General features: G+C 36.4%; 6 protein-coding genes across 6 annotated transcripts in view; 1 reads left to right on the top strand and 5 right to left on the bottom strand.

Moving 5' to 3' along the window:
- Positions 1-9968: 9968 nt before the first annotated feature.
- On the bottom strand, positions 9969-10928 carry LOC101537865 (olfactory receptor 51L1-like). The gene has a single exon (XM_004618331.2). The coding sequence runs from the start codon at positions 10926-10928 to the stop codon at positions 9969-9971; it is 960 nt and encodes a 319-aa protein (XP_004618388.2).
- A 13846-nt stretch (positions 10929-24774) lies between these two features.
- On the bottom strand, positions 24775-25734 carry LOC101537588 (olfactory receptor 51G2-like). Its single transcript, XM_004618330.2, has one exon. It carries the CDS (start codon positions 25732-25734, stop codon positions 24775-24777), a length of 960 nt encoding a protein of 319 aa, XP_004618387.2.
- Positions 25735-31026: 5292 nt separating this feature from the next.
- LOC101537328 (olfactory receptor 51G1-like) lies at positions 31027-36684 on the bottom strand. Its single transcript, XM_004618329.2, has 2 exons — positions 36671-36684; positions 31027-31975 (listed from the first exon to the last, which is right to left on the bottom strand). The coding sequence occupies exons 1-2, from the start codon at positions 36682-36684 to the stop codon at positions 31027-31029; spliced, it is 963 nt and encodes a 320-aa protein (XP_004618386.2).
- An 8717-nt stretch (positions 36685-45401) lies between these two features.
- LOC101537061 (olfactory receptor 51G1-like) lies at positions 45402-46382 on the bottom strand. Its single transcript, XM_004618328.2, has one exon. The coding sequence runs from the start codon at positions 46380-46382 to the stop codon at positions 45402-45404; it is 981 nt and encodes a 326-aa protein (XP_004618385.2).
- A 9202-nt stretch (positions 46383-55584) lies between these two features.
- Positions 55585-56547, bottom strand: LOC101559443 (olfactory receptor 51G1-like). Its single transcript, XM_055143642.1, has one exon. The coding sequence runs from the start codon at positions 56545-56547 to the stop codon at positions 55585-55587; it is 963 nt and encodes a 320-aa protein (XP_054999617.1).
- A 14982-nt stretch (positions 56548-71529) lies between these two features.
- Positions 71530-72089, top strand: part of LOC101559177 (olfactory receptor 52M1-like) — a 945-nt gene continuing 385 nt past the window's right edge. The window contains exon 1 of the mRNA XM_004618326.2: positions 71530-72089. This exon is cut by the window's right edge and continues 385 nt beyond it. Within this exon, the coding sequence (XP_004618383.1) occupies positions 71530-72089 (560 nt within the window).

The raw sequence follows: 72089 nt of genomic DNA, 5'->3' as shown, positions 1-72089 counted from the left end.
ATAATGCCCAGAAGTATAGAGAGAGTATGAAGGGGAAATTGTCTGCCACAGAGGTAGGGGGAAGGTTGGAAAGTGATGGGAGGTATACTGGGGACATTGGTGGTGGAGAATGTGCACTGGTGGGGTGATGGGTGTTCAATCATTTTGTGACTGAAACTCAAACATGAAAGCTTTGTAACTGTATCTCAGGGTGATTCAATAATATATCACTGTATCACTATATCACTGTAATCCCATTGCTCATCGATTTGCTCTAGCGGGCACCAGTGATGTCTCTATTGTGAGACTTACTTACTGTTTTTGGCATATCGAATATGCCACGGGTAGCTTGCTAGGCTCTGTTGGGCACGGGAGATACTCTCAGTTGCTTACCCGGCTCTCGGAGACGGGCGGAGGAATTGAACCAGGGTCACCTGCATGCAAGGCAAATGTCCTACCCCGCTGTGCGGTATTACTCCAGGAATAATATATATGCATATACATATATGCATATAGCAGAAACACCAAACCACCTCTTCTAAATTATTGAAAATTATAATTTTTAAAATAAAAATTTCTTGGCCAGACTCACTGGCCTTACAGTGTTTTTTCTCATTAAAGATCTCTGCAACATTTCAACAAATGCTTTACTATTGGATGATCTTCTCCAATCCTGGAACAAAAACAATCAAAAGCCTTGTACTGGAGAGAGAGTAGAGCAGGTAAGGCACTTGCCTTGCTTGCATCTGGCCTTAGTTAGAGACCCTGTTCCACATAAGGTTCTCTAAGATCTGTTAGGCATAATGTACCTGAACACAGAGCCAGGTATAAGCATGTAAGTACAGCAGTGTATGGTCCACAGCCCAGCTCCTCCAAAAAGCTTACATACACATAGTCAAATATTATTCAGTATATTCTTATTCCTGTGGCGTTATCTCCTATTTTTCCAAATGTAGCATTTTGATCTCTAATGATAAATGCCAAATGATAATTTAAAATGATATTTTAAAGTATTCTAAATAATAATATTTTATTATGTTTATTATTATTTACTGTTTTTTATTATTTACATGGGCTGGAGCAATAGCATAGCAGATAGGGCATTTGTCTTGCATGCAGGCTACCTGAGTTTGATTCTTCTGTTTCTCTTGGAGAGGCCGGCAAGCTACCAAGAGTATCCCGCACTCACGGTAGAGCCTGGCAAGCCCCACCGTGGTGTATTCGATATGCCAAAAACAGTAACAAGTCTCACAATGGAGATGTTACTGGTGCCCACCCAAGCAAATCAATGAACAACAGGACAACAGTGCTACAATACTACCATTTAAGTAAATGATTTTATGTAATGTTCTTATTTTCAAATTATCTTGTCAAACTCACACTGATTTTATAATATAAAGATATTCCCTATTATGTTCTAAGACTTAAAATAATTTAGAGAAATTTCTTTAGAAAATACTAAATGATGACAGAGATTATGCAATTATAGAGTAGAAGTTAATGACAAGAATAAAGAAAAAATATATAAAAATTATAAAGCTTAGTAACAGCCTATAGGCTCTTGAATGTATATGAACTATTATCTAATCAGTCCCGAAGAAACAAATATTTTTCCAAACTACTTATCTGTACTTTCTATGTTATATGAGACAAATTATAAAGGTACAATGATTGGTCAAGATTGTATATATTTATTATTAAGTAGGATACTTAACTTACAACAGATAGATTTTATGTAAAGGATAATTATTAAGTATCCTACTTACCAAGTGATAAGTAGGATACTTAACTTACAACAGATAGATTTCTATATAAAATATCACACTTGAAGCCTTCTGTATAATAAAATATATCTATTTTAGCCCTTTGGAACTCTCAAATCCCATATAATGCCGTCCCTATAATTGCGTGTAGACAAACCTACCAGGTAACTAGCCTGGAAGTTTAATAATTCTAATTTTTTAAGAAATAAAAATTACACAATTATTTTTTTAAAAAAGAGGAATTTTCACATTTAAACTTAGTCAGCCTAATTACATTCTGATTAAATTCTGACCATATCTGTACAACCTAGAACATATAGCCTTGCTTTTTCTTTGTTCATCAGATACTATCAGCACCTAAATATTTCTATTTTCTTTCTTTGCTTTTTGGGTCACACCGGCGATGCACAGGGGTTACTCCTGGCTCATGCACTCAGGAATCACTCCTGGTGGTGCTCAGGGGACCATGTGGGATGCTGGGAATTGAACCCAGGTCGGCCACGTGCAAGGCAAACGTCCTACCCGCTGTCCTATCACTCCAGCCCCATCAGCACCTAAATATTTCTTGTCTCCATTCTTGTGTTTGTCTCTCTCAACCTCCTTTTCATAAATGCTTGTAATATTTTACTAATGCCTAGAATTTTCTCTATTACCCTTTCCTTTATATTTTTAATCTCTCACTTATAATTCAAAATTTTCACTACACTTATTAGTCCAGACTACTTCTTTTGTATCATAATCTCTCTCTTATTGTCAAGAAATGGGTATGAAGTTGAAGTGACAATTGTTATATCTATCTGAAAACCAGTCTGAAGTACCTTTCTCATCACAATGAAATTTTCTTGAGATATTCAGAAGACAAATGCTTGACCATCTTTGACATTCAAACTATTGATCTTTTTCATAGCAAGGTGATTCTGCGATTATATCTACCTATATCTTATTTTTGTTTTTAGCACTTTTTTGGTTTTTAATTTGGATCACTTTATGCTTTCTCTGCTGAAGTGTCCAAATTTCTTCCTCTGTAAAATGAAGAAATATAGTAATCTGACAGAATTGTGATCAGGATTAATGATGCTACTGTTGGTAAAATACAGATTTTAATATACAGTAACTTTAAAACAGTGATGAGGATGGTGATGGAGACACTAATGTCTGCCATAATTGTTATATACTAGTTACAATAGTAACATTATTTCTTTGTTTTTTGGGTTTTCTTTATGAGGGTTGGGCCACATGCAGCTTTCTTCAGGGCTTTATCCTACTTTGTTCTCAGGGGTCAATTCTGGTAGTACTCTGGGGACCATATTGATGACAAAGACCAAATTCAGGTCAGTTGTGTGCAAGGCAAGTGCCTCACCATTGTATTACCTCTGCAGCCATGGTTGTGTGTGTATGTGTCTTGTTTTATTTTCTGTGCATAATATTAAGATTCTTCTCATGCAATACAACAGCTCTACCGCTAAGCCACATCCCAGGCTCTGATTCCTTGAAGTATAAGGACTAAGAATAACATATGTAAGAACTGGTATACCTTTTCATAAGTTAAAAAAATTAATTGTGGTGGGAATGTAAGTGACTTAGTTTGAATAAAATTGTAATTTATATCTTATTTATATCAATTTCCATATCACTGTCTCTAGTACTATCGTCCTGTTATTCATCAATTTGCTCGAGCAGGCACCAGTAACATCTCCATTGTGAGACTTGTTGTTACTGTTTTTGTCATATCAAATACACCACAGGTAGCTTGCCAGGCACTGCCTTGGGGGTGTTATACTCTCGGTAGCTTGTTAGCTCTCTGAGACAGAAAGAGGAATCGAACCTGGGTCGGCCACGTGCAAGGCAAACGCCCTACTTGCTGTGCTATCACTAATCCATATAGTGAAGATTAATATTGCCTGATGTAATCATCATAATAACTCCATGTATATACTTTACAGGTTATTAATTATACTTTATTAGAAAACGTTCAGGCCTCAGGGACAAAGGGATATGAGAACTCAGTATTTAAGTGGAATAGAAATGCACACATTAGAAAACTCCACAGCATACATGCAAACTACAGTTTGTACATTTATAATATCTGACCATGTACAATATCACTGCCTTTATATTGCAGCATGGGATCATTTTGATAATTGAACTATTATAGATTCTGATTATATACTTGGATTCTGATTCTATACTGCTGGACGATAGCACAACGGGTAGGACATTTTCATTGCATATGGCAGACTCAGATTCGATTCCTCTATCCCTCTCGGAAAGCCTGGCCAGCTACTGAGAGTATCCCACCCACATGGCAAGGCCTGGCAAGCTCCCCATGGTGTATTTGATATGCCAAAAACAGTAACAACAAAAGTCTCACAAAGGAGATGTTACTTACTGGTGCCCGCTCGAGCAAATTGTTGAGCAATGGGATGACAGTGATACAGTGACAGTGATTCTATACTTTATACTTTAAACTCCTACCCCTGGTCTTCTGAGGTCTTCCACCATTCCCCATAGCAGTGTGATGCAGTTTGATGAGTTAGGTTAAAAAATTCAAACATCTGAGTACATGAGATGTAATACACTGTCACTGTCATCCCATTGCTCATCGATTTGCTCAAGCAGGCACCAGTAACGTCTTCATTTCGAGACTTGTTACTATTTTTGGCATATCAAATATGCCACGGGTAGCTTGCCAGGCTCTGCCGTGCGGGCGAGACACTGTCAGTAGTTGCCAGGCTCTCCAAGAGGGGCAGAGGAATCAAACCCAGGTTGCTGCGTGCAAGGCAAACGCCCTACCCGCTGTGCTATCACTCCAGCCCATGTAATACACATAATATAAAAATTACAAGTAATTAACATCTGTGAAGAACATAAAAATCTAGTAAAATCTTAATGCTGCTATAAAAGTCCTCTGCTCTTATGTCTGAAAATTGTTCTTTATTCTTTGTAAACATGTACAAAGAGTATACTTACCTTGTTCTCGGGTAGTTTTGGCAAATTATGTCTGAAAGTCTGTCTTGAATGTTATTAGTTTGGCATAACTCATTGAACTAATTTGTATCCTGTGAGGGACTGCGAATGACAGCCTTCTTCACCAAGCCTCTGTGTCCTTCTCACACGTTTGCATCCATCTTCGTCTCTTTTAACTCAAAGTCCCCCTCTGCATTTTTCTACTTCCTTTCACTTTTAATTTTCCTAGTCCTAATGCAATCGGCAGAACACTTCCTCGTGTCTGGAGTAATTGTTCTCATCCTCAGCATAAGAAGCCTGGGTTAATAAGTATTTTGCCAGTCCTTAGAGATGAGTCCCCAGGACACACGCAGGTCCCTGTCTTTAACCTTGTTAGCGCCACCATTGCAACTTAGGTATCTTTTTATTTTCTTCTCTCTACTCTCAGAACTTTTGGGAGTTATCATTATGTGGGAATACTGGGGGAAGGTTAGGGAGCCTCTAAAATATAAAGCGTCAATATGTAGGAATAAATCCCTGGTGCTGCTTTTAATAAGATAGTAGCATAAGTGCACAGAACTTAATAAATGAGAGATGAGTGTGTCTCCTAATTTTAAAATAAGCATTAGAGATAAATATTTCAGTGATAATTTTATTCCAGGAAGAACAAAACAGACTCTTGTTATAATAGTCTGAGGTGCTTAATAGACTTTATCATTGTTCTAAAAATATGAAAATGTTTCTGTACTCATTTTGAATATAAATTTGTTATTTACTTATTTATCCATTCTTTAACATATTCTATCACTGTTTTTGCTAACTTTCTTTGCTGGGGCAGTTATATTAATTTTAAAAATATGTTTTTGATCTATATTTGAAAGTATATTTTATGAATATGATGTAACTTCAGCAAAATATTTAAAATGCTCTGTAGTGATAGTAATTACTAAACCTGAAATTTGGGTTATTTGTATAGATATCCACTTAAAATGATTTTACTGTTAAGTGAAATTTAAAATTTAGCATATTATAACCTCTTTGTAGCAATTATAATAACAAAATTATTATGATTTTGTTAGTAAAAGAATTGATAAATTTCATTTGCTAGAACATAGCATTAGAGAAGGTGTGTTTAATACCCTAAACTTAGAAAAATATTTTTTATTTAATTTCTTTTAAAAGATATGTACAGAGTTAAAGTCTACTTCTAATCATATAGCTGATAATAGCGTTTATTTTCCTTCACTTTTTCTTTTTCACCAATAGTATGTTATTTATTGCCCTAAGATTAGTCCCTTTTTTGGAGGGGGTGCACCCAGAGTTGTTCAGGGGTCACTCTTGGTAGATCTTGGAAGAGTATATAGAGTCCTGAGCATAAATCTCTGGTCAGTTTTGTGGAGGACAAGCATCTTACCCACTATTCTATCTTGTCAACCTTAGATTAGCCTGTTTTGATATTTATATATTTTGCATTACTTTTAGATGATATATCTTTAATGAAGATAAATACTTTGAAAAAGAAAGGTAATTTGAAATAGAACAGGGCATAGTTAACACGTGGGTAGGAACAGGAAAGTAGAATAAATTAGAAATAATGTCACTGAATTTTAGATTTACTTCTTGTGTCTTAAATTTGAAATGCTGATTTTATGTTGCTAATTATTTTATGGTATAAAGGTGAACTCTGGTCATGACAGATAATTTCTTCTAATATTTTTAGTGTGCAAACTAGCATTCTTCATTTAATTATTAAATCACTTAATTAATATTGCTCATTCAATAATAATTTATTGTACTAAGATACAATTTCTAACTGGGAGCAATTAAAACAGCACACATGTGTTTTAGAATCTGTGATTAGATAGGTAAAAAACCCATTACTTTTTATAAAAGAACAATACAAGTACTAGAAATTAGTCTACTGAAAGTCCTCCTCTATTAGCTTTTGTCTGTCAACATGTAAAAACCTAGGAACTTTAAAATTTTAATTCAGTTTGACAAGCTTTTCATAATTTTTTGTGTAGAAATGCCTTAGACATTTCAGAATTTTAATAAACGTTCTGGTTACAGAAAAAATGTGTTTTTTGATGACAGTTTATTTTCATTTCAATAAATAATATACCTAAGATATTAAGATACAGTTAGCAAAGTATATCATAACATCTTTCACATATATTAAAATATCTAGAATTTTTTAATTCAATGCAGGTTTCATTTGGAAGCTTTGAGGAAAGGAGAAAGAGAGAAAGACTGAGAGAGAGAGAGAGAGAGAGAGAGAGAGAGAGAGAGAGAGAGAGTGGGAATGTGGTCAAGAGAGATTGTGGGCTTCTCCCGAGTGGAGAGGGAGCCCTAGCACACATTCTAGCATTAGACATGAAAGGACACATTTCAAGAGGGAAAATGCAGGTGACACACGTGCTTGGGCATCACATGCACTATGCAAGAACTCATGGGCACGGGTAGCACATGGGTTCAGGCTTCATAGGCGGCAAGTATCTAGAATTTTAAAAAAAATTCTCAGTTTGCTATAAGATTGATGTTATTTGTAAAACTTATTCCAAAATGGTATTTTCTGCTTTTAATCCTAAGGATTTTAAGGTCGGGTAGCAGATGTCAACTTGAAACTATTTCTAGTACTGAAGAAATAGTAGTCGGTATGGTGCTTGCCTTAATCCAGATTGACCAGGGTTAGATTTCTGACCACACATGGTCCCTTGAGCACTGCTAGGTGTTATCCCAGAGCACAAAGCATGAAGTAAGCCATGAGCATAGCAGAATGTGACCCCAAAATCAAAATTTTAAAACGAATACTATTTTACCAGACATATTGGCGATTGCATTTTGATTCCCAATATGATATTTAAAAAGAAATGATACTTTTACCTCTAACAAAAACAAAAGAAAACATATCTATATGCCAAGGTAGATAAAAGGATTCCTTGGAAAATATAACATATCAAGAAAAAATGCATACCAGGCAAAAATTTTCATGGGTAACTAATCTGGAGTAAGAGTTGAGATTGTAAATGGAAAATAAAAGATGAAAAATATATCTCATAGTTTACTTCAGTTTATTAATAGTTAAGTAAGATTTAACTATTTAATAGGACTTTGCTTACACAATTTCTTCTTTGCCCCTTTCTTTTATTTTACAGGTTTTTTTTTATTTTAGGTAGATTCACATCCTGTGCTATTAGTTTTTTTTTTAATTTTTTTGCCCCCCCACCCCCCACCCCTGTGCTATTAGTTTTATTAGTACTGTATTAAACTTCAACAAATGGGGGATGGAGCGAGAGCAGAGCAGGTAGGGCATTTGCCTTACACAAAGCGGACCCGGGTTTGATTCCCAGCATCTCATTTGGTCCCCCAAGCACTCCCAGGAGTAATTTTTGAGTGCAGAGCCAGGAGTAACCCCTGAGCATCTCTTGGTGTTACCCCAAAAGGAATAAATAAACTTCAAAAAATGGCATCGTGTGATGTACACAAATTTCTGTTGTTAACCTGAATTTGAGAACTTTTTTAAGGATAATAGAACAATAGACTTCTACAAAATTCAGATATGTTAGGGTCCAAGTGTGTAATATTCTATGTAAGTGAAATTAAAATAAATATGCCATAGGCCCTGTATCTATATATTGTGAACTCATATCAATTCGTGATTAGATTCATTTCCAAAAGAGCTAAATATTGGTTAAGACAGTAATAAGTAAAGGAGCTACTTACTTAATAAATTTCAATGATAAAAGGTGTTATTTAATACATAATATAGTTAAAATATTCAGTTAACCAAAGTTATTAGTAACACTACTGTCAAGGCATCATAATCTTATTCCTCTTGTGCAGAAAAGCAACCAAAACCACAACGCTAATTGTTGTAAGAGGACAGAAGAGAAAGTTATGATATCACAAAACATTTAAAGGAGAGTTATAGCTGGCCAATATGTATGTGAAAAGATTCATTGCATCACTCATCAGAAAATGCAAATCAAAATAATGTGATACCATCTCATACTCGTGAGACTGGCCCATCTCATGAAGATCATAAACAACCAGTACTGGTCATGATGTGGGAAAAGGAAACATCATCTACTTACTGCTGGTGAGAATGTGAACTGGCGCAGAAATTTTAGAAAACAATATGAACACTTCACTAAATCTGTAGGAATTGTTCTCCCATATAATCTAGTAATTACATTTCTTGACATTTACTCAAGGGCTTAAAAACTCTTTCAGAAAAGACATTTTCTTTATTTTCATACCTACATTCATTACAGCCCTGTTCATGATACCCAAAATCCGGAAATGAACAAAGTGTCCTAAAATAGGTGATTGGATAAATAAATCATGGTACATACACACAGTGGAATACTACTTGATTGCAAGACAAAATCATACAATTTTCTGCTACATTGATGCATCTGGAGAGTACCCATCCTGAGTGGTCTTAGAAGGGAATGACAACTACAGAGTGATCTCCCCATTTGTCTGGTATATAAAGAAAAATAGTAAGGAAATATCATGTATCCAAAGACAACAGAAACAAAGAACTGGTCTTTAGTAGGAAGCATATCATTGTAAGGGGAATGAAGGATAGAAAAGGAGGAGCTATGCTACAATGGTAAAGGGAGGGTGACACTCTGATGGAGGGTGTGATGTTTTATGCATGAAATCCTGCCATTATCAATATTGTAAATCACAGTGTCTAAAATAAAAAGAAAAAAGTAGTATTCAGCAAAATATAACTGATATTTTTTCTCACACCAAATTTATTCTACGGAGTATAAATGAGGACAAAATATATACTTTTTTCCACCTTAGCCCACTAATCTATGGTAAAATAAATCTCTGAGGTAAGAAAGAGGAGCTCTCACCAATTTTCCACTTGTTCATCACTTGCAAACCCAAATAATTCTTGTATCAAAAATTATATTTAATATATTTTTAAAAAAGTTTAAAATCACATTGATATTAAGTGAGGCCTTGTAATCCCTGAGAGAGGTACAAAGAGAAAAAAATAAATTTAATATAATAGAGAAAAAATATAGATAAGTAAGGATAAGAAAATTGAGAGAATAGACAAAATTGCTTACAACGCACTCTAAGCTAATACATTCAACTATTTGTGAAACAGATTTATGACATCGTTTCAGTGAATACAAAGTGCTTCTTTATAACTTTTTAAATGATGTTCTGTGTAGCAATTATGCTAGACTTTTAACAGAAAAATCACTCTGTGTTTGCATCTCTGATTAAGATACCTTTATACTCTTTGAGAATTCCTTACGTAACAGTAGAACTGATCTTTTGTCGAAGAAGCAGGTGAAGGATTCCCTGTCGAATCTGCTTAGTCTTCACACTGTAGATTATTGGGTTGAGTATGGGCGGAATTAATAAGTAAATATGAGCCATAAAGATATGGATGAGTGGAGAGTAGTGTTTAGCAAAACGATGAACTATAGATAGCCCAATCATAGGCACATATAAAATGAGCACAGCACAGATGTGGGATGCACATGTATTGAGGGCCTTAAGCCTCCCCTCACGTGATGAGATTTTTAACACGGAATGAAGAATAAACACATAAGAGACAAAAATACCCATAGAATCCATGCCCCACAGAGCAGTGACCAGAACCAATCCATAAATAACATTAAATTTAACATCAGCACATGCAAGACGAATCATGTCCTGATGTAGACAATAGGAATGCGACAAAATGTGGGACCGACAGAAAGGAAAGAAGGGCAGCCGAGCCAAAAGTGGAATCATTGCAAAGGCACTCCTGAGAAAAGATGCGATTCCAATCTTAGTGATAAGTCTTGGGGTAAGAATGGTAGCATATCTTAGAGGATGGCAGATGGCCACATAACGATCAAGGGCCATGGCCAAGAGCACAGATGATTCAGTGAAAGAAAATGTATGAATAAAAAACATTTGGATCACACAGATATCGAATTCTATCTCATTGGAAATAGACCACAATACCCTAAAGAGTGTTATCATTGTTGGCATGGACATTCCCATATCAGTGAGAGAGAGCATCGCCAGGAAATAGTACATGGGTTCATGGAGTCTGGGGTCTGTCCGGACAATATGCAGGATGGTACAGTTACCCATTATTCCAATAAGGTAGAGGAGGCAAAAAGGAATGGAAATCCAATGGTGATATTCTGCATAACCAGTAAAACCTGTGAGATAAAATGTGGAGGACACGGCATTGCTGGAGTTTAAGGCTGCCATGAGGATTGCTGTTAAATTACAATCTGATTTAACAGCTACTCTTCAATGTAGAAGTCAGTGAGAAGATCATCATCTGTAACACACAAAAAAATTCTAGTTCGTAGTATAACCCCTGTATAGTATACCTTATCATAGCATTCCTGAATGCTCTCAGTAATTAAATGTTTAGTCTATAGTCAAAAGAACTTTTCCTCTTTCTTGTAAAACTGACACCATTTTCTAAATAAAGATTATTAAACTTAGAATATACATAGCAGAGTAAGTCCTCTTTCAAGATTTGAAAGAATTCACTAGTGAATCCATCTGGGTCAGGACTTTTGTTTTGGGGAAGACTTTTTATTACTGTTTCAATTTCCTTGATGATGACAGGTCTGTTCAGGTACTCCAGGTCTTCTTGGTTCAGCCTCGGGGGGCTATAGGAATCCAGGAATTTATCTATTTCCTTGAGTTTTTCTTGTTTAGTGGAATAAAGATTCTCAAAGTAATCTCTGAGGATCTTTGAATTTCTGTATTTTCTCTTGTGATGCTCCCCTTTTCATTTTCAAATCAGTTTATTAATATTCTGCACTTCAAAAGAAAAAGTGACCAAAATACAGAGAGAACCCAGGGAATGGGAAAAACTATTGACCCAATACTCATCTGATAAGAGACTAATATACAGGATATACAAGACACTAGTAGAATTGTACAAGAAAAAAAACTCCAACCTCATCAAAAATGGGAAGAAACGGACTGAAGCTTCCTTAAAAAAAGAAATACAAATAGCCAAAAGCCACATGAAAAAATGCTCTACATCCTAATCATCAGGGAGATGAAATCAAAACAACAATGAGATATCATCTCACACCTCAGAGACTGGAACACATTCAAAAGAACAAAAACAGTGTTGGCGTGGATGTGGGGAGAAAGGGGACACGTTCATTTTTAGTAGGAATGCCAACTGGTCCAGCCTTTTTGGAATAAAATATGGGCATTCCTACAAAAACAAGAAATTGAGTTTCCATAGAACCCTGCATATGGGCTGAACAATGTTTGTAAAATCATGTGATCTGGTCCTGGTACACAACAGGAAAGATGCGGATGCTTCTAGTTCTCTGCCCCCAGCCTGTCTTCTATTGTCCCGGAAGGAATTTATTTCTTTCTCCCTCTGCTTTCTTTAAACACCACCATTTATAAAGTTGTTCATGATGATTTGCTACAGGCATTCAGAATTCCAACACTATTCCCACCACCTGCTGTCACCTTCCTGCCACCATTGTCTCCATTTTCCCAACCATTTGCCCTGCTGCAGGCAAACAATGATTTATTTTTATATTGCTTGTTACTGCTAAATGGCTAACGAAATGACCAAGATATATTTCCATTGAAAAAATAAAGTTGTAAAAATGGTTGTAGTTCACCAAGGGGACATCAAGCCCTTTGTTTGAGGGTTTACTTAGGTTTTGTTGCAAGTGAAGCCTTCTGTGGCCATGTTTTTGTTAGTTGAGATTGCTTGGCTTCTATGCTACATCCGTCCAATCTGACTTGTTCCTACTGGGATGTCAGTGTTGTTGTGTTTGCAGGTGTCCCTCTAGAAAAACCAGACTATTTCACTGGGCAGTCCAGCTGGAGGCATGGAGGTGGCTTTGAGTTGTGGTGGTGGCTGCCCAGGCTTTGTTAGGGTGGGAGCTGGCTGGTGGCCCCCCACCCTCACCCCATTCCCCCACATCACCACAGAGATCTCAGCCGGGAAGGGTATCTGAGAAAGTTTTGCGAGTAGTTAATCTCTTTCGAGCTTTATTTATGAGTGTCTGAACTTGCCCAGTCAATATACTTCTGTGGCGGTGGCAGTGGGACATGGGCAGAATGTTTCTTTAAATAAAAAAGAGGAGAAGAAAAAAAGTTTCTATCCATGTGTAGAGAGTCAGGTAGAGAGGAGAAGATACATCGTTTAATGCCTGTGGCAAGAGAGCAGAGTATAGAGAGCAGACACCTCCTACTCACATGTTTTAAATTTCAAATTCCTATAGACCCATGCAGGCTGGAGCGATAGCACAGCAGGTAGGGTGTTTACCTTGCACGTGGCTAACCGGATTGGAGTCCTCCGTCCCTCTCAGAGAGCCTCGCAAGCTACTGAGAGTATCCTGCCCACATGGCAGAGCCTGGCAAGCTACCCATGGCATATTCGATATGCCAAAAACAGTACCAAATCTCACAATGGAGATGAAACTGGTGCCCTCTGGAGCAAATCATTGAACAATGGCATGACAGTGATACAGTGACAGTGATATGACCCTGCAATACCACTTCTGAGATATATTCTGAGGGTGCAGAAAAAGCACAGTAGAAATGACATCTGCACCTGTATGTTCATTGCAACATTGTTCAAATTTGCCAGAATATGGAAATAACCTGAGTGCCTGAGAACAGATGACTACGTAAAGAAACTTTGGTACATCTACACACTGGAATACTATGCAGCTTTTAGGAGAGATGAAGTCATGAAATTTGCTTATAAGTGGATGGTCATGGAGACCATTATGCTAGGTGAAATGAGTCAGAAAGGGAGAGACAGACATAGAAAGACCACACTCATTTGTGGAATATAAAATAACATGATATGTGACTGACACACAAGGACAATAGATACAAGGGTCAGGGAATATTGTTCCATAATTGGAAGCCTGTCTCATAAACTGGAGGAGAAGGCCGCCTGAATAGAGAAGGGATCACGAAGTTAATGATGGTTTGAGGAATCATTAAGTGTAAAAAACTATGCATACCGAGGGTGTGTGCACTCACCGGCTCTCAGGGCAGCTCTGTCTCACTGCCCGCGTTCGGTGCTCTGGAATTGCTGTGTATGGGCTGGATCGGGACGGCTATTGGCCAAGGGCAGGCTAAGGAAGAAGGAGGACCAAGCTGGTTGCTGATTAGTTACCATGTATTCCACTTCCATCTTTCTCTTCTCCAGCACTCCTAGCCCTGTCCTCTCTCTGGATCTACTTCGCCCTCTCTTGTCTCTCTCCCCTATTTTCTCTCTCCCCCTTGCACCTAGGCTACTCATAACCAGGTAGCAAAATCAACATAAGAAAGCTCTTCCTGAGGGCCTGGCATCCCTTCCTGACTGCCAGCAGGCAAAATACCTCTTAAGGTTTTTCTCCTTTCCCTAGTCCAAGAACTTATTCACATCTTAATAGTAGTTATTTTTTGTATGGACATAGCAAGAGATACATTGAGGCTTTCAAGGCAGCTCTCCTGGTAACATGTTGCCACAGACTCAGACCACAGCACTCAGACTAGATTAATCATTCCTCACCCTAGTAGGGTCCAAATCTAGTTATCACTGTTTGGATCATGACAACATTTGTCCATGATCAAGCTCTTAACTTGCATTAGGCACTTTGGTCAGGGCGATCTCGATTCCAAGGTAGCACACAACTCACTGCTTGCCCTGGGTCCCTCTCATCTCTCGTCGAGACCTTGTTTTTGGGGGTGCTAGGAAGTAAGGGCAGCTGAGGCTTAGGTCAAGAGAACAGATGCCCAGGAGAAAAATATCATGTAGAGTCAAATGACTCCCAGGTTATAAAAGCATAGCATTTGCTAAGACTTCCTGTGTCCATACAAAAAGGACATTGCTCTGAATAAACTATGCAAAGGACTCAAGAAGAGAAAAACAATATTTACAAGTCAACAAAACACTAAGAAAGAAGTTACAAATAAAAGCAGAGGAATGGGAGCACTGTGATGTGAACAACCCAATAACCCTAAACTACCTGAGGCTATGTTATCCTACACTTAAGGATGAGAAATGTGTGCTGGAAGTAGATAAAGGACCAAACATGATAAACTCTCAGTATCTCTATTGCAAACCATAATGCCCAGAAGTATAGAGAGAGTATGAAGGGGAAATTGTCTGCCATAGAAGTAGGGGGAAGGTTGGAAAGTGATGGGAGGTATACTGGGGACATTGGTGGTGGAGAATGTGCACTGGTGGGGTGATGGGTGTTCCAATCATTTTGTGACTGAAACTCAAACATGAAAGCTTTGTAACTGTATCTCAGGGTGATTCAATAATATATCACTGTATCACTATATCACTGTAATCCCATTGCTCATCGATTTGCTCTAGCGGGCACCAGTGATGTCTCTATTGTGAGACTTGTTACTGTTTTTGGCATATCGAATACGCCATGGGTAGCTTGCTAGGCTCTGTTGGGCACGGAAGATACTCTCAGTAGCTTGCCCGGCTCTCGGAAAGGGGCGGAGGAATTGAACAAGGGTCACCTGCATGCAAGGCAAATGTCCTACCCCGCTGTGCGATATTACTCTAGGAATAATATATATGCATATACATATATGCATATAGCAGAAACACCAAACCACCTCTTCTACATTATTGAAAATTATAATTTTTAAAATAAAATTTTCTGGCCAGACTCACTGACTTTACAGTGTTTTTTCTCATTAAAGATCTCTGCAACATCTCAACAAACGCTTTACTATTTGATGATCTTCTCCAATCCTGGAACAAAAACAATCAAAAGCCTTGTACTGGAGAGAGAGTAGAGCAGGTAAGGCACTTGCCTTGCTTGCATCTGGCCTTAGTTAGAGACCCTGTTCCACATAAGGTTCTCTAAGATCTGTTAGGCATAATGTACCTGAACACAGAGCCAGGTATAAGCATATAAGTACAGCAGTGTATGGTCCACAGCCCAGCTCCTCCAAAAAGCTTACATACACATAGTCAAATATTATTCAGTATATTCTTATTCCTGTGGCGTTATCTCCTATTTTTCCAAATGTAGCATTTTGATCTCTAATGATAAATGCCAAATGATTATTTAAAATGATATTTTAAAGTATTCTAAATAATATTTTATGTTTATTATTATTTATTGTTTTTTATTATTTACACGGGCTGGAGCAAAATCATAGCAGATAGGGCATTTGTCTTGCATGCAGGCTACCTGAGTTTGATTCTTCTGTTTCTCTTGGAGAGCCCAGCAAGCTACCAAGAGTATCCCGCACTCACGGTAGAGCCTGGCAAGCTCCACCGTGGTGTATTCGATATGCCAAAAACAGTAACAAGTCTCCCAAGGAAAATGTTACTGGTGCCCACCCAAGCAAATCAATGAACAACAGGACAGCAGTGCTACAATACTACTATTTAAGTAAATGATTTTATGTAATGTTCTTATTTTCAAATTATATTGTCAAACTAACTCTGATTTTATAATATAAAGATGTTCCCTATTATGTTCTAAGACTTAAAATAATTTAGGGAAATTTCTTTAGAAAATACAAAATGATGACAGAGATTATTCAATTATAGAGTAGAACTTAATGACAAGAATAAAGAAAAAAATATAAAAATTATAAAGCTTAGTAACAGCCTATTGGCTCTTGAATGTATATGAACTATTATCTAATCAGTCCGGAAGAAACAAATATTTTTCCAAACTAGTTATCTGTACTTTCTATGTTATATGAGACAAATTGACAACATTGACAAAGGTTCAATGTTTGCTCAAGATTGTATATATTTATTATTAAGTTGGATAATTAACTTACAACAGATAGATTTTATGTAAAGGATAATTATTAAGTATCCTACTTACCAAGTGATAAGTAGGATACTTAACTTACAACAGATAGATTTCTATTATAAATTATCACACTTGAAGCTTTCTGTATGATAAAATATATCCATTTTAGCCCTTTGGAACTCTCAAATCCCATATAATGCCGTCCCTATAATTGCGTGTAGACAAACCTACCAGGTAACTAGCCTGGAAGTTTAATAATTCTAATTTTTTAAGAAATAAAAATTACACAATTATTTTTTTAAAAAAGAGGAATTTTCACATTTAAACTTAGTCACCCTAATTACATTCTGATTAAATTCTGACCATATTTGTACAACCTAGAACATATAGCCTTGCTTTTTCTTTGTTCATCAGATACTATCAGCACCTAAATATTTCTATTTTCTTTCTTTGCTTTTTGGGTCACACCGGCGATGCACAGGGGTTACTCCTGGCTCATGCACTCAGGAATCACTCCTGGTGGTGCTCAGGGGACCATGTGGGATGCTGGGAATTGAACCCAGGTCGGCCACGTGCAAGGCAAACGTCCTACCCGCTGTCCTATCACTCCAGCCCCATCAGCACCTAAATATTTCTTGTCTCCATTCTTCTGTTTGTCTCTCTCAACCTCCTTTTCATAAAGGCTTGTAATATTTTACTAATGCCTAGAATTTTCTCTATTACCCTTTCCATTATATTTTTAATCTCTCACTTATAATTCAAAATTTTCACTACACTTATTAGTCCAGACTACTTCTTTTGTATCATAATCTCTCTCTTATTGTCAAGAAATGGGTATGAAGTTGAAGTGACAATTGTTATATCTATCTGAAAACCAGTCTGAAGCACCTTTTCTCATCACAATGAAATTTTCTTGAGATATTCAGGAGACAAATGCTTGACCATCTTTGACATTCAAACTATTGATCTTTTTCATAGCAAGGTGGTTCTGCGATTATATCTACCTATATTTTATTTTTGTTTCAGCACTTTTTAGGTTTTAATTTTGGATCACTTTATGCTTTCTCTGCTGAAGTGTCCAAATTTCTTCCTCTGTAAAATGAAGAAATATAGTAATCTGACAGAATTGTGATCAGGATTAATGAAGCTACTGTTGGTAAAATACAGAATTTAATATACAGTAACTTTAAAACAGTGATGAGGATGGTGATGGAGACACTAATGTCTGCCATAATTGTTATATACTAGTTACAATGGTAACATTATTTCTTTGTTTTGGGGGTTTTCTTTATGAGGGTTGGGCCACATGCAGCTTTCTTCAGGGCTTTATCCTACTCTGTTCTCAGGGGTCAATTCTGGTAGTACTCTGGGGACCATATGTGATGACAAAGACCAAATTCAGGTCAGTTGTGTGCAAGGCAAGTGCCTCAACCATTGTAATACCTCTGCAGCCATGGTTGTGTGTGTGTATGTGTCTTGTTTTATTTTCTGTGTATAATATTAAGATTCTTCTCATGCAATACAACAGCTCTACCGCTAAGCCACATCCCAGGCTCTGATTCCTTGAAGTATAAGGACTAAGAATAACATATGTAAGAACTGGTATACCTTTTCATAAGTTAAAAAAATTAATTGTGGTGGGAGTGTAAGTGACTTAGTTTGAATAAAATTGTAATTTATATCTTATTTATATCAATTTCCCTATCACTGTCTCTAGCACTATCGTCCTGTTATTCATCAATTTGCTCGAGCAGGCACCAGTAACGTCTCCATTGTGAGACTTGTTGTTACTGTTTTTGGCATATCAAATACACCACAGGTAGCTTGCCAGGCTCTGCCTTGGGGGTGGTATACTCTCGGTAGCTTGTTAGCTCTCCGAGACAGAAAGAAGAATCGAACCTGGGTCGGCCACGTGCAAGGCAAACGCCCTACTTGCTGTGCTATCACTAATCCATATAGTGAAGATTAATATTGCCTGATATAATCATCATAATAACTCCATGTATATACTTTACAGGTTATTAATTATACTTTATTAGAAAACGTTCAGGCCTCAGGGACAAAGGGAAATGAGAACTCAGTATTTAAGTGGAATAGAAATGCACACATTAGAAAACTCCACAGCATACATGCAAACTACAGTTTGTACATTTATAATATCTGTCCATGTACAATATCACAGCCTTTATATTGCAGCATGGGATCATTTTGATAATTGAACTATTATAGATTCTGATTATATACTTTGGATTCTGATTCTATACTGCTGGACGATAGCACAACGGGTAGGACATTTTCATTGCATATGGCAGACTCAGATCGATTCCTCCATCCCTCTCGGAAAGCCTGGCCAGCTACTGAGAGTATCCCACCCACATGGCAAGGCCTGGCAAGCTCCCCATGGTGTATTTGATATGCCAAAAACAGTAACAACAAAAGTCTCACAAAGGAGATGTTACTTACTGGTGCCCGCTCGAGCAAATTGTTGAGCAATGGGATGACAGTGATACAGTGACAGTCATTCTATACTTTATACTTTAAACTCCTACCCCTGGTCTTCTGAGGTCTTCCACCATTCCCCATAGCAGTGTGATGCAGTTTGATGAGTTAGGTTAAAAAATTCAAACATCTGAGTACATGAGATGTAATACACTGTCACTGTCACTGTCATCCCATTGCTCATCGATTTGCTCAAGCAGGCACCAGTAACATCTTCATTTCGAGACTTGTTACTGTTTTTGGCATATCATATATGCCACGGGTAGCTTGCCAGGCACTGCCGTGTGGGCGAGACACTCTCAGTGTCTTGCCAGGCTCTCCAAGAGGGGCAGAGGAATCAAACCAGGTTGCTGCGTGCAATGCAAATGCCCTACCCGCTGTGCTATCACTCCAGCCCATGTAATACACATAATATAAAAATTACAAGTAATTAACATCTGTGAAGAACATAAAAATCTAGTAAAATCTTAATACTGCTATAAAAGTCCTCTGTTCTTATGTCTGAAAATTGTTCTTTATTCTTTGTAAACATGTACAAAGAGTATACTTACCTTGTTCTCGGGTAGTTTTGGCAAATTATGTCTGAAAGTCTGTCTTGAATGTTATTAGTTTGGCATAACTCATTGAACTAATTTGTATCCTGTGAGGGACTGCGAATGACAGCCTTCTTCACCAAGCCTCTGTGTCCTTCTCACACGTTTGCATCTATCTTTGTCTCTTTTAACTCAAAAGTCCCCCTCTGCATTTTTCTACGTCCTTTCACTTTTAATTTTCCTAGTCCTAATGCACTCGGCAGAACACTTCCTCGCATCTGGAGTAATTGTTCTCATCCTCAGCATAAGAAGCCTGGGTTAATAAGTATTTTGCCAGTCCTTAGAGATGAGTCCCCAGGACACACGTAGGTCCCTGTCTTTAACCTTGTTAGTGCCACCATTGCAACTTAGGTATCTTTTTATTTTCTTCTCTCCACTCTCAGAACTTTTGGGAGTTATCATTATGTGGGAATACTGGGGGAAGGTTAGGGAGCCTCTAAAATATAAAGCGTCAATATGTAGGAATAAATCCCTGGTGCTGCTTTTAATAAGATAGTAGCATAAGTGCACAGAACTTAATAAATGAGAGATGAGTGTGTCTCCTAATTTTAAAATAAGCATTAGAGATAAATATTTCAGTGATAATTTTATTCCAGGAAGAACAAAACAGACTCTTGTTATAATAGTCTGAGGTGCTTAATAGACTTTATCATTGCTCTAAAAATATGAAAATGTTTCTGTACTCATTTTGAATATAAATTTGTTATTTACTTATTTATCCATTCTTTAACATATTCTATCACTCTTTTTGCTAACTCTCTTTTGCTGGGGCAGTTATATTAATTTTAAAAATGTTTTTGATCTATATTTGAAAGTATATTTTATGAAGATGATGTAACTTCAGCAACATATTTAAAATGCTCTGTAGTGATAGTAATTACTAAACCTGAAATTTGGGTTATTTGTATAGATATCCACTTAAAATGATTTTACTGTTAAGTGAAATTTAAAATTTAGCATATTATACCCTCTTTGTAGTAATTAAAATAATTATGATTTTGTTAGTAAAAGAATTGATAAATTTCATTTGCTAGAATATAGCATTAAAGAAGGTGTGTTCAATATCCTAAACTTAGAAAAATATTTTTTATTTAATTTCTTTTAAAAGATATGTATATAGTTAAAGTCTACTTCTAATCATATAGCTGATAATAGCGTTTATTTTCCTTCACTTTTTCTTTTTCACCAATAGTATGTTATTTATTGCCCTAAGATTAGTCCCTTTTTTGGAGGGGAATGCACCCAGAGTTGTTCAGGGGTCACTCTTGGTAGATCTTGTAAGAGTATATAGAGTCCTGAGCATAAATCTCTGGTCAGTTTTGTGGAGGACAAGCATCTTACCCACTATTCTATCTTGTCAACCTTAGATTACCCTGTTTTGATATTTGTATATTTTGCATTACTTTTAGATGATATATCTTTAATGAAGATAAATACTTTGAAAAAGAAAGGTAATTTGAAATAGAACAGGGCATAGTTAACACGTGGGTGGGAACAGGCTAAGTAGAATAAATTAGAAATAATGTCACTGAATTTTAGATTTACTTCTTGTGTCTTAAATTTGAAATGCTGATTTTATGTTGCTAATTATTTTATGGTATAAAGGTGAACTCTGGTCATGACAGATAATTTCTTCTAATATTTTTAGTGTGCAAACTAGCATTCTTCATTTAATTATTAAATCACTTAATTAATATTGCTCATTCAATAATAATTTATTGTACTAAGATACAATTTCTAACCGGGAGCAATTAAAACAGCACACATGTGTTTTAGAATCTGTGATTAGATAGGTAAAAAACCCATTACTTTTTATAAAAGAACAATACAAGTATTAGAAATTAGTCTACTGAAAGTCCTCCTCTATTAGCTTTTGTCTGTCAACATGTAAAAACCTAGGAACTTTAAAATTTTAATTCAGTTTGACAAGCTTTTCATAATTTTTGTGTAGAAATGCCTTAGACATATCAGAATTTTAATAAACGTTCTGGTTACAGAAAAAATGTGTTTTTTGATGACAGTTTATTTTCATTTCAATAAATAATATACCTAAGATATTAAGATACAGTTAGCAAAGTATATCATATCATCCTTCACATATATTAAAATATCTAGAATTTTTTAATTCAATGCAGGTTTCATTTGGAAGCTTTGAGGAAAGGAGAAAGAGACAAAGACTGTGAGAGAGAGAGAGAGTGAGAGAGAGAGAGAGAGAGAGAGAGAGAGAGAGAGAGAGAGAGAGAGAGTGGGAATGTGGTCAAGAGAGATTGTGGGCTTCTCCAGAGTGGAGAGGGAGCCCTAGCACACATTCTAGCATTAGACATGAAAGGACACATTTCAAGAGGGAAAATGCAGGTGACACACGTGCTTGGGCATCACATGCACTATGCAAGAACTCATGGGCACGGGTAGCACATGGGTTCAGGCAGCATAGGCGGCAAGTATCTAGAATTAAAAAAAAAATTCTCAGTTTGCTATTAGATTGATGTTATTTCTAAAACTTATTCCAAAATGGTATTTTCTGCTTTTAATCCTAAGGAGTTTAAGGTCGGGTAGCAGATGTCAACTTGAAAATATTTCTAGTACTGAAGAAATAGTAGTGGGTATGGTGCTTGCCTTAATCCAGATTGACCAGGGTTAGATTTCTGACCACACATGGTCCCTTGAGCACTGCTAGGTGTTATCCCAGAGCACAAAGCATGAAGTAAGCCATGAGCATGTGACCCCTAAATCAAAATTTTAAATCGAATACTATTTTACCAGCCATATTGGCGATTGCATTTTGATTCCCAATATGATATTTAAAAAGATATGATACTTTTACCTCTAACAAAAACAAAAGAAAACATATCTATATGCCAAGGTAGATAAAAGGATTCCTTGGAAAATATAACATATCAAGAAAAAATGCATACCAGGCAAAAATTTTCATGGGTAACTAATCTTGAGTAAGAGTTGAGATTGTAAATGCAAAATAAAAGATGAAAAATATATCTCATAGTTTACTTCAGTTTATTAATAGTTAAGTAAGATTTAACTATTTAATAGGACTTTGCTTACACAATTTCTTCTTTGCCCCTTTCTTTTATTTTACAGGTTTTTTTTATTTTAGGTAGATTCACATCCTGTGCTATTAGTTTTTTTTTAAATTTCCCCCCCACCCCCCACCCCCCACCCCTGTGCTATTAGTTTTATTAGTACTGTGTTAAACTTCAACAAATGGGGGATGGAGCGAGAGCAGAGCAGGTAGGGCATTTACCTTGCACAAAGCAGACCCAGGTTTGATTCCCAGCATCTCATTTGGTCCCCCAAGCACTCCCAGGATAATTTTTGAGTGCAGAGCCAGGAGTAACCCCTGAGCATCGCTTGGTGTTACCCCAAAAGGAAATAAATAAATAAACTTCAAAAAATGGCATCGTGTGATGTACACAAATTTCTGTTATTAACCTAAATTTGAGAACTTTTTTAAGGATAATAGAACAATAGACTTCTACAAAATTCAGATATGTTAGGGTCCAAGTGTGTAATATTCTATGTAAGTCAAATTGAAATAAATATGCCAAAGGCCCGGTATCTATATATTGTCAACTCATATCAATTCGTGATTAGATTCATTTCCACAAGAGCTAAATATTGGTTACGACAGTAATAAGTAAAGGAGCTACTTATTTAATAAATTTCAATGATAAAAGGTGTTATTTTATACATAATATAGTTAAAATATTCAGTTAACCAAAGTGATTAGTAACACTACTGTCAAGGCATCATAATCTTATTCCTCTTGTGCAGAAAAGCAACCAAAACCACAACGCTAATTGTTGTAAGAGGACAGAAGAGAAAGTTATGATATCACAAAACATTTAAAGAAGAGATATAACTGACCAACATGTATGTGAAAAGATTCATTGCATTACTCATCAGAAAATGCAAATCAAAATAATGTGATACCGTCTCATACTCGTGAGACTGGCCCATCTCATGAAGATCATAAACAACCAGTACTGGTCATGATGTGGGAAAAGGAAACATCATCTACTTACTGCTGGTGAGAATGTGAACTGGAGCAGAAATTTTAGAAAACAATATGAACACTTCACTAAAAATGTAGGAATTGTTCTCCCATATAATCTAGTAATTACATTTCTTGACATTTACTCAAGGGCTTAAAAACTCTTTCAGAAAAGACATTTTCTTTATTTTCATACCTACATTCATTACAGCCCTGTTCATGATACCCAAAATCCGGAAATGAACAAAGTGTCCTAAAATAGGTGATTGGATAAATAAATCATGGTACATACACACAGTGGAATACTACTTGATTGCAAGACGAAATCATACAATTTTCTGCTACATTGATGCATCTGGAGAGTACCCATTCTGAGTGGTCCTAGAAGGGAATGACAACTACAGAGTGATCTCCCCATTTGTCTGGTATAGAAAGAAAAATAGTAAGGAAATATCATGTATCCAAAGACAACAGAAACAAAGAACTGGTCTTTAGTAGGAAGCATATCATTGTAAGGGGAATGAAGGATAAAAAAGGAGGAGCTATGCTACAATGGTAAAGGGAAGGTGGCACTCTGATGGAGGGTGTGATGTTTTATGCATGAAATCCTGCCATTATCAATATTGTAAATCACAGTGTCTAAAATAAAAAGAAAAAAGTAGTATTCAGCAAAATATAACTGATATTTTTTCTCACACTAAATTTATTCTATGGAGTATAAATGATGAGAAAATATATACTTTTTTCCACCTTAGCCCACTAATCTATGGTAAAATAAATCTCTGAGGTAAGAAAGAGGAGCTATCACCAATTTTCCACTTGTTCATCACTTGCAAACCCAAATAATTCTTGTATCAAAAATTATATTTAATATATTTTTTAAAAAGTTTAAAATCACATTTATATTAAGTGAGGCCTTGTAATCCCTGAGAGAGGTACAAAGAGAAAAAATAAATTTAATATAATAGAGAAAAAATATAGATATGTAAGTAAGGATAAGAAAATTGAGAGAATAGACAAAATTACTTACAACACACTCTAAGCTAATACATTCAACTATTTGTGAAACAGATTTATGACATCGTTTCAGAGAATACCAAGTGCTTCTTTATAACTTTTTAAATGATGTTCTGTGTAGCAATTATGCTAGACTTTTGACAGAAAAATCACTCTGTGTTTGCATCTCTGATTAAGATACCTTTATGCTCTTTGAGAATTCCTTACGTAACAGTAGAACTGATCTTTTGTCGAAGAAGCAGGTGAAGGATTCCCTGGCGAATCTGCTTAGTCTTCACACTGTAGATTATTGGGTTGAGTACGGGTGGAATTAATAAGTAGATATGAGCCATAAAGATATGGATGAGTGGAGAGGAGTGTTTAGCAAAACGATGAACTATAGATAGCCCAATCATAGGCACATATAAAATGAGCACAGCACAGATGTGGGATGCACATGTATTGAGGGCCTTAAGCCTCCCCTCACGTGATGAAATTTTTAACACGGAATGAAGAATAAACACATAAGAGACAAAAATACCCATAGAATCCATGCCCCACAGCACAGTGATCAGAACCAATCCGTAAATAACATTAAATTTAACATCAGCACATGCAAGACGAATCATGTCCTGATGTAGACAATAGGAATGCGACAAAATGTGGGACCGACAGAAAGGAAAGAAGGGCAGCCGAGCCAAAAGTGGAATCATTGCAAAGGCACTCCTGAGAAAAGATGCGATTCCAATCTTAGTGATAAGTCTTGGGGTAAGAATGGTAGCATATCTTAGAGGATGGCAGATGGCCACATAACGATCAAGGGCCATGGCCAAGAGCACAGATGATTCAGTGAAAGAAAATGTATGAATAAAAAACATTTGGATCACACAGATATCGAATTCTATCTCATTGGAAATAGACCACAATACCCTAAAGAGTGTTATCATTGTTGGCATGGACATTCCCATATCAGTGAGAGAGAGCATCGCCAGGAAATAGTACATGGGTTCATGGAGTCTGGGGTCTGTCCGGACAATATGCAGGATGGTACAGTTACCCATTATTCCAATAAGGTAGAGGAGGCAAAAAGGAATGGAAATCCAATGGTGATATTCTGCATAACCAGGAATACCTGTGAGATAGAATGTGGAGGACAGGGTATTGCTGGAGTTTAAAGTTGTCATGTCTGTAACCACAATACAATTCCAGAGCCACTGTCCAACGGGGAAGACAATAAAAAGATCCGCATCTGTGTCAGGAAATGGAAAGAAATCAAAACAAAGCTACTATATATTGCATTACTTTTTGCAGTGCCTCTTAAATCCACACTTTTCCTTGAGTTTCTTCATTTGACTGCTGCTGTGGTTAATCAAAATATTCACTTGAAACAAAAAGGATCTTTCTTTTTGCTTACACAATATAGTCCCATCGAAATTCTTTACAAATATGAGTGTTACTGTTATAAACTTAGCTCTGAAAGGTACTGACACCAACTCTTCTAGTTCTATAAACACATTTTTGTTTATTTATTTTATTTTATATTTTTAGCATACCCAGCAGTGTTAAGAGACTACTCCAAGCTCTGCACTCAGGATTCCATCTTGGTACTGCTTGGGGAACCATATGCTGCTGGAAATTGAACTCAGGATAGCTACATAGATATTAAATGCTTTACCCATTGTACTATCTATCTCCTTGATTAATCATTTAGAGTCTGATTTTCTCTAAAACAAAATATGAAAAATTGTTAAATAGGGTGTGAGAAGACAGTGAAAACATATGATTAAAAATAATCTCAACAAGAAAAGAAAACAAGAACAAATATACTTCTCATCAAAATTCTATTATTGACATATAGCCTCAACCTGTCAGTAATATTTTTGTTTTAAAACTGAAAAAGCAGAAAGATTTATGCATACTCTTTTTGTAGAATATACATCTCTGGGTCATTAATTGTGCTGTTTTAAAAATTACCAATATCAGATATTAAAAAACAGTGATTAAACATCATCTGACCTCTGGTAAGTGATTTTTATTTATAGCAGAAGAGTTTGTCTTGTTATATTTAAAAATAATTTTAACTTTGTATTAGCATCTCATTCATGTACAAAGATAAAAGCACCTACCTTATAGGGATAAGACATTTTGGGAACAGATGGTTAAGAAGTCTGAGTTTGACTTGTATGCTATGATCATAAACATGAATAATAAGATATTTTTAAGAAAACTGTAATTTCTGATAGACTGAAAGCTACTTCCAACTAGACCTAGTTTTCCAATCTTTCCCACACTGTGGCTATCTGTTCTACTCCCAATTGCTTCTCAATTCTATTGCCTCTCAATTCTCAGGGTTTTCCTATTCTCTCTATCTTTAAATTTTTCCAGTTAACACGTACTTGGTAGAATAGTTCCTCTTGTCAGAAGAGATGGTTCTGATTCTCAGAGCAAGATGGATGGATTAATAAGAATTTTTTTCTAGTCCTTAGGGATATAAAACCCCAAGGCACGTACGGAATAATAACTATAACCATATAAGTGCCAGGATTTTAGTTTATGGCCTTTCCTAAATTCCTTCCTATTATACTCTCACTTGGGCATATGACAGAGGTGGAAGTGGGTAGGAGGAAGGTTCATGGCAGAAATAGTACTTAAATATGACGAGTAAAATGAGATTAAATAGCCATTTATATCCAGAATCCATAGTATAGAAAAATAATTATCTATAACTGAGTCATTTTAAGAGGTACATGGAAAATTAAGCAGTACGGGGATGTAGAGTTTATAACCTAAGAGTGAAAGTGACTTTTTTTTTTTTACTTTTATATGAGGGCTGGAGCAATAGCACAGCAACAGGGCATTTGCCTCGCACATGGCTGACCCGGGTTCGATTCCTCCACCCCTCTCGGAGAGCCTGGCAAGCTACCAAGAGTATCTCGCCTGCACGGCAGAGATTGGCAAACTACCCGGGATGACAGTGATACTTCTATATGCATTTTTTGTAGCAATATGATTTTTATGGTATTTGCCATGCTAAAAATCAGGCTATAGAAGGATAATCCTGCTACATTTCATTATGAACTTAAAATTTCTGTAAAATCTATTTTTAAAAAGTCATATGAAGGGACTGTAGTCATAGTACAAGAGGGAAGATGCTTGCTTTGCACATGGCTGACTCATATTTGATCCCCTGGTATCACATATGGTCCCTAAATCCTCTCTAGGAGTGGTCCCTGACAGCAGGGCCAGGTGTAAGCCTTGAGTACCTCTGGATGTGACTCCCAAATAAACAAAAAACAAACAAAATCATAGGAATACATGGAAAAACATCTCAGTGGGCTGAACACAGTCTGTACATAGTGGATGCCATGTTCAACCCCTGGCACTTCACTGTCTCCTAAGACGACTGCTAGTAGCAGTCTCTGAACACAGATCCAGGAATAGCTCCTGAACATGGACACTAGGGAGTGACACAAAAATACTTATACATAAGCAATAAACTAATTACACCATAGAATAGTCTGCTTTTTTTGGTTTGTTTTTGTTCATATCTTAGGGCAATACTCAGGGCTTACTCCTGGCTCTGCACTCAGGAATAACTCCTGGCAGTGCTCAGGGTAGCATATGGAATGCTGCGATACAGCAAGGCAAGCACCCTAGCTGCAGTTCTCTCTCTCCAGCCCAATCCTATTTTTTTTCTAAATGATACTATTCTAAATAACTATGATGCAGTTATAAATAGTAGCTTTTGATTAATGAATGATATACCATTCATTGTCAACAATGTTAACTTAGTTTTTGGTTGAGACATTTTCAAGAATTTTCATTACTAAATTAAAGATATAACTAATCATGGTAGAGGAATGTGATTTATTGGTAGAGCATTTATTACTCAATGATAGCAATATCCAAATATTAAAAACTTACTCTGTTACAAAAGGAATCATCATCCACAGATAGTCTGTAAAATTGAGAACCCAGTCATAACTCACCATTAGATATAGCGTTACAAGCGTATCTTCATAGTGGTCCATGTGAAACTGTCAGGTAAATAATTTGAACTTAACTACCATCATTGAACTGGAAGTCTGCATAAATCTCCTTACACTTTTATTTCTTTAATACTAATGTGAGCCACTTTGACATCAAGTAAATTGTATGATTCCTAAGGACTGCAATGTAGAGGATTATTATAAGACAATACAACCAAATTCGTATTAGTGTCAAACTTAAATTGCACTTTCAAATGTGTCATGTATTCCCGGATGGACAGAGGCTTATTAAGGGAGACCTTGCACTTGTTAATCAGAGTAAACTGGATGGTGAGAAGTTAGTTTTTTCAAAGGGTATTGATAGCATTAAATTTTTGCTTGTTTTGTTTAAAGACAGGGCTCAGGCCTTATTCCAGGCTCTATAACTCATTCCCTGAGAGGCTCAAGGAACTACACAAGGTGCTAGTAAACTGGGTCAGCCATGTGCAAGGGAAGTACCCTTCTTGCTGTCCTGTTTGGCCTATGAGGATGGATTTTGTAAATGTTATAGAATTGAGAAAATTGATTTCAAATCGATATCATGGAAAGCAAAGAAAGTACCAGAGTTATTTTTTGCTAGTTGCAAATTTAATTATTTTTGACTTTGTCTTCTGGAAAAAGTATGATATACCTAAAAGACAAAGATTAGAGGTGCATCACTATTAGGAACAATACTTATCTACAATACAGTTTTATTTATTTTTTATTAAATTGCCTACAAATAATTTTATTTTTCCTACTTTCTTTTTTGAAAAAGTATCTGTGCAACATAAAACTTACTCCACAAATATTTCTGTATGCTTTATATAGAATATTCAATTATATATTTTCTCCTTAGAAAACATTTTATAGGGGCTGGAGCGATGGCACAGTGGGTAGGGCATTTGCTTTGCACGAGACTGACCCGAGTTTGATTCCCAGCATCCCATATGGTCCCCTGAGCACCGCCAGAAGTAATTCCTTAGTACAGAACCAGGAGTAACCCCTGTGCATTTCCAGGTATGACCCAAAAAGCAAAAAAAAACCAAAAAACACATATTATATACAATGGTGTTTTCATTTTTATGAGAAATTTGAATATTCTAATTTTTTTATATTTAAAAAATATTAATTCAATATTTACTGCATACATTTTGTAATCCTTAGTAATTTCAGTAGCATATGCCTTGAAAAGGGTTTCTTTCATACTATATACATGCTAACTTTTTGAATTAATTATTTTCTTTCCACTATATAATTGCTATTATTCACATTATGAATCTCTAAGGTCTATCATACATGACAATTACTTTATCACTATTTCACTTTGTTTTATATTTTCCTCAATTTCTTTTACATAAATTAAAATTACTTCTTGTTGTTTTGTGTTATGGAATTATTTCAAGGTTTTAATTCTATTCCTTGAGATAAATTTAATTCTGAAATGAAATAAAAAATTATTTGAAGGGGCACTAGGGGAATCAGGAGTAATGATATTTTAATCTTATCTCTATATAGTTTATAACCTTTTAAAAATTATTTTTATATTATTTCTATTTATTAGGATACCTTACCTATAATGTTCTTTCCACTGCTTTTGCTTATACTTTTCAGAATTATTTAAATTAGTACTTGTATAAACATAGCTTATTGGGATTCCTTAGAACTTTCTGTTTCCTCTGATTTCATTTCTGGCCCTCTTCAATGAAAAAAGGTAAGTGTTAAAAAGTATTTTAGTTTTTACCTGCTCATATTTCCTAAAAAACTTTGGACTGCAAGATTCTGAGTTTTAGTTCATGATTACATTTTGGTCTTTGCTTTGCTGTATTGCTCAAGTTCTGTAAATGAGACATTCTGCCTAAAACAATTTCAATTTCATACTAAACAAGATATTTTGATACATGTATTAATACTAAATAATATGGAATATAAAACCTTGTAGTGTTAAGTCTAACTTAAGTAATTTGTCTAAAGTTTGTTTCTGATATTAACTTCACTTGAAGTAAAGGAAACAAAGAAACTTTTCTTCATAAGTTATCTTAAATATCAAACATGCAGTTTATTTGATTTATCATAAAATCTGGAGAATCAAGCATTTTTGCTTCTGCATAGTATTTATCTATATGCCAACTTCATTACAATACTTGTTAAATACTTATTACCTTTGAAGTTACTTAACTTTACTAATTTTTAGTTGTAACACAGAATTGTGAGCTTCTTTTTAAACCTGAATGGAGAATATCACCATAAATTATTTAAATAAGGTAAATTCCCTCTATGCTGCCAGAATCTGCAACCTGAAATACTTTAAAGGAAGGAAATAATTATAAAAGCAAATGTATATTTTCTTTGAAGGGCCATTACAGCATTTAATCACTTTCATGAAACTATTACACATCAAGTGTGGCATGAAATTATATGTGTCATCTTCAGAATGGAGAAAATTTATAGTAAGGTTAATAAAAAAGGCTAAGTGTGAGTGATCCCCAAATTTTTAACTGATAATATCTTTAAGAATCCTTGGCGGATCTGCTTTGTCTTAACACTATAAATAATTGGATTTAGTACTGGTGGAACTAACAGGTAAATATTGGCCATTGTTATGTGAATGATGGGGGAGGAATGCTTTGCATAGCGATGTACTAATGAAAGCCCTATCATTGGCACATATAGAATGAGCACAGCACAAATGTGGGAGGCACATGTATTAAGAGCTTTGAGCTTCCCTCCCTTAGATGCAATGCCTAGCACTGAGCGAAGGATAAAAGCATAAGATATAAAGATTCCTAGAGAATCTACACCCCAATAGCATGTAATAACAAACAAGCCATATAAAATGTTGAAGGAAATATCAGAGCAGGCTAACCGAATGATATCTTGATGCAAACAGAAAGAGTGGGAGAGATTATGGGAACGACAAAAAGAAAATGTAGGAATACGAACAAGAATCACAGGAAGGGCAATGGAGCATCTGATTATAATGAGAACCCCTATGTAGATTATGCGCTGTGGAGTGAGTTTGCTGGAATATCTCAAGGGATCACATATGGCAACATACCGATCAAATGCCATGGCTAGGAGCACAGACGACTCCATCAGAGAAAAGGTGTGAATAAAATACATCTGGACTATACAGATATTCATCTCAATCTCCCTCGCATCAAACCAAAAGACTCTCAGCACTGTGGGTAGGGTAGAAATAGACATGCCCATGTCAGTGAGAGACAGCATGGACAGGAAGTAGTACATGGGCTCATGGAGACTCTTATCAGTGTGGATGACATGCAGAATTGTACAGTTGCCCACAATTCCAATCAAGTATAGAACACAAAAGGGGATGGAAATAAGGTGATGAACATTCTCATAGCCAGGAATCCCAGTGAGGAAGAATAAAGTAGATGATTCAATAGAAGAATTAGTGCTTCCAACAGGGCTGTCCCAAGAAACCATTTTTCTATTATGTAAATGTGGACTCCTAGAAAGAAAAAAAATGCTGTTAAGAAGTTACAAATTTATTCTCCGTTATTTTTCTTAATTCACCACTTACTATTTCTAATTCATTGTACAATAACTATAGTTACAAAAATGATTTTAAAGTTAATTTTTAATATATTACTGAATAATCATTTAAATAAATTATACCTCTTATGAAGTTAATGTCAAAATTTCTTTGATTTTAACTTTATTTTTAAAAAGTTGTTCACAATACTTGATTGAGTTTAATATTTAAACACCAATCCACCAACATTACACCTTCCCACCACCATATTTTCATCTTGAACCTCAAATTCTGTCCCTAGAGAAGAACCAAAGCAATTTTAAATATCAAGTCTCAATCTTGAAATATTTTTATAATTTTTTTCAATTCCCTGGGCTTAAGTGATAGAACAGTGGTAGGGTGTTTGCCTTGCACACAGACAACTCCGGTTCGATTCCACTGCCCCTCTCGGAGAGCCTGGCAAGCTACCGAGAGTATGTTACCCACAGGGTAGAGCCTGGCAAGGTACCCTTGGCATACTCAATATGCCAAAAACAGTAACAAGTCTCACAATGGAGACGTTACTAGTGCCTGCTCAAGCAAATACAAGAGTACCAGGATGACAGTGACAGTTTTTCATTTCCTTAACATTTAATATATTCTCCCACTTTAACTAATATTTTATTATACAAATTAATTTTAATTATACTTTGATTCATGGGCTGGAGCGATAGCATAGCGGTAGGGTGTTCACCTTTCACGCGGCCAACCAGTGTTCGATTCCTCTGCCCCTCTCAGAGAACCCGGCAAGCTACTGAGAGTACCCCGCCTGCATGGCAGAGCCTGGCAAGCTACCCATGGCGTATTTGATATGCCAAAAACAGTAACAATAAGTCTCTCAATGAGACACGTTACAGGTGCCCTCTTGAACAAATCATTGAGCAATGGGATGACAGTGACAGTGACAGTGACTTTGATTCATAATTTAATTCTATTTAAATTTATTTATGATATTAAATTAAAATATCTTACAAGACATTGACTTCTCTTTATAAAACTTTTTTGGCCAAAGAGATAGCATAGGAGGTATGGCACTTACATGGATATAGCCAATTTTATTTTGATCCTTGGCACGATATTCCTCAGAATGTCAGCAATGAGGTATTAGTATTGCTACCTGTGGCCATAAAACAAAACAATCAAACATTTTCATTTTCTATAACATGAACATTTGGTAAAAGTATTTTAGAATGAATGCTAAGCAGATCTTAGGTAACAAACAAATACACTGAGTTAGTTTTGTTTGTTTGTTTGTTTTCCCATTTGAGACATTCACAAGATTACACCTCACATAATCTCCAGAAAAATTCCTTTACAGGTGCCCATGCTTCTAAAAACTATAGTTTTATTAAGTGAACTATTATTAATTTTAATTATAGAAATACAATTTCCTGTATGAGTCATACTTGCCTTCTTTTTTGTCACTGAAAATTACAATTTTCTGTTGGTGGGGGGTGAGGGAGTTTGTGGCCACTTAGGTGGCACTCAGGTTTCTTCCTGACTCTGTGCTCTGGGGTCTGAATGTGGTGCCAGGGAAAGAAGCAGAATCAGCTACATGCAAGACAAGTGCCTTATCTCCTGCACTAGCCCTTGGTTTCACTTTTTTTCTTTTTTCAAAATGTTTCTGTCTATGATGTAACAGTGAATTTACTATTTTGATGATTATATATTGTAAATGAGAGTCCCATGACATCAAAACAAAGGCAAATTATAGATAACAGATCAATGATTTGTCCAAGGTCATAGCTTCATTGGTATCTATAATAATGGTCAGACTTAGGGTTCTGCTGATTTAGATGGGGATTCTTAAGCTTTTGTTTCACCTATCTGGCTACTGCTGGCATGGAGCTATCTTAGCATGTCAAAGCTTCAGTGCTTTATGCCTGTTATCACAGTCTACCACTAAAGTCAGAATAATGTCAAAAGCAACAAAACTAGTTCCTTCAGAAACTTCACGAATCACGAAATTCCCGTTAATCACCAATTTCTTGAGTGGGCTCAGTAACATCTCATTTAGATCTTTCCCTGAGATCTCAGCAATCCATCTCCACTGGGCCCTCCTAAGGATGTTGCACTGGGGGCTCTTCAGGGTCAGGGGAATGAGATCCAGCTTGTTACTGGATTTTGCATATGAATACAACATGGGAAGCTTGCAAGGCTGTCCCATGTGGGCAGAAAACTCTCAGAAGATTGCCAGTTTCTCTCAGAGGAGAAGCAGGCTACATGACAGCGCTTCTGAGAGGTTGCTTTTAAGTCTCTTTCTGGATGTTGGCCATTGATGGGATTACACACACCTGGGTTCCTCTGCCAGTACCTTCATGCATGAGGCCTGTCCGGATGTGTGGAGTGGGGCCTCCAGCATGGCTGTAGCTAGGTTCCGGTGGTCTTCGGCAGCCGGGAGCTCTGCTCGGGGTGGGGAAGAAAGCTGGAGCCCATCCCCTCCGAGGGGCCCCAGGAAAGACAGCCAGGCATGCGGGCAAGAGACTCTCTTAATAAAAGATTATTAAGAAACTTAATAATCTCAATATTGTACATACCTGTGCATGCCCTTAGGCAATTTAGCACAATTGTGGTAAGGCATTTGAGGTGGTTACTAAAACACCCTCTATTGAACAAATTGTTCCTTTACACTGATAACTAAGTGATTCTTGCATAAAATTTATTTTACTATTACTAAAAACTTTCAGTGAAGAGAGGCTGCTAAAATCTCAGGGCTGGGATGAATGGAGATGGTACTGGCGCCCACTCAATGAACAAGGGATGACAGTGACAGTGAAAAAACTTCCACCTAGTTTAAGAAAAACAAATACCATTATCCAGTTGCTTAATAATCTGGCAAGGTACAATCTGTAGGTTATATTCCTATTCTAATATTTCAGATTACTCTTAGGACCCTTTAACTCTTCAATGCAGATCTTAGGTGAGCCACTAGAAGTCTATATAAGATCCACAAGTCATATATTATACAAATAGTAGATGAAGATTTACAAATGTCTGTCATCAAGCAAATGAAAGAACCATAATCTTTACAAACTAGTCCTTGCTTCCAGAACTTTTATATCTTCTACTGAACAATTGTAACACTATATTCAGAAACTATCCCAGTCCATTCCTTGCTGTCTCTTTAGCATACACTAGGAATAAGTGATGCATAAAATTTATAAAAGATCCATTAGACTCAGACTGTGCACCATTTGAAAAAGGCATTACTGAGAGTAAGTCCAATCATCTTCTGGAATTCATGCCACATTTTACCTGAGCAGGTGCTAACTTCTCACATTTCTGAAATAATTTACAAAAAATGATAAGCATAGAAGAAAACTTGGAATTAAGTGCAAAAATAAGAAGCATTACCTGGGCAGGGAAGTTATAAAGAAGCAAAGTTGGAAGAAGTTCTGCAGTAAGAACCCATCCCTGAAAAGTTGTGGGTCAGAGAATGCCAGTGGGTAGAAAGTAGATATCAGCTCTGCTTTGATATTTAATTTAGCTTACAGTGACAGTCCATCAGCATCCTTTTGGTATTTAAGCACAATTGATTGAATTGTCCCTGACAGGAGGTGAAGGAGAAGTGAATAGAATTTACCAAGCTACAATAACTTGAGACCTGCTAGCACTATTAAAAAGTAACAAAAACAAAACGAATATTAAGAACACCTCTATTTTGTCCTTCATTTTTCTTTGTTTGGGGCAACACCCTGGTGGTGCTCACGTTTGCTCCTGACTCTGCAATCAGAGATCACTCTTGGTGATCCTCAAGGGTGCTAGAGATTCAACCTGTGTGGTACCCAGCACCACAGCTAGCACACCAGCTGTGCCATTGCTCCAGTCTTGCAATCTTAACATAGGAGTGAGAGTCTGGATACAGTAATAAAATTTATACATATTTATTATGAGAAAATTATAAAGGAATGAATGGTATCAATTTTTAAGAATTGTGTCATTATTTAAGCATTTACACGTAATAAAGTATATATAATGTATGTTTAAAAGAATTATGAGAACTGGGGCTGTAGCCACTGTACAGTGATTCCGGCATTTGACTTGCATTGGTCAGCCCAAGTTCAATCCCATATGTTTCCATTCGAGGTCTGCCAGGAATGATCCCTGAATACCTGGGGTAAAGCCTGAGGTACCTGAGTACCTGAGAACCTGGGGTAAACCCTGAGCATTGTTGGGTTTTGCCCAACCTGCCCCCTCAATATTATAAAAGAATTATAAGAACACAACAAGACTCAGAAAAAAATTTCTCACCTCTCTATAATTAACATCCCAGGGGCAGAGGGAAATACAGCAGGTGAGGCTTTTTTCTTGCATGTAGCCAACCTGGGTTCAATTCCTAGTACCACTTATGGTCCCTGAGCTCAACAAACAGTGAACCCTAATACAGAACACCTGAGCACAAAGTGAACCCTGAGCACAGAGCACTCACTGAGTATGGCCCAAAAAAGATAAGCAAAAAATCCTAATATCTCACTTAAATTAAAATCATTTTAACTAACTCCATGATCTCTATTCACCCAATCCAAATGAATCCCTCTGCCTTTACGAAAGAGGCTCAGCTCTTTTTCCACACATTAGATTATTTTCATGTTGTTTTCTCTTCACTCCCTTTCCTCCATACCATTGTGCCCTCATGCCCATATCCACTATATTTTACTTTCAAACATTTTCAGTTTTTTGTTCTGACCTCAAAGCATAGAACCCTGGATCACCAAATTATTGAAAGTCATTTCTTCTTTTTCTCTGTATGTTAAAAAATTCCTTCCTTATCAATCTATTCAAGTACCTATATTCACTTAGTGAAATATTCACATCTTATAAATGAGTTTTACTTTCTTATAGCAAACATGTCTATCCGGGCCTGGAGTGATAGCACAGCAGGTAGGATGTTTGCCTTGCATGCAGCTGACCTGGGTTCGAATCTCAGCATCCAGTACAGACCCATAGCACCACCAGGAATAATTCCTGAGTGCATGAGCCAAGAGTGACCCCTGTGCATTGCAGAGTGTGACCCAAAAAGAAAAAATAAATAAATAAATAAATATGTCTATCCTGCAAAATTCACTCTTTATTCATCTCACCTAAATTATCAATCATCAAGAAAACAAAGTCAAATGCTTTTCATCGTCTATATTACTGTGCATTTTACTGCCATACTTTATACATTTCAGTGATATACTTAATGTTTTCAATATTAACATTGTTACCTTAGTATTTACAAGTGGATGAGTAGATCCTCTCCCAGTTTTGCCCTCCTCTCCATAAGGGACTTACTCAACTCAGCAGGATCTCTCAGCATCCCCATCACTTAAATTGTCTTCAAGGTTTTCTCAATACTAAGTTGTTCAAGCTAGAGATGATTTCATAAGCATCACAACGTTTATAAGCTCCTGTATTAAGAAAGTAGAAGATTTTCAACTTCTGGAATCCTCAGGGAACCATAGCTATTAAGACAACCATAGCTATTAAGCTATTATAAGCTGTAATAAGCCTTTGGGACTAAGGGTTGAGTGATCTCTATGTTAAGAAGTTAGTTTTCATAGAACAGGGATTGCCAAGGGAGGTTGAAATGGTACAGGAACAGGAAAATACAGAATCTACCTATGATAACTGTGTGAGTGTATGCAGGACTTTGTAAATTTTCAATAAATATTATATTTGACTAATTTCAACCAACACTCTACAATTGTCTTCAAGCATCATGATTTGTTTTCCTCAATATACATAAGAGTTTTCTCTCCCCACAGCTTTTGTACCTAACACCCTGATACATTTTTCTTGCATTACAGTTCTTCAATTTCTTGAATGAATGTTTTATCACTAAGTCAATTAAAATTTTATCATTTCAAAGTATTCTTTTTGTTGATCTGTTCTTATTTTGTTTGGAGCCACACCTTATTGTCCTTAGGACTTAATCCTATTTTTTATAATAAATTTATTTATTTTTAATTAATGAATCACCATGAGGGTACAGTTACGGATTTGTACACATTTGTGCTTATGCTTCCCTCATACAAAGTTCGGGAACCCATCCCTTCACCAGTGCATATACTCCACCACCAGTAAACCCAGCATCCCTCCCATCCTCCCCAATTAATCCTATTTTTGAGCTCAGGAATTACTTCTAGAAGCATTCTGGGGAGTTTTTTTGGTGCAAGAGATCAAACAAAGGTCAGCAAGCGCATTATGCTGTGTACTATCTCATTCCTCTGCTGGTTCCTTCATGCGTGAGGCTTGTCTGAATGTGTGGAGAGGAGCCATGAGCATGGCTGTGGCGAGGCTCAGGAGGTCTTTGGCCTAGGGAGCTCTGCTCAGGGCAGGGAGGGAAACTGAGGCCCACTCCCTCCTAGGGGCCCCGGGTAAGACAGCCAGGCTTGGGGGCAAGAGTTCATATTAATGTCAAATTTAAACTGCACTTTCAAATATGTCATTTATTCCCAGATGGACAGAGGCTTATTAAGGGAGACTTTACGCTTAGTAATCAGAGCAAACTGGATGGTGAGAAGTTAGCTTTTTCAAAGGAGGTTGATAGCATTAATTTTCTGCTTATTTTGTTTGGGGCCCATGCCTCAGGGCTTATTCCAGGATTTATACTCATGGATCATTCCCTGAGAAGCTCAAGGAACTACACAAGGTGCTAGTAAACTGGGTCAGCCATGTGCAAGGGAAGTACCCTTCATGCTGTCCTGTTTGGCCTAAGAGGATGGATTGTTTGAATGTTATAGAATTGAGGCAATTGATTTTGAATCTATGTCATGGAAAGCAAAGAAAGTATCTGAGTTATTTTTGCTAGCTGTAAGTTTAATTATTTTTGACCTTTGTCTTCTGGAAAAAGTATGATATACCTAAATTACAGAGATTATAGGTGCATCACTATCAGGAACAACACTTATCTACAATACAGTTTTATTTATTTTTTTATTAAATTACCTACCACTAATTTTATTATTCCTAGTTCTTCTGTTTTTTGGAAAAGTATCTGTGCAACATACAACCTACTACACAAATACTTTTGTATGCTTTATATTGAATATACAAGTTATATGTTTTCTCTTAGAAAATATTATATGTTATATGAAATGGTGTTTTCATTTTTATAAGGTATTTGAATATTCTAAAATTTTTATAACATTTTAAAAATATTAATTCAATATTTGATGCATACATTTTGTAATCCTTAGTAATTTCAGTAGCATTTGCTTATAAAAGGGTTTTTTTCATACTAGATACATGTTACTTTTTTTTTCTTTGCTTTTTGGGTCACACCCAGTGATGCACAGGGGTTACTCCTGGCTCTATACTCAGAAATTACTCCTGGTGGTGCTGGGGGACCATATGGGATGCTGGGAATCAAACCCGGGTCGGCTGTGTGCAAGGCAAAAGTCCTACCCACTGTGCTATCACTCCAGCCCCTACATGTTACCTTATTGAATTAATTATTTTCTTTCTACTATATGACTATTATTCATAGTATGCGTCTCCAAGGTCTATAATACATGACAATTACTTTATCATTGTTCCACTTGGTTTTAGATTTTCCTCAATTTCTTTTCTCATTGTATCACTGTCATCCTGTTGCTCATCAATTTGCTCAAGTGGGCACCAGTAACGTCTCCATTGTGAGACTTGTTACTGTTTATGGCATATTGAATATGCCACGGGTAGCTTGCCAGGCTCTGCCATGCGGGCGAGATACTCTCAGTAGCTTGCTGGGCTCTCCCAGAGGGGCAGAAGAATTGAACCCGGGTCGGCCTTGTGCAAGGCAAACTCAACTGTTTGCTGTGCTATTGCTCCAGCCCCACCACCACATAACTGAATATAAATTTCAATTAATAGGTAAGCAGAAATACATTCCAATTACTTGGTTCATTAGCCATTATCTCAAGTGGTTGGCAGCTATCCTTGTTTTAAAATGCAAAACCAGGTACATATACATCATGATTAGTAAACTTGAAGAAATCTGAATGTAAACCACACATAATATACTATAAACATCAAGTTATTGAATATTATATATTGATTATAAAAAATGACTGATTTGGGAGATAAAATGCTCAAATGCCAAGTCTACAATACATTTTCCAAAGACAGATCAATAATGGTTTGGGCACTAAAAGATATACATTTATTATACATGTTCGTGACAATATATGTATGTACATATATGTTTAAAAATAAACTAAATATAAAAATATGAATAACTGGTGTTTCTAAGTGAAGAGCACATGGATGTGTTAATTTTATTTCTGTAATATTTGAAATGTTTTAAAACATAAATGTTATGAAACAAGGAAGAGAAAAAGAAGTTCTATTTTATAAAAAAAAAAATTCTAGTTTGGGCCACCTCCAGCTCTGTTTGTTCAGAGTTTCTCAAAGCAGGACTCCTACCTATGTGGTTCCAGGGACCAAATCGCATGCAAGAAGTCAGATGCATGAAGGCAAGCACCCACAGTATTCTCTCTCTCTCTAGTCCCTGGAATCTTATTTTTAAAAAGTGTCCCAAGAATATAACAACCAACTACAATATATAAACATCATTTAGATTCTAATCTGAACTGTGGAAAAAAGACAGAAAAGTTGAGTATTTCTCAACTAATATAGAATATTGCCAATTTTTAAATAGTTTGTTGTTATGCTAGGATTTACGTCATAATCCTATACATACACATCATAAAGTGTTTATAAATAAAGATGAAATAGTACCTGAGATGTTTTAAAACAATGGGGGAAGGAGTAGGTGGAAAAAATGCTGGCTGAGAACTATATGATATTTCACGATGCTATCTCACTGCTATTAACTTCCCATAACAACAACAACAAAAAAAACTTGAAGCTGAAGAATACAGCAGGTAAGGATCTTGCCTTGCACCAGGCTATTAGGAGTTTGATCCCTGGCATTCCAGATGGTCCCCTGAGCACCACCAGAAGAAAAAAGTAAGCCCTGAGCAACACTGGCTATTGCCCCCATTAAAAAATGGTAAAGAAAATATACTGACTGAGTTAGTTGTCTCATCAAATGTGGTGTGCTACTTATGATACATCAGTGACAAAGTATGAGGTGTCGCACAGCTTCAAAGGCGACCATGCACTCCAGGAATCCTAAAATTTTAAATAGGGTGCTGGAGCTGGAGTTAAATTTTTAAATAGATGGTTATTTGGGGGTCATCTCTGCAGTGTGTTGCTCTGTTCCAGGATTTACTTGTGAGTCTCTAGATCATGGCCATTAATGAGCTTTCTGTAATTTCATGTTTAGCTTTATAATATCATTTTTCTGATGGTAGTTTATAAGAGGTATGTATGATAGATCTCCAGGCATATTCATTTCCAAAACCATATGCATTTATTGAATCCACAATGATCCAATTAAAAAAAAATCTAATCACAAACACACACAGAATACAGGCTTCTCCAGAGAGGAAATAAGGAAACAAAGAAATAGACACAAGAAAGTGAGACACATGTTCAAGGGTGAGCATGGACTTAAAGACTCTTTGGCGGCCTGGAGCAATACCACAGTGAGTAGGGCATTTGCCTTGCACGTGGCTGACTCAGATTGGATTCCCAGCATCCCATATGGTCCCCTGAGCACCGCCAGGAGTAATTCCTGAGTGCAGAGCCTGGTGTAACCCCTTTGCATCACCAGGTGTAACCCAAAAAGAAAAAAAAAAACTAAATAATTTTTTAGAAGACTCTTTACAAGTTTATTAAGGGATGTTCTAAATCCCTAATTTCCATGTTTTGTTTTGTTTTTTAACTTCGGAATTTTGGCAGTGTCCCAGTTGAAGTTTATGATAATAATTGTACAAGGATTTTGCCAGCACCCTCTGCTCAGATTCAAATGTTGACCTGAATTTGCTATATATCTTTTTTCCTCTCTAGATCTGTCAGTTTTGGGTGGTCTCGCTTTACAGTGACTGGTATGGTGTCTCATATGCCTAAAACTTTGAAGCATGTATTTCCCAAGGGCATTTCATTTCAGAACTGTATCACTACCTGGTAATGTGCCACTAAATCTCAGCTTACTTAAGCCTGACACTAGAGAGTCCTTGATGTTCAGCTCCATACCAGTAATAAATAATAATAAATTTTTCTAGTTGTTCCAGTTACCAATTTTTTAGTTAAAGTCTGGGATCTCATCAGACATTGCATTCAGTTGTATCTTTCTGGTCTGCTCAGATTTGGACATAGTGAAAAGTGAACGTACGGGATTTTGGCATTTCATATTCATTTGGTTCTAAAGGAGAACGTGCTCTTGAAAGAAGAAAGTATCTGTAGTCTGGTTTAGCAAGTCCCCATTTTTTCCCCTCACCTATGTAAATAGCTCACTAATCTGAAACTGCCTCATAGGTATCCCCCTTCCTTTTTTTTCCTTCTACAGTTTTTTTCATACAACATACCCAACCACTAGAGATATTACATTTTTAAATTTTGTTTTTATAAAGTTGTTCACAATGACTACATTTAATATTCAGACACCAGTCCCACCACCATATTTCAGATATTTCCATCCCAAACCCAAAACCCTGTCCCCAGAGCAAAACCAAATTAATTTATTTTGTATTGTTTGTTTTGAATAACCCGCTAAAAATGATCCAAAAAAGGTTTCTTAGAGGAAAATGTGTGAAGATTGTTATATTTCACCCAGGAGCCATTAAGCCCTTCTATAAGAAATTAGTAACATGTTAAAAGTTGAGCCTTGTGTGCTTATATATATTTCTACAAATATATTTCCCCCTAAGATTAGTTGCCATCTACTTTGAACCCAATCAAATGTGCTTTGATTCTCTGATATATTAGTGGTGTAAAGTATGAAATGTTGTGGCTGCACAGTTCAGGAATAGATTCATTCCTGTGTGAGTATCGTGTGAGCATGTGGAGAGCGGCCATGAGCACGGAGTCAGTTGAGTTCTGGAGGTTTTCGACTGCTTGGTCTGGCTGCGTGGAGGCGGGGAGGAGACATTACATTTTTGTTGACCCTCACAGTGCCTATTCTATCCAAAAGAAAATTTTTCTAATTTTCTGACCAGCACTTTTACTTTACTGCCATATTGGCATTTTCATTAACGATCATCTCTTTCGTGATTAGAGCAAATGTAGTAGAAATCCACTTTTGCAAAAAAAGTATGTAGTGCTTGCAGGCATACACAATACTGCTCAAATTTCTTGCTTTCTAGTGAAATATCTTTAATAATTTACTTTTCTCTTTTCTCTCAGAAATCTGCTTCTCTCTCTCTCCCAGTATGTATTTTTCATGTAAAACCTACAAAATAATTTTAAATAAGTTTTGTTCTCTGTCTCTCTTTCGTTTTGGAATCACATCCAGTGGTGCTCCTGGCTCAGCACTCAGGAATCACTCCTGATAGTGCAATGGGATGACAAGGATCAAACCAGTGTCAATTGCAAGCAAGGCAAACACCCTATCTGTTGTACTACTGATCCAGTCCTTATTTTGGTTCTTTTGACTTAAATATGCAATGCAGTTTGGAAAGTTAAAATTTTAGACAGTCTCGTACTTAGAATCATCTGCACCTAAGAAAGAACTCTTTTGTTTGGAATTAAAGTGAAAACATAATCTAAAGAATGGATGATGTGGAGTTTTTTGTTGTTGGTCTTGTTTTTGCTTTTGGCTTTCTGGGTCACATCTGGTGATGCTCAGGGATTACTCCTGGTTCTGCACCCAGAAATTATTCCTGGCAGTGCTCAAGGGACCACATGGAATTCCGGGAAACAAACACTGCTTTGCCCCAAGCAAGGGAAGAGTTCTACCTTCTGTAACTGCTCCAGCCCCTGTTGTTGGTTTTTGTTTTGGTTTTTATTTTTTTTGGTGGTGGTGGTGGTGCAGAGGGAAGCCCACACTCAACAATTTCTTTTATATAAATTTATTAGTTCTTGTGGTTTTTGTTATGGAGTTATTTCAGGATTTTAATTCTCTTCCTTGAGATAAATTTAATTCTGAAATGAAATAAAAAGTTATCCGAAAGGACACTTGGGAAATCAAGAGTAATGAAATTTTAACCTTGTCTCTATATAGTTTATAACTTTTTTAAAAAAAAATTTATTAGTGAATCACCATGAGGTACAGTTACAAGCTTATGAAATTTCATGTTTGTGTTTCAGAACTGTTTACTTAAAATTTATTAAAAATAACTTTTTAAAATTATTTTTCTATATTATTTCTATTTATTAGGATACCTTACCTATAATATTACTTACACTGCCTTTGTTTATACTTTTCAGAATTATTTAAATTAGTACTTGTATAAACATAGTTTATTGGGGTTTCTGTTTCCTTTGATTTCATTTCTGGTTTCCCTTCAAAGAAAGAAGGTAAGTGTTACAAATTAATTTGTTTTTTGCCTGCTCATATTTCTTAAAAAATTAGAACTGAAAGATTCTGAGTTATAGTTAATGACTATATTTTGGACTTTGCTTTTCTGTATTGATCAAGTTCTGTAAATGAGACATTCGCCTAAAAGAATTTCATAATAAGCAAGATTTTTTGATACATGTTTTAATCCTAATTTATATGGAAGATAAAATCTTGTACTGTGAAGTCTAGATAAGGTAATTTGTCTAAAGTTTGTTTCTGATATTAACTCCTCTCGAAGAAAAGGAAACAGATAAACTTTTCTTCATAGGTTATCTTAAATATCAAACATGCATTTTATTTAATTCATGATAAAATCTGGAGAATCAAGTCCATTTTCCTTCAGCATAATATTTGTGTAGTTGTCATGTTCATTACAATATTTGTTAACTATTTGTTACTTTTGAAATGTTGCTGAACTTCACTAATGTTTAGTTGTAACATAGAATTGTGAGCTTCTTTTCAAATCTGAACGGAGACTATTATGATAAGCTATTTAAATGAAGTAAATTCCATCTTACTAGCTCTCCCAGAATCAGTAATCTGAAGTACTTTAAAGTTAGGAAGTAATTATGAAAACAAATGTATATTTTCTTTGTTTTTTTTCTTTCTTTCTTTCTTTTTTTGCTTTTTGGATCATACTTGGCGATGCATGGGTTACTCCTGGCTCATGCATTCAGGAATTACTTCTGGTGGTGCTCAGGGGACCATATAGGATGCTGGGAATTGAACCTGAGTTGGCCACTTTCAAGGAAAACACCCTACCTGCTGTGCTATCGCTCTAGCCCCACAAATGTGTATTTTCTTTGAACGGGCATTACACCATTTATTCACTTTCATAAAACTATTGCACATCAAGTGTGGCATGACATTATATAATGTGTCATCTTCAGAATGGAGAAAATTTATAGTAAGATTAAAACAAAAGGGAAGATGATTCTAAGTATGAGTGAGCCCCAAAGTTTTAACTGATAATATCTTTAAGAATCCTTGGTGGATCTGCTTTGTCTTAACACTATAAATAATTGGATTTAGTACTGGTGGAACTAATAGGTAAATATTGGCCATTGTTATGTGAATGATGGGGGAGGAATGCTTTGCATAGCGATGTACTAATGAAAGCCCTATCATTGGCACATATAGAATGAGCACAGCACAAATGTGGGAGGCACATGTATTAAGAGCTTTGAGCTTCCCTCCCTTAGATGCAATGCCTAGCACTGAGCGAAGGATAAAAGCATAAGATACAAAGATTCCTAGAGAATCTATACCGAAATAGAATACAACAACAAACAAGCCAAATAAAATGTTGAAGGAAATATCAGAGCAGGCTAACCGAATGATATCTTGATGCAAACAGAAAGAGTGGGAGAGATTATGGGAACGACAAAAGGAAAATGTAGGAATACGAACAAGAATCACAGGAGGGGCAATAGAGCATCTGATTATAATGAGAACCCCTATGTAGATTATGCGCTGTGGAGTGAGTTTGCTGGAATATCTCAAGGGATCACATATGGCAACATACCGATCAAATGCCATGGCTAGGAGCACAGCTGACTCCATCAGAGAAAAGGTGTGAATAAAATACATCTGGAATATACAGATATTCATCTCAATCTCCCTAGCATCAAGCCAAAAGACTCTCAGCACAGTGGGTAGGGTAGAAATAGACATGCCCATGTCAGTGATGGACAGCATGGACAGGAAGTAGTACATGGGCTCATGGAGACTCTTATCAGTGTGGATGACATGCAGAATTGTACAGTTGCCCACAATTCCAATCAAGTATAGAACACAAAAGGGGATGGAAATAAGGTGATGAACATTCTCATAGCCAGGAATCCCAGTGAGGAAGAATAAAGTAGATGATTCAATAGAAGAATTAGTGCTTCCAACAAGGCTGTCCCAAGAAACCATTTTTCTATTATGTAAATGTGGACTCCTAGAAAGAAAAAAAATGCTGTTAAGAAGCTACAAATTCATTCTCCGTTATTTTTCTTAATTCATCACTTACTATTTCTAATTCATTGCACAATAACTATAGTTACAAAAATGATTTTGAAAGTTAGTCTTTTAATATAGTATTGAGTAATCTTTTAAATAAATTGTAGCTCTTACAAAGTGTGAATTATTTAATTTAAATTTAATTTTTATAAAGATTTTCACAACATTTGATTACGTTTAATACTCAAACACAAATCCCACCAACATTACACCTTCCCACCACCATATTTCCATCTTGTACCCCAAATCTTGTCCCCAAAGTAGAACCAAAGTAATTTTAAATGTTAATTCTTGGGGCTGGAGCAATAGCATAACAGGCCAACCCAGGTTCAATTTCCAACACCCCATATACCCCAAAGACTGCCAGGAGTAATTCCTGAGTGCAGAGCAAGGAGTAACCCCTGAGCATGGCTGGCTGTGACCCAAAAGGCAAAAAAAAAAGAAAGTAAATTTTCAATCTTGAAATATTTTAGAATGCCTTTTCAATTTCCTAACTTTTAATAGAAAATCCTATTTTAACTAATATTTTAATATATGAATTAATTTAAATTCTTTTTTGATTCATAATATAATTCCATTTATATTTATTTATGATATTATATTAAAATATCTTACAAGACATAGACTTCTCTTTATAAAACATTTCCTGATCAAAGAGATAGCATAGGAGGTACGGCACTTACATGGATATAGCCAATTTTATTTTGATCCTTGGCATGACATTCCTCAGAATGTCAGCAATGAGGTCTAAGTATTGTTATGTGTGGCCACAAAACAAACAAATCAAACATTTTTATTTTCTATAACATGAACATTTGGTAGAAATATTTTAGAAGGAATGCTAGGCAGAACTTAGGTAACAAATACCCTGAATTACTTTTGTTTGTTTGTTTGTTTGTTTTTGTTTTCCCATTTGAGACATTCACAAGATTACACCTCACATAATCTCCAGAAAAATTCCTTTACAGGCGCTCATGCTTCTAAAAACTATAGTTTTATTAAGTGAACTATTATTTATTTTAATTATAGAAATACAATTTCCTGTATGAGTCATACTTGCTTATTTTGTGTCACTGAAAATTACAATTTCCTGTTGGTGGGGGGTGAGGGAGTTTGTGGCCACTCAGGTGGCACTCAGGTTTCTTCCTGACTCTGTGCTCTGGGGTCTGAATGTGGTGCCAGGGAAAGAAGCAGGATCAGCTACATGCAAGGCAAGTGCCTTATCTCCTGCACTAGCCCTTGGTTTCACTTTTTTTCTTTTTTCAAAATGTTTCTATCTGTGATGTAACAGTGAGCTTACTATTTTGATGATTATATATTGTAAATGAGAGTCCCATGACATCAAACAAAGGCAAATTATAGGTAAGTAGACTAAGACTTAGAGAGTTCAATGATTTGTCCAAGGTCACAGCTTCATTGTATCTGTATTAATGGTCAGACTTAGGGTTCTGCTGATTTAGATGGGAATTCTTAAGCTTTTGTTTCACCTATCTGGCTGCTGCTGGCATGGAGCTATCTTAGCATCTCAAAGCTTCAGTGCTTTAGGCCTGTCTACTACTAAAGGCAGAAAAATATCAAAAGCAACAAAACTAGTTCCTTTAGAAACTTAAAAATTTCAATATTTTACATATCTGTACCTATACCCCTAGGGAATTAAGCACAATTGTGGTAAAGCATCTGAGATGGTTCCTAAAACACCCTCTATTCAACAAATTGTGGCTTTACCCTGATGACTAAGTGATTTTTGCATAAAATTTATTTTACTATTACTAAAAACTACCACATACTTTAAGAAAAATGAATACCATTATCCAGTTTCTTAACAATCTGTAAGTTATATTCCTACTCTAATATTTCAGATCACTTTTAGGACCCTTTAACTCTTCAATACAGATCTTAGGTTAGCCACTAGAAGTCTATAAGATCCACAAGACATATATTACACATATAGTAGACAAAGATTTAGAAATGCCTGTCATCAAGCAAATGAAAGAACCATAATCTTTAGAAACTAAACCCCTTCTTACAAAACTTTTATATCTTCTACTGAAGCATTTTAACACTGTCACTGTCACTATATTCAGAAAATATACTGGTCCATTCCTTGCTGTCTCTTTAACATACACTAGGTATAAGTGATGCATAAAATTTATAAAAGATCCATTAGACTCAGACTGTGCACCATTTGAAAAAGGCATTACTGAGAGTAATTCCAAGCATCTTCTGGAATTCATGCCTCATTTTACCTGAGCAGGTGCTAACTTCTCACATTTCTGAAATAATTTATAAAAAATGATAAGCATAGAAGAAAACTTGGAATTAAGTGCAAAAATAAGAAGCATTACCTGGGCAGGGAAGTTATGAAGAAGCAAAGTTGGAAGAAGTTCTGCAGTAAGAACCCATCCCTGAAAAGTTGTGGATCAGAGAATGCCAGTGGGTAGAAAGAAGATATCAGCTCTGCTTTGATATTTAATTTAGCTTACAGTGACAGTCCATCAGCATCCTTTTGGTATTTAAGCACAATTGATTGAATTGTCCCAGACAGAAGGAGGTGAGGGAGAAGTGAAAAGAATTTACCAAGCTGCAAATTACCTTGAGAACTGCTAGCACTATTAAAAAGTAACAAAAACAAAACAAAAATTAAAAACACCTCTATTTTGTCCTTCTTTTGTTTGTTTGGGGGCAACACCAAGGGTGGTGCTCAGGTTTATTCCTGACTCTGCAATCAGATCACTCTTGGTGAAACTCAAGGATTCTAGGGATTCTACCTATGCGGTCCCCAGCACCACAGCTGTGCAATTGCTCCAGTCTTTCAATTTCTTTTTTCTTTTTGGATCACACCTGGCGATTCACAGGGGTTACTCCTGGCTCTGCACTCAGGAATTACACCTGAGAGTGCTCAGGGGACCATATGGGATGCTAGGAATCGAACCCGGGTTGGCCACGTGCAAGGCAAATGCTCCAGCCCCAGATTCTTGCAATTCTTAATGTAGGAGTGAGAGTCTGGATATGGAATAAAATGTATACATATTTATTATGAGAAAATTATAAACAGATAAATGAATGGTTTCATTTTTAAGAATTGTATCATTATTTAAGCATTTATACATTATATAATTTCAGATCTCCAGGTTATGATCCCTGAGTATAGAACCAGGGGTAAACCCTTAGCATTGCTGGGTGTTGACCAACGCCCCCCGCCCCGGCATTATTAAAAAATTATAAGAACACAACAAGACTCAGAAAAAAATTTCTCACCTCTCTATAATTAACATCCCAGGGACAGAGAGACAGTACAGCAGGTGAGGTATTTTTCTTGCACGCAGCCAACCTGGGTTCAATTCCTAGTACCACTTATGGTCCCTGAGTTCAACAAACAGTGAACCCTAATACGGAACACCTGAGCACAGAGAGAACCCTGAGCACAAAGCACTCACTGAGTATGGCCCAAAAGAGATAAGCAAAATTCCTACTACCTCACTTAAATTAAAATCATTTAAACTAACTCCGTGATCTCTATTCACCCAATCTAAATGAATCCCTCTGCCCTTATGAAAGAGGCTCTGCTCTTTTTTCCACACATTAGATTATTTTCATGTTGTTTTCTCTTCACTCCCTTTCCTCCATACCATTGTGCCCTTATGCCCATATCCACTATATTTTACTTTCAAACATTTTCAGTTTTTTGTTCTGACCTCAAAGCACAGAACTGTTAACCTTGGATCACCAAATTATTGAAAGTCATTTCTTCTTTTTCTCTGTATGTTAAAAAGTTCCTTCCTATCAATCTATTCAAGTACCTCTATCAACTTAGTAAAACATTCACATCTTACATATGAGTTTTATTTTGCTATATTATACATGTCTATTCTGCAAAATTCACTCTTTATTCATCTTACCTAAATTTTAATCACCAAGTAAACAAAGTCAACTTCTTTTCAGTGTCTACATTTCTGTGCATTTTACTGTCATATTGTTTATTTTTCAATGATATGCTTAATGTTTTCAATATTAATATTATTACCTTAGTATTTACAAGTGAATGAGTAGATCTTCTCCCAGTTTTGCCCTCCTCTCCATAAGGGTCTTACTCAACTCAGCAGGATCTCTCAGTGTCCCCATCACTTAATTTGTCTTTAAGGTTTTCTCAATACTAGGTTGTTCAAGTTGGAGATGGTTTCATAAGCATCACAGAAGTTTATATATAAGCTTATGTATCTGAGATAGTAGAAGACTTTCAGGTACAGGAATCCTGAGGGAACCCTAGCTATTAAGACAACACATGCTGTAATAAGCCTTGGGAGTAAGGGATGAGTGATCCATATGTTGAGAAGTTAGAGTTTTCTTAGCACAGGGTTTGCCAAGGGAGAGTGAAATGGTACAGGAACAAGAAAACACAGAATCTACCTATGATAGCTGTGTGAGTGTATGCAGTACTTCATTAATTTTCAATAAATATTGTATAAGACTAATTTTAACCAATACTCTAGAATTGTTTTCAAGCATCATTTTTTCCTCTCAATACCCCACAGCTTTTGTACATAACACTCTGATACATTTTTCTTGCATTACATTTCTTCAATTTCTTGAGTGAATGCTTTATTTTCTAAGTCTTAATTAAAATTTTTATCATTTCAAAGTGTTCTTCTTGTTGATCTGTTGTTATTTTGTTTGGAGGCCACATCCTGTTGTCCTTACGACTTTATCCTATTTTTGAGCTCAGGAATTACTTCAAGAAGCATTCTGGGAAGTACTTGTGGTACCAGAGATCAAACCCAGGTCAGCAAGCACATTATGCTCTGTACTATCTCATTGGCCCCTCTTCAAATATTCTTTCTGAGTCACATCAGATCAGGCCTCTGGAGAGAGGTCAGGAATGCAATTGTCTCTCAACAGTCCACCAGCGAATTCCAACTGCCCACGTGCCCCATCACTCAACTGTGCTCCTTGGTCAACACATTGCTTCACCTCTTCATAACACACTGTAAACATACAAACAACTCAAACCATAGAGTCCTTAAGCACATAACAACAAACAAGAAACAACTCCAAAGTATAAAGGTCACAATAGTAAACCCACCCAGAAGCCCATTAGCTTAGTCAATGAAGACACAACCCTAGGTGACCCAACCAATAATAATGAGCTGTATAGCCTCTCTCTCTGATAAGGAATTTAGAATGGAATTGTTGAGGATGCATACATATGTCAAAGAAACAACGGAATACAACACCAATAAAATACAAGATAATATGAGAGCAGAAATAAGGAAAACACAAACAAAAGAAGTGCAAGCAGAAATGACAGATCTGAAAATCCTGTTAGGTTATATGAGAAACTCACTGGAAGGCCTCAGCAGCAAACTAAAAACTGCTTAGGACAGAATCAGTGAGCTCCAAGATGTGATGCAGAGAATCTCTAGACTACAGCAAAAGATATAAAAGAGACCCCAAATAAACAAATAGATGACAAGATAACACCGGGATGAATTTAAGAGGAACAAACTAAGAATAATTGGGGTTCCAGATGGATCCCTGATGAAGTAACTGTCAAAGCTATCATTGCCAAGAAGTTCTCAGAGCTCAAGAGTGCATGCATGCAGATCCAGGAGGCCTGAAGTGTACCAGCTAAAAGAAATTAAAATAAAAATGCCACAAGACACATCTTAATCAGAATGAAGAAACCATAAATAGAGACAGAATACTGAAAGCAATAAGATCAAACAAGGACATTCCTTACAAAGGGGAATCCTTAAACTTTACCTCAGATTTATCAGACAAAACCCTTTGGGCTGAAGACAGTGGTGGCATATAGTGAAAAAACTCAATGAAATAAACGTCTCACCAAGAAATCTTTATCCAGCCAGACTATCATTTAGACTTGAAGAAACATCGCATACCTTCACAGATAAACAACTCAGGAAATTCTTAGACACAAAACCGTTGTTACAACAACTAAACAAACTACTATAAGGTTGAGAGAAGCCCCACAAACACACCAAACTTCTGCTGAAAGATAATCACTGTATCACTGTCATCTCCTTGTTCGTCCATTTACTCGAGCGGGCACCAGTAACGTCTCTGTTATACTCAGCTCTGAGATTTTAGCAGCCTCTCCTATCTTGTCTTTCTCAAGGATTGGAGGCTCTTTCAGGGTCATGAGAATGAGGCCTATTGATACTGTTTTTGGCATATAGAATTTGCCAAGGGTAGCTTGCTAGACTCTGGTGGGTGGGATACTCTCAGTAGCTTGCCGGGCTCTCCAAGAGATATGTATATTTCTTTTAGGATAATAATCTCTCATAATAATAATCTCTCTCAATGCACCATTAAGTGGCACAGAATGACAGTATTGACTAAAAAATGGAACCCAACACTGCTGTCTGCAAGAAACACTTTTAAACAGAATAAACACAGACTCAATATTAATGTATGAAAAACAATACTTCAAGCAAATAATACCCTCAAAATGACAGAGTGGCTATATCAAGATCAGGCAACATAGACTCAGACGGAAGAATGTTGTTTATAACAAATAGTAAAGGCCATTTTTTTTAAAGATCAAAGGACCTATACAACAGGGAGAAATCCACTACTAAACATATATGCACCTAATGAGGGACCAGCAAAATACTTAAAACAACTACTCATAGAATTGAAGAAAGACATTGTTAGCCATAAAAGAATAATTGGAAATTTCAACACCACTTTATCACCTCTTCATAGGTCAACTAAATTGAACAAATTTACAACTGTGTATCTCACTGAGAAAAAGAAAATGCATCGGAAAAGTCAGCTTGAAATCAGACTTATATCAATCCAGTATAATCAACATTTAATAGTAAATTCTATGCAAAATATAATCAACTTTTCAGTGGAGAAATATCTATAGCATTGCACATTCATGCTCCTGGCCAGGCCAACCATCCAGGAAGACCACACAGGCAGAAGCATCTTCCTTGTCCCTATACAAACTCATCATAGTGAGAATAAACATGATAACTATCTGTATACTTACAAATAAAGCTGCTACAGGTGAAGGAATGTTCATATTTTGTGTGTGAAAAAAAAACTCTGAAATTTGATTGACCTTGGATTGACCGAACAAAGTCAGATTTGACAGTGACAATTTTACCAAGTCAGAATTGACTGGCAAATTTACCAAGCAATAATGAAGAAATGTAATAATATGTTTTATTAACAGCATTCTCAGGATTTTGGTTTGATAGTAACAATCAAACCAAAGGACATTTGGTGAATGATAATAATATTTATAATACTGAAAGTACCTGATAGTGATTTAATTGCATCTTCCCATAGATATTTTGCAGTCAATGTAAAAAGTACATTTAATTGCTGATAAAAACACAACATTGTAGTTTAAATAAAATGGGCAAAGAAAATAGTGTGAGTTATTTGAGAACCAGAGGAGATTTTGAGATATTGACTGTGGGTGTATGTTTAGAATGGTATTGCAATTAAATCCATTTTCTATGGGAATATTGACTTTTGAATTGTCTAAGTGCAGTATTATATGCTGTTTGTTTCAATATTACATATCTTTTCTGGTGTTGGGGGCTTTCTTATATAGCAATCTCTTTCTCCCTCCCTCTCCATCTATCTCACAGTTTCTTCCTTTCTCTTCCATCCTTCCTCCCTTTCTTCTTTTTTCTTCTTTTCTTTCTTTCCCATCTTCCTTTCTTCCTTTCTTCCTTTCTTCCTTTCTTCCTTTCTTTCTTTCTTTCTTTCTTTCTTTCTTTCTTTCTTTCTTTCTTTCTTTCTTTCTTTCTTTCTTTCTTTCTTTCTTTCTGTCTGTCTTTTTCTTTCTGTCTATTTTTAATTAATAGTTTATTTTTAATTAGTGAGTCAACGTGAGGGTAAGTTACAGATTTATACATTTTTGTGCTCATGTTTCTCCCTTACAAAGTTCGATAACCCATCCCTTCACCAGTGCCCATTATCCACCACCAGTAAACCCAACATCCCTCCCCCCCTCCCCAGTCCCGTCTCCCCCCACCCCACACTGCCACTATGGCAGGGTATTCCCTTTTGTTCTCTCTCTCTGATTAGGTGTTGTGGTTTGCAATAAAGGTGTTGAGTGGCCATTGTGTTCAGTCTCTAGTCTATATTCGGCCTGCATCATCTTTCCCCCACATGACCTCCAACCACATTTTACTTGGTGTTCCCTTCTCTGAGTTGCCCAGAATGAAAGACCAGCCTCCAAGCCATGGAGACAACCTCCTGGTACTTATTTCCACTATTCTTGGGTGTTAGTCTTATAGTCTGTTCTGTCTTTCTCTCTCTTTCTTTCTCTCTTTCTTTCTCTCTTTCTCTCTCTTTTTATTTCTCTTTCTCTCTCTTTCTTTCTCTCTTTCTTCTCTCTTTCTTTCTTTCTTTCTTTCTTTCTTTCTTTCTTTCTTTCTTTCTTTCTTTCTTTCTTTCTTTCTTTCTTTCTTTCTTTCTTCCTTCCTTCCTTTCTTTCTCCCTTTCTTTCTTTCTTTCTTTCTTTCTTTCTTTCTTTCTTTCTTTCTTTCTTTCTTTCTTTCTTTCTTTCTTTCTTTCTTTCTTTCTTTCTTTCTCTCTCTCTCTCTCTCTCTCTCTCTCTCTCTTTCTTTCTTTCTTTCTTTCTTTCTTTCTTTCTTTCTTTCTTTCTTTCTTTCTTTTTCTTTCTTTCTCTTCCCTCTCTTTGTGTCTCCATTCACTGAAACATGCTAAGGTGTTACTAAATAACTAGGAAATGTATCCATTCTCAATGTTTTGGAGTCATTCTCTCTGGTGCTCAGGTACACACCCAATGAGGTTTAGGGCACAATGCAGTGCTAGGGTTCAAATCCAGTCCTCCTACGTGTAAAGCATGCACTCAAGTATTTTTGAGATATCTTCCTGATATTTTTACTTTGCAATCTCACCCATTCACTCAGCCATCACTTCTGATGATGCTTGTTGAACCATGCAATTCATTGCATCACACCAAAGTTTTTTGCATATAAAGCATATACCTCTGCCTTTCAAATACTTTGTCTTAACCAAAATGGTTATTAAATTGTTTTTTACTATGGATGGTGAAAATTACATCTCAAAAATCAATAAATAAATCTTTATCCTACTTATCTTTTTTTTACATTTTCTTTAAAATATTCAGAAGACGAATACGTATCTGATGGGTCTTGATGCAGTAGATAACTGGATTGAACACAGGAGGAACCAACAAGTAAACATAGCTCATGATGACATGAACCACAGATGGAAGATGCTTCCCAAATCGGTGAATGATGGACACCCCGAACATGGGAACATAGACCAGCAGCACAGCACAGATGTGGGAAACACAGGTATTAAGAGCCTTGACTCGTTCTTCCTGGGAAGCAATGCTGAGAACTGTGGCCAGGATCTTCACATAGGAGAGCAAGATGAGCACAGAATCAAATCCAAACGTCATGATAATTACAATGAGTCCTAAAAAGCTGTTAATACGGTGATCAGAACAAGAAAGTTTAATAATATCTGGATGCAGACAATAAGAATGGGAAAGTACATTGGCCTCACAAAATTTGAGTTTCTTAATGTGAAAAGGGGCTGGCATGATAATAATGATAGCCCGCAATGCAAATCCGACTGATATTTTCACAATGGTAGAATTGTTTAGGATGACAGTATATCTAAGAGGATTGGATATAGCTACATAACGATCAAAAGCCATAATCAGTAAGATACCTGACTCCATCATGGAGAAGATATGGATAAAGTACATCTGAGTAAGACAAGCATCAAAGCGTATTTCACGAGAATTGAACCAGAAAACCTTAAGGATTGTAGGCAAGGTGGTGGCACAGAGACCTAAGTCACTTGCTGCCAGCATTGAAAGAAACAAATACATCGGTTCATGAAGTGACTCTTCTAGAAAGATCACTACTAGTATGGTGCTATTGCTGATGACAGCAATTAGATATAAAACACAGAAAAGGATAGAAATCTGAGGATGATAAGCTTCCAATCCAGAGAAACCAGAAAGCAGCAAATATTGTAAATCACTGCTGTTGGAAAGTCTCAAAATAGATGCATTGAAGTTCTTAATCTTCATTCTAAAGTGACAAATAGTAAAATATTTTATTATTGTGATAATTATGAAAAATTAATTTTACCACATATTTTCACTCTGCTTACACTGAGAGTGCAGCTTAAATAAGCTTAAAATGACATCTATAGAATCTATCATCAGAGGCATGTGATTCTAAACACAAGCCTTAGTTTTAAGAAATACAGGTAAATAGAAGCACAAGTCACAATTTCAGTTTTATGATTTATATATGTAATTTCTTATATACATTTATTTTGCATACATCAACTTATTAGATTTATTATAACACAATTTATATTATGTCTGTAAGCTTCTGGACAAGCAAAAAACTTTTCTAATTTTTCCATAGCTACATAGAATTTTCATTGATGGGAAAAATAAATATCAATTAACACAAGTTTAACATAATCATAAAGAAATGGTATTAAACATAAAATTTTTTAAATTCTGCCGTCAGAGAGGTAGTACAGAGGTTAAGGTACTTGCCTCATATGTGGCTGTCTCCAGATTGATTCCTGACACCCTATGTAGACCCCTCAGTACCTCTAGGAGTGATCTGTGAACTCAAACACAGGTCTAACTCCTGAATATCATCAAATGTGGTCCAAAAATACACCTACCCCCCAAAAACATCAATAAACTATAGCAGAATTCTGAGGAAATAGAGATAAAATTGATAAGCTGAGGAGTCTAACAACTTTATCAGTAATAAAAAAAAGTAAAAAAATAGCAACAACAATAATTTTAGGGTAGGGATTGTGCTACACCTAGCTTTACATAGGGATTATCCATGGTTCTATGCTCAGGGACCACTATTGGTGATGCTCAGGGGACCATATGGGGTGCTGGGGATGGAATCCTTATCAAAAGTAGGTATGAGTCCTACCAGCTGTACTATCTCTCTGGTCCCTAATATGAATCACTTTTAACCATAATGTTTATAAAGTAAGTGAAAAGAGTTACCATTCAACAAATAGTAAATATCATGTCTGATGCAAACCTATTTTTTACTTTTTAGTTTCAGATTTTAAAAAATATTCTTTAAGGAAAATTGAAGATACCTTAAGAAGTATGTTTTGAGGGATGATAAATCAGACAGTGATGGTGTTGAAGAGTTTTCTCCCAAAGCATCTGTATCTGTTCAATTATTACTTTAGTGCTAGAGCTCTGTCAGTTTATATAACAACGAAATGTGTGTGTGTGTGTGTGCAGAGAGTGAGTATGTTGACAACAAAGTCTTTTTCACGTCATAGAAATCTCTTAAGGCCTGAATGTCACAAAGGACTTATGCAAAATTAACTGGGATTTATATAATTGTTTCAAGAAGCAATCTTGAAGATGTTTCCCAAGTGGGAAGCTTAGGCTAATTAATTTGCAAAAGACATGCTCTTTTTCTGAATTAATAAGCAATATAATAAATGTATATGTAACATTGTATATTATTTTAAATGTTATACATAAAAGATAGATAACTTGAACATATGGTTACATATGTTCAAATGTAACCATATAAGATGACACATATTTGGCAAAAATAACACAATATACGAATAAATTAATTGCAGATCTTGCCATATGTATGCAGTATTACATAACATCTTCCAAAACAGCACATCTTTGAGTGGAAAAGGAGACAATTCTCATAAACCAGTTGTTCCTCCCAAAATGTAGGATGTCTCTGTCTGAAGGAGAGAAAACAAAAATTAGACAGATGGGACCAGAATAATAGTAAAGTGGATAAGATACTTGCCTTGAACACGGCTAACCCATGTTCAAACCCTGGCAACATGTATGGTTCCCTGAGCTTGCCAGGAATGATCTCTTAGCACAGAGCCAGGACTAAGACCTGAGAATATTGGGTGTGCCCCCCAGCACCAACAACAACAACAGAAAAGAACTTCGAAGAAGAGGAATGAGATAGATATGCAAATAAATAAACACATAGAAAACACGAATAAAAATGGATTAGTGTAAAAATGTCAGAAAATAAGATTTATAATAAATTATGCCCCTATCCCCAAGATTAAAAAAATGGAAGTGATTCAAAATCAAAAGTAGTATTTTGAATATTTCTTTAGAGCTCTAGGTAAAACAATAATGCCTTTTTTTGTTTTTTTGGGGATCACACCTAACAGTGTTCAGCCGTTTACTCCTGACTCTGTGCTCAGAGATCACTCCTGGCAGATTTGGGTAACTATATGGGATGCTGGGTATCAAAGCTCTGTCAGCTGCAAGCAAGGCAAGAGTCCTATCCTCTGGAATATTTTTCTGAATCCAAAGAGAACCAACAGAGGAAAAAATAGATTTGAATAATAATTTGTGGAATATTCTTAAAATTCTGCTAAAATTTGAAATCAGATTCAATGCATGTTATGAAAACAACATCATTTGTATCACTTGTCATCCCATTGATCTTCGATTTGCTCGAGCGAGAGCCAGTAATAACGACTCCATTTGTCCCTTCATGTGCTAGTGTAGCCCAATGTATCTGCTCACTCCAGGAACTCGAAGAACCTCAAACCATTCATTCAGAGTTTTGACCAAGAAATCTGACCATCTCGTAGGTGGGTGGCCACACGTCTTTGGACGTCCTGTGGAATCCATTCGGTAACAGCCCAAGTCCAGTGATCATCTCTAAATCGCATTACGTGTCCAGCTGATCTGAATTTTGACACCTTGGCAAATGAGACACTGTCCCTGATTCTTGATTGTCGATGGAGGTCAGAACTCCAGATTCCTTCTCTCACTTGAGTTAAAAAATGTGATACTGCAACCATAGCTCTTTTGATTCCTCTTTGGGATACCTGAAATAGCGTTCTCATCCTATTTCCGTAGGGCCCAGGTCTCTGAGGCATATGTCAGTGCAGGAAGAAAGGTGAAGTCGAAAAGATGTGCCCAGAGCCGGAGGTTCTTTGTTCTCTTAACCACTTCCATGCTCCTGAAGGGGTTCCACGCTCTCTCTTCCTCCTGCACAGTTCTGGTGCCAAGTCATTCCTCATGTTGAGTTCTCGACCCAGGTACAAAAACAACATAGACTATAAAATAATGAGGTAAACGCACACTTCAGGAACATAGAGAAAATATAGAAAGTATACTAATTTAATAAGTTATAAAAAATAAAGCCTGAATGAAAAAGCAAACGTGCATACACAAGAATGCAGAAATATACACAGTTGCAAAAAAAATAAATTGAAAATTTATAATCTCTTCACATTGTTAATTATGTATCAGGGAGTATATAAATACTAATTTTTTTCCATGTTGATATCCCTGATAAAATACACTTAGGAAAGGAAATAAAGAAAAGGAATGCTTAAGGGCTGCAAAACAATAAAATAAAGGCATATTTAGAAAATCTAAAGTATTTTTGTTTATAGTTTTCAGAATTTACCACTTTTTAAAATAATTTATTGATTTTTTAATTAGTGAGTCACAGTGAGGGTACAGTTACAGATTCACACATTTTTATGCTTGTTTTACCCAAGTGGAATGTTCGAGAGCCCATCCCTCCACCAGTGTCCATTCTCCACCACTTATGAACCCAGTATCCCTCCCACCCCCCTATCCCATGACCCCACCCCACTCAGCCTCTGTGGCAGAGCATTCCAATTTGTTCTCTCTCTCTCTCCTTTTGGGTGTTGTGGTTTGCAATAGGGGTATTGAGTGGCCATCACGTATAGTCTCTAGTCATCGTGCATTCAGCGTTCATCTCCTTCCCCGTTCGGGATTTCCAATCACATTTTGCTTGGTGTTCCCTTCTCTACCTGGGATGACTTTCCCCCAGCGTGTGAGGCTAGCTTCCAAGCCATGGAGCCAACCTCCTGGCATTATAAACTACTATTCTTGGGTATTAGTCTCCCACTCTGCCATTTTATATTTCACAGATGAGTGCAATCTTTCTATGTCTGTCCTCTCTTTCTGGCTCATTTCACTTAGCATGATACTTTCCATGTTGTTCCACTTATATGCAAAGTTCATGTCTAACAGCTGCATAGTATTCCATTGTATAGATGTATCAAAGTTTCTTTAACCACTCTTCTGTTCTTGGGCACTTGGGTTCTTTCCAGATTCTGGCTATTAGGAATTTACCACTTTTTATAACAAAGCATGTAAACTTTACTTCAGACATACTCCTTAGTTACCAATAAGTATGGAGTCAGAGATACCTGAACTCAGACCTGATTCTACGACAGTTTTGCACAAATATTCTGTTAGTCTATTAGTCATTAGTCTATTTGTCATTGCTTTTTCATCTGTGGAGCAATACTTTTCTAAAGGTTTTTGGAAGACAAGAAATGGAATGTTAAGTTTCTGGGTAGAGCATTTTTAAGTTTCTGGTAGGGTCAGAAGCACAGTGCAGGCACCTGTTTGGTGCTCATTACCACAGGGACTCCCCAAGTACCTCCATACGTAATACTGGATACCCTTAAGCACTTTCTGGTGGCCCTAGTGGTCTCGGAATCCTCAAGCTCTGGCAAGGTTGGCTATCAGAGGAAGGGGCCCTTGAGCAACTTAAGATCCCTGACCACCACTTGGAGTTGACACCAAGTAAAAAGAAAAAACAAAACAAAACTTGAGCCCTGACTCTTTAATGCATAACATATGATGATCTCTCAGTACATTCATTAAAAACTTAGCTTTAGTTCTATCATTGTATATTTTTCCCAGTATGCTTAGCACACACATCTCAAGCAGAAGTGTTTAAGTTACTTAAGGTAGGACATTTGCCTTGCACGCGACCAACCCAGGTTTGGTTCCTCCATCCCTGTCAGAGAGCAGGGCAGCTACCGAGAGTATCCCGCCCACATGGCAGAGCCTGGCAAGCTACCTGTGGTATATTCAATATGCCAAAAACAGTAACAAGAAGTCTCACAATGAAGGCATTACTGGTGCCAGATTGAGCAAACCGATGAACAATGGGACGACAATGCTACAATGCTAAGAAAAGCAATATGTACATATCTTTCATCATCATCATCATCATCATCATCATCATCATCATCATCATCATCATCATCATCATCATCATCTCTTGTCTCTATAGTATGCTGCATTCAGAAGAGTACTTTTGAATTTGCCCTCAGAGGTCACTTCTGACAGTGCCCAGGTTCCAATATACAGTGCCAGGGATCTAACCAGTATTGCTTTTAAGCAAGCCAAGTGCCTTACCTTCCATATCTCTTCAGGCCCACATTTAGCAATTCTTATAAGATTCTATGACTCAGATTTTTTTCTTTTGGAGTCACATCCAATGATGCTCAGTGGTTACTCCTGATGATTCACTCAAAAATTACTCCAGGCAGTGCTTGGGAGACCATATGGGATGCCAAGGATCAAACCTGGGCCAGCTGTGTGCAAGGCAAACATCCTTCTCTCTGTACTATCACTTCGATCCCAGGTCTGAGATATTAATCACTTAACTTTGTAAACATTCTTTCCTCACAGAATACTTACACCTGCCAATGATATTGAGAAACTCAAATAGATCTCCCAGTTTGGCCAAGAAATAATCAATCTAAACATATCATCCAATTGTTCTCTCAGGTTCAATATACCTTCTTAGCCCATTTTCATACTAATTTTTTTATGACACTCATTTTTTAAAAAAATTATTCTTTTATTGAATCACCATGTGGAAAGTTACAAAGCTTTCAGGTTTACATCCCAGTTACACAATGCTCGAACACCCATCCCTTCACCAGTGCACATATTCCACCACCAAGAATCACAGTATGCCTCCCCCAACCCCCCACCTCCTCAGTCCCCACTCCGCCTGTGTAACTGATAAATTTCACTTTAATTTGATTATATTCAATAGTTCAACAAGAAAAACTCACTATTATTATTTGGAGTTTCTTCCCCATAAAGTCAGACCTACTGAAAAAGAAGCATTTGATAATTTGTTTTCCATTGCTGAGAATGAAGAGATATGAGGTAAAGCGGCCACACTATCAGCCACACGGTTTTGGATTTCTGTATTTTAGTATTTTAGTAACTAAGCCCAGAGAAATATCTGCCAGAAATTGCATCATTGCAAGCTTGTACCTCTCAGCTACTTTATATTCCACATATGAGTGCAACCTTTCTATGCCTGTATCTTCCATTCTGACTAATTTCGCTCAAAATGACACCCTCCATGTTGATCCATGGAGATTAATTATATTCAAATTTCATGACTTCATGTTTTCTGAAAGCTATATAGTATTCCATTGTGTAGATGTACCAGAGTTTCTTTAACCAGTCATCTGTTTTTGGGCACTCTGGTTTTTTCCAAATTGTGGCTATTGTAAACAGTGCTGCAATGAAAATAGAAATGCAGATGTCATCTCTACTATACCTTTTTGCCTCTCCAGGATATATTCCCAGAAGTGGTATTGCTGGGTCAAATGGAAGCTCAATTTCTAACTTTTTGAGAATCGTCCATATTGTTTTCCAAAAGAGCTGAACCAGTCGGCATTCCCACCAGCAGTGAAGGAGAGTCCTTTCTCCCCACATCCACTCCAACACTGGTTGTTTTTGTTTTTTGGGAAGTGGGCCAGTCTCTGTGGTGTGAGATGATATCTCATTGTTGTTTTGATATGCATCTTCCTGATGATTAGTGCTGTTGAACATTTTCTCATGTGCCTCTCAGCCATTCATATTTCTTCTTTGGGAAAGTTTCTATTCATTTCATCACCTCATTTTTTGATAGGGTTGGCAGTTTTCTTCTTGTGGAGTTCAACCTGTGCATTGTATATCCTTGATATCAACCCTTTATCAGATGGGTACTGCGTAAATATCCTTTCCCATTCTGTAGATTGTCTTTGTATTTTGGTCACTGTTTCTTTTGAGGTGCAGAAGCTTCTTAGTTTGAGATAGTCCCAGTTATTTATCTCTGTTTTCACTTCCTTGGCCAGTGCCATGTCAGTTTTGAAGATACAATTGGCTTCAATGTCATGGAGGGTTTTACCGACCTTGTCTTCAATGTACCTTAGGGATTCTGGTCTGATGTTGAGGTCTTTAATCCATTTTGAACTGACTTTGTACATGGTGATTGGTGGAGGTCTAAGCCCATTTACTTGCATGTAGATGTCCAGTTTTGCCAGCACAGTTTGTTAAACATGCTTTCCTTGCACAACTTCACATTTCTTGCTCCCATATCAAAGATTAGATGATCACATATTGGGGGGGGGGGGTGTCAGAGTATTCAACCCTGTTCCAAGGTCTGCAGCTCTGCCTTTGTTCCAGTATCATGCTGTTTTAATTACTACCCCTTTGTAGTAGAGTTGGAAGTTGGGGAGGTTGATTTTTCCCATGTTTTTCCCAAGAATTGCTTTAGCTATTCTTGGGGGCTTATTGTTCCATATGAATTTCAGGAGCGCTTGCTCCATATCTTTGAAGAATGTCAAGGGTATCCCTATAGGGATCACATTGAATTTGTGCAATGATTAGAGAAGTATTGCCATTTTGACAATATTAATTATTCCAACCCATGAGCATGGGATGTCTTTCCATTTCCTCGTGTCCTCTTTTATTTCCTGAAGTAGCATTTTGTAGTTTTCATTATACAAGTTCTTTATCTCCTAAGTTAAGCTGATTCTGAGGGACTAGATTTTTTGAGGCACAAATGTGAACGGGATTGCTTTTTTCATGTCACTTTCTTCTCTCATTATTTGCATATAGTAAAGTCATGGACTTTTGGGTATTGATTTTATAGCCTGCAACTTTACTATACAAGTCTATTGTTTCTAGGAGTTTCTTGGTAGAGGTTTTAGGGTTTTCTAAGTATAATATCATATCATCAGTGAATAGTGAGAGCTTGATTTCTTCCTTTCCTACCTGAATGCCCTTAATATCTTTTTCTTGCCTAATCGCTATTGCAAGTACTTCCAGTACTATATTGAACAGAAGAGGAGAGGATGGGCATCCTTGTCTTGTCCCTGTTCTCAGAGGAAAGGGTCTTATTGTTTTCCCCATTGAGGATGATGCTTGCCGCCGTAGGCTTGTGGTAGATGGCTTTGACTATATTGAGGAAGGTCCCTTCTATACCCATTTTGGCGAGAGTTTTCATCATAAATGGGTGCTGGATCTTGTCAAATGCTTTCTCTGCATCTATTGATATGATTATATGATTTTTATCTTTTCTTTTGTTGATATGATGGATTATGTTGATTGATTTTCAAATGTTAAACCATCCTTGCATCCCCGGGATGAATCCCACTTGGTTGTGATGCATGATCTTTTTGATGAGTTGTTGAATTCAATTTGCTAATATTTTGTTGAGAATCTTTGCATCTGTGTTCATCAGGGATATTGGCCTGTAGTTTTCTTTTTTTGTGGTGTGTTTGTTTGCTTTTGGAATTAGGGAGATATGAGCCTCATAGAAACTGTTTGGGAGGGTTTCTGTTTCTTCAATTTCCTGGAAAAGCTTGAGAAGAACTGGCAATAGGTCCTTTTTCAATGTTTGGAAATATTCGATAGTGAATCCATCTGGACCTGGGCTTTTGCTTTTGGGAAGATTTTTGATTACTGTTTCAACTTCCTTGATATTAATAGGACTATTCAGGAACTCCAGGTCTTCCTGGTTCAGCCTTGGGAGATTATAGGAATCCAGGAATTTATCCATTTCTTCTAGATTCTCTTGTTTTGTGGCATATAGCTTTTCAAAATAGACTGATGATCTTTTGAATTTCTTTGGTTTCCGTTGTGATGTTCCCCTTTTCATTTCTGATTCTGCTTATAAGGGTTCTCTCTCTCTTTCTTTGTGAGTCTTGCTAGTGGTTTATCAATCTTGTTTATTTTCTCGAAAACAACAGCTCTTGGTTTCATTGATCTTTCGAATTGTCTTTTGGGTTTCCATGTCGTTAATTTCTGCTCTAAGTTTCATTATTTCCTTCTGCCTCATTTGGGCTCCATTTGTTGGTCCTTTTCTAAGGTCTTGAGTTGTGAAGTCAAGTTATTTATTCCTTCCTGAGATATGCTTGCAGAGCTATAAATTTTCCCCTTAATATGGCTTTAGCTGCATCCCACAGGTTCTGGTAGCTCATTTCTTCATTCTCATTTGTTTCCAGGTAACTTTTGATTTCTTCCTTGATTTCCTTCCAGACCCACTCATTGTTCAACATCAAGCCATTTTATTTACAGGTGTTAGATTTGGTTTTCTGCATCTGTCCATTATTAACTTCTATCTTCAGTGCATCATGGTCTGAAAACATAGCTGGTACAATGTCTATCTTGTTGATTCTGTTGAGGTATGTTGTGTGGCCCAGCACATGGTCTATTCTGGAAAATGTTCCATGTGCAAAGGAAAAGAATGTGTATTCCTTTTTGGGGGGATATAAAGCCCTGTGTAGATCTATTAACCCTCTCTCTTCTATTTCTTCCTTCAAAGCCAGTATTTTCTTGGTGAGTTTTAATCTTGATCTGTCCAGAGGTGATAGGGAAGTATTGAAGTCTCCAACTACTATTGTGTTGCTCACAATGTCCATCTTAAGATCTTTTAGCAGCTGTTGTAGGTAGTTAGCTGGTCCCACATTGGGTGTGTACACGTTTAGGAGTGTGATTTCTTTCTGCTATACATATCCCTTGATTAATGAAAAATGGCCTTCACTATCTCTTCTAATCTTTTTTGACCTGAAGTCTATGTTGTCCAATACTAGTAAAGCCACCCCAGCTGTTTTGAGGGAGTTGTTTGCTTGCAGGATTGTTTTCTATTCTTTGACTTTGAGTATGTGTTTGTTCTGGCTATTCAGATATGTTTCTCGCAGGCAGCAGAATGTTGGGTTCAGTCTTTGAATCCATTTTGCCAGTCTGTGTCTCTTAATTGGTGAATTAAGACCATTGACATTGAGAGAGATTATTGTCATGGGTTTTTATGCCATCTTTCTGTAAGGGTTTGTTGTGCTTGTAGGGGTTTTTCTTGTCTTACAGTAGCCCCATTAGTCCTTTTTTAGGTTTGGTTTAGAGTCTATGAAGTTCCTGAATTGTTGTTTAACCGCAAAATAGTGTATCATTCCTTTGAGTTTGGCTGGATAAAGTATTCTTAGTGAAGCATTCATTTCATTGAGTTTTTTCACTATATCCCACCACTGCCTTTGTGCTTGAAGTGTTTCCTCCGATAGGTCTTCTGTGAATCTACGGGGTGCTCCTTTGAATGTGATTTCCTTCTTCGACCTTGTTGCTTGCAGTATTGTGTGTTTATCCATTACCTCCATCATCCTAACTATGATATGTCTTGGAGTTTTTCTCTTCGGGTCTCTTTTAGCTGGCACCCTTCTGGCTCCTTGAATCTGGATGTCTGCATTCTATAGCTCTGGGAACTTTCCTGGAATGATTTTTTTTGACTGTGGCTTTTTCATTGGGGATGGTTCCCTGTCCTTCTGGTACTGTGATGATTCTAATGTTGTTCGTCTTGAAATCATCCCCTAGGATTCCGATTCTTCCTAGAGCTATTTTTGAGGTGACTCCCCATTGATTGATGTTGCCTGTAGGCTGCCTGCAGCTCATCTTCAAGCTCACTGGTTCTGTCTTCTGCTGTAGTCATTCTATTATTGAGGGCACCCACTGAGTTTTTTAATTGGTCTACCAAATCCTTTATTTGTGAAATTTCCTTTTGTAGTTTTTTTTTTATTTCTGCTCTCATTTCTTCCCATAATTTCTCAGCTGTCTGTTGTATCATTTCTGTCAGGTCCTCCTTTAACTTGTCAATCTTTCCATTGAGTTCATTGAACAACTTCAGGATTTCACCTCTGAATTCTTTTTCAGAGAGCTGAAGTTTGTAGGAAACGTCTATTGAGTCATTTGGACTCCTTTCATGGTTCTCTCCTTGCAGTGGGGATTTGTGCTGTTTTTTCATGTTGTTAGGGTGGTTTGGAAGAGGGACCCTGAAGATCCATATCCCTGTTTCCTCTTGTTGCTAAAAAGGATTGTGGATGGGCTCGGTCAATGGTGCTTGCCTTTTTATTTCCCCTTCTAGAACATGGCCTCCTACTCAGATGTTCCTCTAATCCTTATGTGAAGCGTTGTGTTTTATTATCTTACTGTTTACAGATAGCTAGGATGGTACTCTTGGACATGATATAGGTAATAAAGGCTGAGATGAAACAATATATTGATGGGTCTTAGGAGAATATCTGTGGCCTGAAAAGAGGCCATGCCCACTTTTGCCTAGGCCACGCCCCTGGCGATTAGGCCACACCCCTTTCCCCACAATAGCACACACCTGTGCTGGAAGAGACAATGGCTGCGGCCCTTGGGGTCGGTGTGCAGGCCACTAGGGTGGCAGTCCCGGGTGGGGCTCATACTAAAATTTTTTAGTAAAATTTTCAAGGGATACATTTCTCAGGCCAACCTTTAGCGTACTTTTCAGTGTCTACCATCTGGTTGGACATTTTACCTACTAAAATTATATTATCTAGTTTGCTATTCAAAGCATTTAGTTACTATAAAAAATGAGCAATCCAATATAGTCTGATACTTGTACTCATAGTCTATGCCTGCTTATTTTCTTTTCCAATCATACTTTCAGCTTTGAGGGATATAAAATAATAGCACCCTGGTCACTAGATTTCCTTTGAGTAATAATGTTTATTTTTAAATATTAGTAATATTGCAGTAAAGTAAATGAAACTTGAAGCCAGAGATATTTGAATTCACATACGGATGTTACCCTTTACAAGCTTTAATGTTTTTAATATGGTTATGTTTAGGTTCTAGAATTACACCCAACCATATTCAGGGCCTACTATTATCTTTGTGTTTAGAGTGACCCCAGGTTGTACACAAGGATCATATCTTATGCGGGGTTGAAATGGGCTCAGAGATATTGCCCGTTCTTTACCATCCAGACTATTTCTCTGTTCTCTTCACATTATTTAGTCTATAAATATCTGCATTTACTGGAATGTCTTTTAAAATTTTCAGACACTTGAAGATAAATGTGTGGAGAAAGTTTAAGCACCAACTCTAGAGTTTAATAAATGCTGTTTTCCTTGTAGATCAAAACTGGTTTTACTTATTTTGTCATTTTTTTCTTATGTTACTAGCAAATATATTCCACATCAAAGCATTCAGCAGACCTTCTGGAAATAAAAGCATCCATGTTTATTATGTTAAATAGTTAATAATAATAGTTCTATCTGAAAATAATTTAAAGCTTGTAGCTTGGGAAAAGGCATATTATCCCAGCAGTCTATTGGCTCCCCTGTTGCTTTAATCTTTAATCCACTGAGATTTTAAGTTGCCTGTAATTCCCATTCAGTAGGCACATTTCAAGGCATATGCTCTGCATAGAACATATATCTCTGGAAGACTCTGAGATTTTATTTTGGGTGACTTTATTAAGGTAGATATACAAAACAGGAGAGAGAAGAGAAAACATATATCCAAAATGTCTACATTTATAGAATTATGAGATCCATGAAAAGGTAATGTCCACCTTTTTAAATACCTTAGTAAATAACCACTTCTTCAAACACTGTTTCATCTATCATAAATATGATATCATTGCAAGATATCAAAAAGACTGTTTCCTCCCAAAATGCTGAAATTGTTTTAACTTGTTGACTACTTATGGTTTGGGGTCATGAACACTCCAGATCAGAATTAAATGTCCTTCAAACTGAGCAGGACTGTATTTGATGTCAGAGAAAGCAGTATACTGAGAACAGCCAAATCCTTTTCAGAAATTGACAACATGATTGACATTAGACATTAGTCAATCATACAACTATTATGGAAGGAAGAATGCTCAGAATCAAGTTTGATTTTTCTGTATATGTTGATAGTTCTTTGGTTAAGAACAAGTCTTAACCAAACTCTTCTCTAGTTCTTTTATTTTTCCAATACTCCAGAATACTATTACTTTTTCCTGATCACTTTAGCTATTTTTTATTTAAACAATATTCAAAGCATTTAATCTGTATATATTAATGAAGGTGGAAGGCAGAGAAAATCTTTCAGGTCAAAACTTTATGGAACAAAAAATTTTATCCTCAGTTCACTTTGTTTCAAACATAAAAAATGAAGTGATTATTTTGACACACCCTTGATTTCAGGCCAGAAGCTTCACAATTAGTCTGAAAGAAAAATAATTCTGAGCAAAAATTTATGGTATTATTTATAGGTATAACTTAGTATCTATCTTGATTCTGTATTAGATATATTTATATGAGTATATTCATGCACACTTTGAAATCACTTATTTGAGCTCTGATTAGTGTTGTGCGTTGTAATCTTTACATGGAATTCAAAACTTAGAATTATTGCATCCTTAGATTTCTGGATACATTTAAAAATAACATGACAACACCATGAGAAAATTTCAGATGTATAAAACTCATGTCATTTGCCTCTTTATGAAAGTGAGTATGGCTATATCAATTTTCTCTAAAAACATTCATTTTTATAACTTTTAAGGGTCAAATAGCTTTATGTTTTGCTCCTGGTAAAGTTCTCAACAATTATATTTAAAAAATTTATTTTGGAGGTGGTAACACCTACACATATATAAATGAATAAAGCTAAACTGAATTCCACCAAACTATAAATAAATGTTGATAAAAAATTTTCAAAATGTTTATCTTTCTCTTTATAGGTATAAATAAAAATTGTATGAATGATTCCATGCTAATATTTTACATATATTATTTACTTCATTAAATTATTTAGTTAGAGTGAGGAGAAAAAAATTAAGAAAAATTAATAGAAAATCTAAATAGATCTATAAAGGTATAGAAGTGTCTTTCATACTATAAAGGGAATATTGGATTTATAATAGAAAATATTAGATGATAGAGAATGCTTAAGTATCTGCATTAATCAATAAAAACGTACAGTAAAAGTTTGTAAAAAAGATCACCTGAATGGACATACTATTTCAATATAAATAAAACATTAGTTCATAACTGAAAAAGTATAAAATCATTAGCAAACTAAGAATAAACAACCTTTATTAATTTGGTAGAGGGAAACCTGAGCACCCTGAGTGAATCCATACCATATGGCTAGGAGCTGAGAAATTTGTCTTGCTCCTTTAAAGAAGTCCCTTTAACATTTCATGAAACTCTTCATCATTTCTTTGAATAATCAATATTTTTTATGATAGAATGAAATAAGAATTACTCTCCCCTATTCATATCAAATTTTATGAGCTAAAATAACATAAATAACATAAATAAAAGTAGGAAGAAAGTATATGGAGCGCTTAGTAACTAATACATTTAGATAACATTGGGGATAAAAACAAAAGTAATAAAAATTAAAAACAGGACCCACGATGGAACATACAGAGGATTTTTAAAAACTTGGATCATTATGAATGAAATGGCTTCATACAAAGATAATGAATTCATCTATGAGTATGGAATATTTCACTATAAGAGATGACAGAAGCAGGACTATTAAGCCTCATATTTTGTGCAGACATCACTATAGAAAGCAGGTAAGTTTGAGAACTCCAGAGGAGAGGCAGCACTATCTCAAGATTAAGGACTAATTCTTGGTATATGTACTAGGAAAAGATGTCATGAACTGTCTAATTGACTCAGACCTAAGAGTACTCAGACACCAGTTACAAAATTAAATTTCAGGGTGACACTATAAAAAATAAGACTAGATAATTTCTAATATGCTTTCTATCTAAGATATTATATAAATATAATTTCACCGTAATTAAAACAAATTGTGAGTTTAAAAAGGCGTCTTGATTTTATTTACCTAAATGCTAACAGAGCTAGGGTTTTGTTGTTGTTGTTGTTAACACATTCCTGAGATTAATGCTGATTTATAATTAGCACTTTGTATCTTGTATGGTTTTCATTTCTTGTTCCTAAGCTTTTTTATACTCGGTGCATCTTTGCACATCCTGTATTTTTTCTAATATGACATCTTGGGGTCTTTCAGATCTGGTTTTTCTTTGCTCCCAGATCGGTTTGTGATGACCTTGCCAGAAAACATTTGCCCTAAAACGGGAGATTCTGTCCACAAAATTAAGAAGGCAGCAGCACAATGGGACCGGCCAACAAATCTCAAACCCTTTCCCACACTTTCTTGCTGCTGGGCATCCCCGGACTGGAGCACCTGCACGTCTGGATCGGGATTCCCTTCTGTTCCATGTATGTGGTGGCCGTGGTGGGGAATGTGACTATCCTGGCCGTCGTGAGAGCAGAGCGCAGCCTCCACGAGCCGATGTTCCTCTTCTTGTGCATGTTGTCTGTCACCGACCTGGTGCTCTCCACGTCCACACTGCCCCGCATGCTCTGTCTCTTCTGGTTTGGAGCCCAGGACATCGTGTTTGACGCCTGCCTCGCCCAGATGTTCTTCATCCACAGCTTCACTGCCATGGAATCGGGCTTCTTCTTGGCCATGGCCGTTGATCGGTACGTGGCCATCTGTCATCCCCTGCGCCACACGACCATTCTCACTCATGCTCGCATTGCTCAAATGGGAGCTTCGGTGGTGCTCCGGGGAGTGGCCTTCTTCTCCCCGCATCCCATCTTGCTCAAGAGGCTGCCCTACTGCAGAACCCGTATCATCGCCCACACCTACTGTGAGTTCATGGCCGTGAT

Source organism: Sorex araneus, chromosome 6 (genome assembly GCF_027595985.1).
Source record: "Sorex araneus isolate mSorAra2 chromosome 6, mSorAra2.pri, whole genome shotgun sequence".
In the NCBI taxonomy this organism is placed as follows: domain Eukaryota; kingdom Metazoa; phylum Chordata; class Mammalia; order Eulipotyphla; family Soricidae; genus Sorex; species Sorex araneus.
Note: the sequence above shows the minus strand (reverse complement) of the source record. Positions and strands in the feature narration are given on the sequence as shown.

Excerpts from the sequence above, each read along its gene's own strand:
- LOC101537865 (XM_004618331.2), bottom strand. The coding sequence starts at position 10,928 with ATGGCAGCCTTAAACTCCAGCAATGCCGTGTCCTCCACATTTTATCTC.
- LOC101537588 (XM_004618330.2), bottom strand. The coding sequence starts at position 25,734 with ATGACAACTTTAAACTCCAGCAATACCCTGTCCTCCACATTCTATCTC.
- LOC101537061 (XM_004618328.2), bottom strand. The coding sequence starts at position 46,382 with ATGGTTTCTTGGGACAGCCTTGTTGGAAGCACTAATTCTTCTATTGAA.
- LOC101559443 (XM_055143642.1), bottom strand. The coding sequence starts at position 56,547 with ATGAAGATTAAGAACTTCAATGCATCTATTTTGAGACTTTCCAACAGC.